Raw genomic sequence first — 71174 nt, 5'->3', positions numbered from 1 at the left:
GTGTGTGTGTGTGTGTGTGTGTGTGTGTGTGTGTGTGTGTGTGTGTGTGTGTGTGTGTGTGTGTGTGTGTGTGTGTGTGTTGGTGCGCGCGCCACCCATCGGATGGATGTTACCAGCATTGGTTGTTGGTGAACGTTAAAGATCACATGGTGTCTTTCTCGAAGAGTCGGCCACTTATTGCTGGCTCCCTGAACAAATGACAAATTCCTGCCACCTTCAGTTCAACGTCAGGCCTGCCCGGCCGGTTCTTGAAAGACTTGAGCTTTCAACGTTCTCTGTCAAACCCCACCAGAAGGTGGTAATATGTAGTTGTACATTGTGTGTATGGAGTTGCATGCTGGAATCTTGATCACACCTCTCCTTTCCCATGTACCACACACCCATTACTTTGTCCCATCCCCTCCACCATTATTTTTCAACATCACTTCAAACATTCAACAACAACAAAAATGTTAAGGCTCAAATCAACCTTTTTGGGGGTCTTGCGAATGAAGTCCGAAGCGAGGTAGAAGCAGTGCCCCTTTTGAGTCGTGGTCGATCCATGGTTCTTAACCCTGTTAGATCTCTCCTGTCTATCCTCTCTCACTTGCTATCTTTTATTATTTCATTTCCACCCCCACCCCCGACCCCCAACCCCCAACCCCACCTTACCTTTTTGGTATTACAAACACAGATGTCTCGAAGAGACAGCTGAGGCTTTGTTGGTCGAACTGATGAAAAATCACAGCAGCATGCAATTTGTCCCATTTGGTTTTCTCATCTGTTACGAACCAGTCGAACCCAGGTTCAAATCCTTTCTTGCACCGCATTGGTTCTTCCCCACCCCTCATCGTCTCCTACTGTCCTTGTTTATTTATTCGAATGCAGCCTGTAGCTGCTTGGCTGCACACTTTTCTGGGGGCACGACTGTGCCTCTGATTCAATGCCCCCTGTTACCAAAACACTGGTACTCGTTTCACCAACCTCGGAAAGGATGGCAGGCTGAGTCAACCCGCCTGGTGTTGATTAAACGATCTGACAGGGGCTGAACTCAATACCCTAAGATGTGAAGCCAGCTACTCGAACCATTAAGCCAACACCAGGCTTGATGTCTTTGTAATGAAAAAGAATTGTGTTGCAAAACGTACAGGATGTCATGGAATAGCAAATGTAGAGGAGGTCAAGCAATAGGTGGAGAGGAGGTCACAGGATAGTTGGTATAGAGGAGGTCATGGAATAGCAGGTGCAGATGGAGTCACAGAATAGCAGGTGCAGAGGTCAAGCAATAGGTGGAGAGGAGGTCACAGGATAGTTGGTATAGAGGAGGTCACGGAATAGCAGGTGCAGATGGAGTCACAGAATAGCAGGTGCAGAGGTCAAGCAATAGCAGGTGTAGAGGACGTCACAGAATAGCAGGTCTAGCAATAGCAGGTGTGGAGGAGGTCACAGAATAGCAGGTGTAGAGGAGGTCATGGAATAGCAGGTGCAGAGGAGGTCACGGAATAGCAGGTGCAGAGGAGGTCACAGAATAGCAGGTGCAGAGGTCAAGCAATAGCAGGTGTAGAGGACGTCACAGAATAGCAGGTCTAGCAATAGCAGGTGCAGAGGAGGTCACAGAATAGTAGGTGTAGAGGAGGTCATGGAATAGCAGGTGCAGAGGAGGTCACAGGATAGCAGGTATAGAGGTGGGCACAGAATAGCAGGTGTAGAGGAGGTCATGGAATGGCAGGTGTATAGGACGTCACAGAATAGCAGATGTAGAGGAGGTCACAGAATAGCAGGAGTGGAGGAGGTCACGGAATAGCAGGTGTAGAGGAGGTCATGGAATAGCAGGTGTTAAGGAGGTCGGAATAGCAGGTGTAGAGGAGGCCACGGAATAAGTGCAGACAAGGTCACAGAATAGCAGATCAAGCAAAAGTAGGTGTAGAGGAGGTCACGGAATAGCAGGTGCAGATGGAGTCACAGAATAGCAGGTGCAGAGGTCAAGCAATAGCAGGTGTAGAGGATGTCACAGAATACCAGGTCTAGCAATAGCAGGTGTGGAGGAGGTCACAGAATATTAGGTGTAGAGGAGGTCACAGAATAGCAGGTGTAGAGGAGGTCATGGAATAGCAGGTGCAGAGGAGGTCACGGAATAGCAGGTGAAGAGGAGGTCACGGAATAGCAGGTCTAGATCAGGAGGTCATGGAATAGCAGGTGTAGATGAGGAGGTCACCAGATAACAGGTGTAAATCAGGAGGTCACCAAATAACAGGTGTAGATCAGGAGGTTACCCAATACCAGGTGTTGATCAGGAGGTCACCGAATAGCAGGTGTAGATCAGGAGGTCACCAAATAACAGGTGGAGATCAGGAGGTCACCCAATAGCAGGTGGAGATCAAGAGCTCACCAAATAGCAGGTGCAGATCAGGAGGTCGCCGAATAGCAGGTGTAGATCAGGATGTCACCCAATAGCAGGTGTGGATCAGGAGGTCACCGAATAGCAGGTGTGGATCAGAAGGTCACCAAATAGCAGGTGTAGATCAGGATGTCACCAAATAGCAGGTGTAGATCAGGAGGTCACCGAATAGCAGGTGTAGATCAGGAAGTCACCCAATAGCAGGTGTAGATCAGGATGTCACCCAATAGCAGGTGTAGATCAGGAGGTCACCGAATAGCAGGTGTAGATCAGGAGGTCACCCAATAGCAGGTGTAGATCAGGATGTCACCAAATAGCAGGTGTAGATCAGGAGGTCACCCAATAGCAGGTGTAGATCAGGATGTCACCCAATAGCAGGTGTAGATCAGGAGGTCACCGAATAGCAGGTGTAGATCAGGTCACCAAATATCAGGTGCATACCACGAATACCCCGCCCCATCCCTTCCACAGATCTCCTCATGTCTCTGTTCCCCACTGTTTTTTCCTTCTCTCTCCCGCCCTCTTGTCTCCTGCTCCCCTTGTTGTACGCTCTGTGTGTTTGCTCTCATATGAGCCTCGACATTGTATTTTTTTTTAAATGTCTCCCATCTTTGCACGTGATGGGTTTGCAAGCTCCACCATGAGTATTAGATCAGTGTTATCTCTTTAAATAAAAAAAAAAACATCTGAAGGTTGATATTTATTATTTTTGGATACTCGAACGGCTTCCTTCCTCCACGGTTGCTTTTGCAATGCCCTCTGAACTCGCTCTCGGTGTTGCTGATGAACCCTCGTCGTGAATAACGTCCTCAGTGAACCCACAGCCACGGTGCACTCCTTGAAATCTACGGCGATGTTGTCATATATGATGGATGCAACTTGTCTCGTACAAATGGACCAATTCATTGTTGGCACCAAGTGACATTTCTGTGGTTGGAGACGCCTCTGACATTTAACATCGGTATAAGGTAAGAAAATACGAGACTTCCCTTTTGTGGATGTGCAGCCCTTAAGAATGGCGTTAAAATGTCACGCAGCCATGAAGATGCTACGTCCACGTTCCAAGGTCCATCATTGTGTCGCGGTGTAAAAGAGCATCATGTGCGAAAAGGTCCCTCGCAATGTGGACACTGGCATATGGGCCCCTCTGAGATGTGAGATAAACAAGCACCTGGAGAGCATCTGGACGGCTCTTACTCCCCTCCCGGCCCCTTTCCATGTTGATCATCTGACATTCCTGGGAATGCATCACTGAATTCGTGAGCATTTCTACAGGAGTAACGTCTCGCTGCTCCACTTCAATCCAATTTCCAAGTTTCAAGGCAAAGTTATTGCAAGTTCCTTGTCCCCCTATTGATGGTCTTTGGTTATTGTGAAGGAGATGAAAACCTCCCAACTTCACTGACGGTTCATCTTGGATGTATTTTGTCAAATAATATTTTGATCATTTTCACTGACATGAGCAATTATTTCCTCTGTCCTTCATACATTGTGTTTGTACTGTTCTGAGACTGGCAGGACATCTTGTGGTTTTGATGTGTAATTGTGTTTTTTTTTTTTTTTGCACTGTTCCATTAACAAGACATCAACCTGAATGACACTCGTGTTATGTGTGGTTTGTTCAGCAAATGTTAAGGATGTGGGGTGAAAGGGGGGATGTGGGTTGGGATCTGTACTTTAACTCCACCATATCCTTTGGTCATATCGCAGATCCATCAGTTTATTAATGCCAACCCAGAAGCATATCGTCTTCAGTTTTTGTCTTGCAGTTAACAAGATGCAGTTCAATTAATGTCCATTTAAATCTATTGCTTCAGTTGAAACCACGCACTCACAGGACTCCAACAACTCACAAACAAACAGAATTTTGCTTAGTGTGCTACTTTTCTGTGTTATCGGAATGGCTCGAAGAGCCGGTTGCTTCGTTTTGGGCACATCAGACCACTCGTGGTCACACAATGCCTCATGTTGTCGCTTATACGACAGTGTTAACACCCCATGCAACTGCCTGATCCAGCACAATCCTGAAGATTTTGTTAAACCAAGCTGGGGGCATTTTGATGTATACCTGCTATTGCTTGATCTCTACATTTTAATATCTGACATGTTGCAGGAATACAAAGCTCTGTTTACTGTTAAGTCTGGTGTTGGCTTAATGTTTCGGGTGGTGGGCTTAGGATCCTAGGGTCCTGAGTTCAAATTTCACTCTTCTGTTAAATTAATACCAGGTGGGGTTGACTCTGCCTGTCATCCTTCCGTGGTTGGCAAAATGAGTGCCAGCTTGCTGGTATCCTGTGTCGGAGTGGCGACCCCTCCAGGATTGTGCCCAATAGCCAAGGAGACTGCTTAGGCAGCACCAACACTTTGCACAGAGTATGGTCTCAATGGATGGATGGATGGTTGCTGTTGTTGAGGTTCTTGTTGGTCGATTTTTGAAATGCGCACCCATTGGTTGGGGCCACACCCACATGTCACTTGACTCCACCCACCATGGCCCCCAGACGGAATGAAATGGCCGCCATCTTTGTTTTCTGGTGGGCCAAACACATTAGGCCTGTAGGCCTCTGCAGAGTATACACTGCACAGGTTTGTTGCGTCAGATTTCCATTGACTGTGTTTGGGTCGAGAGTTAATCACGATGAGGGATCTCGAAAAAAAATCTAATCATATGTCAAACTAGAACGGGCACTCGGTAGAGCGCATACCTTCGCCACCACAACTTATTTTCCAGGCACATTTGAAAAATGTCGCTTTAAAACGTCCATGACGTCACAACCGTCAGTCGGATTGATGTCAAATTTGGTGTGTGACCTCCTTGAGGGCAGTCTAATAAAATGGAATGATAAAGACTGAAAAATTAAAAAGTTGAAAAATGACGTCATCTTTTGACGTCATTTTGACGCCCTTCCGGTGACGTCACGTCCAATCGGGGACAACCACTCTGAAAGCTCGTAGTTCACTGAACGTTTTAACGTTGGTTTCATGTCAATAGCTCTATTAGATCTGAAGCTATGCCTACAAGTATATTTTAACCTTGAGTGTGACCTTGACCTTGACTACAGAGTTAATTGGCAAAACCTGTACATCAATAAACAGATATTTTGGTACTGATCCCAATGCCTGGATTTGGGAGACTTTGCTTTATAAATTATATAGATATTTGAATATAAAATATCAGGACATTTTAGCCACAATTGAAAAACATCATGTTAAAACGTCAATGATGTCATAACAGTCAGTCCGATCGACGTAAAATTTGGTGTGTGACGTCCTTAAGGTAAGTCCTACAAAACGGTATGATCAAAACTGATGAGATCGAAAATTGAAAATTTACGTCATCTTGTGACGTCATTTTGACGCACTTCCGATGACGTCACGTCAAATCCGACACGAGGCACCCGAGAGGTATTTCGTCATGCAACAATATGGCGGTGGTTGCATGTCGATAGCTGTATTATGAAGGAAGTTATGCTCAAAAGAGTGTTTTTGACCTTTTCATGACCTTGACCTTTGACCCGATCGCTCCCAAAATCTAATAAAATCGTCCTTGGATACTCACGAATCATCCCACCAAATTTCATGCAATTCGGTTTAATACTTTCTGAGTTATGCGAATAACAAACAAACACACATATTCACAAATAAATAAATACACAGCGACCAAAACATAACCTTTCGCAGAATGCGAAGGTAATAAAAATTATTAGTCAGGTTTAATCAAGCTCGTACACGCTCCCCTGAAAAAAAAAGCGTCACGTAGTTTTTGAACGGCCCCTTATAGGCCTTATTCAGATGACGTCACTGGTCACGTGACTGTGGCAGCTCCGCCATATTGAGTGGCAAGAAAGTATTACCGCGTGTGGTGAATTGAAGGTCGTGACGTGCGATCACATGTTGCACGGCTCGAGCACGGAATAGATAAAGCTAAGGTTCCGCTCGGTCAGGGGGATTGTCCCAGGGGCATTGTCGTTTACGGCGGCGGTTCACTTGGTGCTCGTTGAATGGTGAGAATTGAGAGTATATCGGGCTCCGTGCTTATACTGATTTATTTTGCGGTGATTAGTTGCACGTGTATACCTTACTGCTTATGTACTCCTTGCTGCACCTGTATCCCCTGATGTGCCCGTAGAAGCGGCTTCAATCAAATGGAATAAAGCCTACACTCTGTAGGTTCTTCTCTCGTTTTCATTTCAATTTATTCCATTTGGTTTTCTCGGCTCTCTCAACCAACGATGGACAAGATCTACAAACCAGAGAGGTTCGACGCAGACCCAAACGCGACTGACTCAGAAATGAAATGGTCGCATTGGTTCCGTTCCTTCTCACACTATCTGACCATCATCGAAGAGGGAGCCGACAAATTGGCCGCCCTTGTGAATCATGTCTCGCCCAGTGTATACAGGCTCTTCTTGGAGTGTGACACCTACGAAGCAGCGATCGACGTGCTGCAGGCGCTCTACGTGAAGCGCAAGAACGAGGTGTACATACGACATCTTCTCAACACACGCAAGCAAGCAGCCGGGGAGACAATCGATCAGTTCCTGCAAGCTCTGAAACAGCTGGGAAAAGACGGCAGCTTCCGGGCCGTAAACGCCGAGGAACACCGAAATGAAGCGACCCGGGAGGCATTTATCCAAGGACTCAGATCAGCCCATATACGGCAACGCTTACTAGAGAAAGCGCAACCCACTCTTGAAAAGGTAGTCGACCAGGCTCGAGCGATGGATACGGCTCAGCAGCAATCTGAGTCATTTGGGACACCGATGCTGCTAATGAACGCCGCTACGGTGGAAACTCAAGGAACCCCACAGACACAGACACAGCCTGACACAGGGGATGGAGAAAAACCCGAGGAGTCGGATACCCAGACCTCGTCAAACTATTCAAAAGACACCGCCGCCACAAATGCCCCGCCAGAGATGCCACATGCATGAATTGTGACAAGAAAGGGCATTATGCCAGGGTATGTAAATCTACTCTAAGGAGAAATAAACCCACTTCTGCGGCTCTCTACTCACAAAAGAAACTAACTGCACCCTCCCCGGGGAATCTATCCAAGGCTATCATCAACGTACGAATTAACGGGCATATGGCTGAGGCTCTGATTGATACCGGTAGCTCTGAAAGTTTCATCAACAGCTCGCTAGTGAAGGGCAGGAAATGGAAGATCCACCCGACAGACAATACGGTATCCATGGCCGCCACATCACTACAGTCCCGCATACGAGGGTACTGCAATGTTGAATTGGACGTAAAAGGGTACAAGCATCGGGATGTAAGGGTACTGGTGCTTCGTGATTTATGCGCAGACGTAATTCTGGGTCATAATGTCCTCAAGCAGCACACGAGCGTCGAAATACCCTTTGGAGGAAGCAAACCTCGTCTAATTTTAAATGCTTTGACCACCGCAGAGGTAACGTCCCCCCAGCTGTTTGCTAACTTGTCGCCGGTCTGTAAACCGATAGCGATCAAATCGCGGCGATATACCACTGCTGATATGAACTTCGTCACTTCAGAGACCAAGCGATTACTGGAAGAAGGAATTATAGAACCGAGCGATTCGCCATGGCGCGCACAGGTGTTGGTCACCGCCAACCAGAATCATAAGAAACGAATGGTTGTGGATTATTCCCAAAGGGTCAATCGTTTCACCCAACTCGATGCCTACCCTTTGCCACGCATAGACGAGATGGTCGAACGCGTGGCCAATTATAAGATATTCAGCACCATCGATTTGCGAAGCGCCGATCATCAAATTCCCATCCGAGAGGAAGACAAACCTTACACCGCATTCCAGGCAGGTAGACGCCTCTACCAATTCAGGAGGATTCCGTTCGGTGTCACGAATGGAGTAGCTTGCTTCCAACGAGTTATGGACGACATCATCTCAGATGAAAACCTCAAAGACACTTTTGTTTACGTGGACAATGTCACAGTGTGCGGTAGGGATCAGGGGGAACATGATATGAATCTGGACAGATTCTTGAGCATTGCTAGAAAATATAATCTGACCCTCAACTACGAGAAATGCGTATTCTCGGCAAGGTCAATTGACCTTCTCGGCTACACAATAGCCGACGGCACGATTAAGCCTGATCCTGAACGATTGCGCCCACTTCGTGAGCTACCCCCAACTCAGGACCTGCAGACAATGCGTCGGGTGATCGGCATGTTCGCTTACTATGCAAGATGGATTTCCCAATACTCCGAGAAAATACATCCCCTAGTGCATTGAAAAACTTCCCACCAGATGCCGCTGTTGTAAAAGCTTTCCACAGCCTCAAAGACGATATCAGTAATTCCGTGGTATTATCGATCGATAGCTCGGTGCCTTTCGTGGTGGAAACAGATGCTTCTGATCACGCGATAGCTGCTACGCTTAATCAGTCTGGGCGACCCGTCGCGTTCTTCTCGAGAACTCTCTCTGGAAGCGAGCAGAGACACTCGGCAATAGAGAAGGAAGCGTACGCCATCGTCAAAGCCCTACGTAAATGGAGACACTATTTACTGGGAAACCATTTCACGCTCGTCACGGAACAACGATCCGTGGCATTCATGTTTGATGGGAAAAATAACGGGAAAATTTAGAATGAAAAAATTATGAGATGGCGGATAGACCTAGCCTGCTACAGTTACGACATAGTTTACCGGCCCGGGAGGGAAAACCCTGCTGCAGACACCTTCTCTCGGGTCTACTGCTCGGCGGTAATCAGTCGGGCTTTGCAAGACCTCCATGTGTCTCTGTGCCACCCGGGGGTAACCAGAATGGCACATTTCGTGCGCAGACAAAACCTTCCCTATTCTATCGAAGATATTAAACAAATGAATGCTTCATGCCCTGTTTGTGCTGAACAAAAACCCAGATTCTATGGTTCGGCTTCTGGCAGACTGATCAAGGCCACTTCTCCCTTCGAGAGACTAAACATTGACTTCAAAGGGCCCCTGCCGACCGAGACAGACAACAGATACATATTCACTGTTGTTGATGAATATTCAAGGTTCCCTTTCGCATTTCCGTGCTCGGATATGACCTCGGGCACTGTCGTGAAATGTCTGTCTGACCTCTTCGCTATGTTTGGGAAACCTTCGTAATACATTCAGACAGAGGGCCGTGTTTCATGTCGGCCGGGCTAAAACAATTCCTATTAGAGCTCGGCATAGCAACTAGTCAAACGACGGGTTACAACCCACAGGGTAATGGGCAGGTGGAACGATATAATGGAGTTATTTGGAAAGCCGTAACTCTGGCGTTGAAATCGAGAGGACTGGGCCCCGAGCGGTGGGAGGTTACCCTTCTCGACGCTCTGAATTCCATACGCTGTTTGCTCTGCACGTCCACAAATGCAACTCCTCACGAACGAATGTTTACTCACCAGCGGCGTTATGTTGACGGCCAATCGGTGCCCAACTGGCTAACCCATCCCGGAACAGTGTTCATGAAACGCCCGGTACGACAAAGCAAGTATGAACCCATGGTGGAGGGGGTCGAACTCATCGATGCTAATCCAGAGTATGCTCATGTCAGACTCCCGGATGGCAGGGAGACCACTGTGTCGGTTCGCCATTTGGCTCCCTCAAGTACTCCTCCCGCAGGTACACCACCATCTGGCACTCCTCCCTCTGACATCCCCTCCCCAGGTGTTCCCCCCCCCCCAGGAACTCCACCCGGGAACGGTGGCGACGGAGCTGCCGCGTTCCACCCGAGAGCGATCGGGGAGTCATCCCCGGCACGAGTCGAGGCTCACCAAGAGGATCGGAAGCCTCCCTCAAGTGAAACCGCCATTTACTCCCGGAGAGGTCGACGGATAAAACCCCCTCGCCGACTCGATCTGTAAAGGGGATTATCGGCATCCTCGATGCTCATGCTCCTATATGCTCGTTACATAATATATCGATGCTCATTACCATGCTCCTACAACTCAAAATAATCCTCACTGCTTGGCATGTATGCTTCTGTAGTTTAGATAGTTCGCGTTGCTTGAAATGTATACTCCTATAGCGCTGAAGTAATCATGGTGCGTTAGTTGGGCCTCTAGTTACATTTTAAAGACGGGGAAAATGTGGTGAATTGAAGGTCGTGACGTGCGATCACATGTTGCACGGCTCGAGCACGGAATAGATAAAGCTAAGGTTCCGCTCGGTCGGGGTGATTGTCCCAGGGGCATTGTCGTTTACGGCGGCGGTTCACTTGGTGCTCGTTGAATGGTGAGAATTGAGAGTATATCGGACTCCGTGCTTATACTGATTTATTTTGCGGTGATTAGTTGCACGTGTATACCTTACTGCTTATGTACTCCTTGCTGCACCTGTATCCCCTGATGTGCCCGTAGAAGCGGCTTCAATCAAATGGAATAAAGCCTACACTCTGAAGGTTCTTCTCTCGCTTTCATTTCACCGTGTCCATTACAACCGATCATCTCCACTTCAACTACACCGTTATTTCCAAGCAAGCGATTTTTTTTCCTGCAAATGGGTAAGAGTCGTTGTGCCCCGGGATGTACTCGGCGATATACTAAAGGCTCTGGAGGGCAGTTTTACCGCTTTCCCGCTGAAGTAGACCGACGAAATCTTTGGATATCGGTTCTGAGAAGAGAAAAATGGCGGCCTGGCGAACATGACTGGTTGTGCGGCCTTCGTTTTGTCTTCGGTATGTAACTAATTTCTGATACGTTATTTCAGTAGTTGGTATTAAATAGCTGGTGGTTACAAAATATCGTCTGATTTGTATCATTAAAATGCATTATATCCCTTGTTTTATTGACAGAATGAGAGAGGCTAGATCGCCTTTCTCACAGCTGTCTAAGTTAAGGTTCTTCATTCACATGGGAACAAAGGACAGACATGGCACAAAGGTTCATGAGACAGATTAGAGAATGTAAGCTGAGCCATTCAACAGCAAGGATGAGGGAGTTTAGTGGAAAGAAGAGGAAAATATATATATATATATATATATATATATATATATATATATATATATATATATATATATATATATATATATATATATATATATATATATATTTATATGGCATCTGGCGTAAAACATGTGCCAAATCACGATGCGGATCAGACGGATGATCCACTGTGGCGACCCCTAAAGGGAGCAGCCGAAAGAAGAAGAAGAAGAAGATATATATATATATATATATATATATATATATATATATATATATATATATATATATATATATATATATATATATATATATATATATATATATATATATTGTGTTGCAGGTTATGAACACAGTGTGATCATTCTTGCTCAACATGGTTCCCTGACATTCAGATAAAAATAATTTTAGTCTTGGCTCATGATTGTGATGTCGGACTTCACCAGTGGAATTGTCCCCCCCCCCCCACATCTTTTCACAGAGTCATCACAGACACACACATTCTAATGAATTTTAGACTTCAGATACAAACTGAGCTGTCATCACAATTAGTGAACTAATAATGGGAACTTTCTCAAATAATTGTCATATGGATAGAAGTTTTCAGATTATATTATAATCCACGAGGGTCACCCCCAAACGATCTACCACCCCACATACATATAGACGAGAGTATCATTGACCAACTTCAACCAATTCACATTATTCTACATAATGTCTACCCAATTTAATGCACTTTGTCCGGCGATCGACCAACTTTTTCATCCCAGCATAGAAGTCTTCCTTCTGAGGTGTCCTCATTGCAGTCGAGGTGGTTATCATAAGTTCTTCAGTGGATGCGAAACGTATTATCCAAGCTTCTTGTTCTTTTTGAGGTATAAGTGGAAGACGCATGGATTTAAATCCAGTGAAGAGGGTGGGTAAGATAGAACTTCCCATTCCCAGTACTCTAAGAGGTCACAGAAACTGCGTTTTGCACGTGGCGCAGAATTGTCACGGAGGAGAATGACATCATGCGGAAGTGCTGGAGGGTCTTTTTTTTAATGAACTGCAGGTCTCAGATGATCGCACAGAACCAAGTGGCAAGTGGTCTCAATCCACTGTCAACCTCTGTGGAAGTACAATATTCCAATTTAGTCTTACAAATCATGCGTTGCTTCTTCACACTCCCTTGTTGGCATGTGGCCTTTTTGGGGGATATAGAGAAGTGGATGGACCCTTTCCACTTGCTGAAGGATACCTGAGATCTCCAAGTTTCATCTCCAGCGATCTGATGTGTTCCAAGAAAGTGTTGCCGTCCAACGAAGACGCTGCGAAGATGCTGTTGACAAAAATGCCTACGGGTTCTGTTTCTGCTTTGGCTTAGGAAAGAGGGGAGGTTCTGCGGAGGGTGACAAACTCTGAAGCTTTTGACTCGTACATGTGACTATAATAATAGAGGATAGAATAAGAGCATCTTGAAAGTATGGGGTGTCTGTAGGTACAAACCATATGTTGTAGTAAGTTGTGTGATTGGTATGATCAGCTTGAACAGCTTCTTGTTGAGTTTCCTTGGACTGTACAGAACATTTTTTTTTTTTTCCTTGCTGCAGGAAGTTGAATTTTTCCATATGTTCCTGCTTTCCTGCCTGGACTCAATTGGACATCAAAGAGGTCCCCACATTGAAATAATCCGCATATATTTCCAAACAAAGAGTCGGCAGGTGCAAGGATCACGGTTCACATTTGAGTCACAATAATCGTCATTCGGACTTGATGAAAATAAGTTCATTTATTCATTTTTGCACTTTGTGAGTAAATGCCAAGCAGGAAACAGTGCATGAAAGAAACAGTCGAGATTATGACAAGATGGTGATTCATCTTTGCTGTTTGGTGCTAAATAAGGCAACAAGCAGCATTTTTGTTATGTATGTGCAATAATTGTGCATATTGAGTTTTAGCAGCACAGCACGTGGCTGGTGCAGCTCAACATGTGGCAAAGTGATAATTTGCTCCCGCTATCCTTGGGGGTATTGCCACTATGGAGCTGACGTAAGGATTTGCTAGTACTGTATAGCACCGCACTTTAATTGGCCAGGTTGCAATTTGCTTCCAAAGTTGTTTTTTTATTACTTCTATTTATTTATTTTTGTGTTTTAAATGCTGAGTATTACAAGGCTGCCCTGCCCTTCTGTGGTTTTAGGAATTACAGCAAGATAAGAATCCCTGGGATAAAGGAAAGTTTGTTTTTTTTGACCACAATTTATTTCTTTTATTTGCAACTTTGTCACTTGCACAAAATAAATTAAGCTTCGTGTTGGATTAATGGATAAGATGGCTGGCCTAAGATCTTAGTGTCTTGAGTTTGAGCCCCTGTTTTTTTTCCATTAAAATAACACCAGGTGGATTGACTCAGCTTGTCATCCTTCCGAGGTCGGCAAAATGAGTCCCAGCTTACTGGGGTAATAAGCCATTCGAGTATTGTGCATCAGAGTGGCGATCCATCTCGGATTGTACTCTTTAGCCAATGAAACTTCCTCAGCAGCCCGATGTGCATCACAGCGTGAAAAGAATGGTTATTATTACAAAAAAAAAATTGTTCTTATTTGCAAGTGTTTTAACCTCCATTAACATTTTGACTGAGAATGCTGCTTTCAAGTTGTTTTTTTATTTTTTATTATTTTCTCCACAAGGACCAAATGCACATCTACCTATATATCTTGTTTGAAATATTTTGACCACAAAGAGTGAAAATATATATCCAGGGTGGGGCATTTATATCTGACACATTTGCAATCTTTTTAGCCGGAATCAGTTTTGGTATAAATAGTTATTGTTTTCTTTGTTTTACAGATAATACTTGAAAGTTTTTTAATGATCGAGCACTTTAAATGCAATGAGCATTTTTTAAATTTTTTATTTATTTTTTAAATGCAATGAGCATGCCAATTTCACAAACAAGGTCATCATGACAGATGAGGCACACTTTGATTTGGCAGATATAACTCCACGAGATTTCTTCCTATGGGGATTTCTGAAGGGTAAAGTTTATGACGAACATCCAACATCGATTGATGAATTGAAGGCAAACATCACTGCAACCATCGCCCTATTGATCAAGAGACATCGCTTGCGGTAATGAACAATATGATGATCCGCTGTCGTGAATGCATCAATTCGAAAGGGGCCCATTTGTCTGATGTAATTTTTAAGAAATAAAGAAACAAAATTGATTTTAAAAAGTTGAAGTATGTGCCTATGTTGTGTAGAAATTTTATTTGGTTTAGAAACAAAAAAGTTGTAAGGATAATAAACCGTCAGATATAAATACCCCACCCTACGTATGTTTAAATATGTATATATATTTATATACATATACGATTGATTTCCAAACTGGAGGCACCACCGACCCGCATCGCCACACAGTCGGAAAGGCTCAGGACTGACGTTTCGACCATGGAGTGGTCTTCAGTCCCTGATCAAGACCACTCGGACATCTAGACGAGCACAGGGAGCACATCACAGCTCTAAGAGTTTGTGCTGCCCTTGGTTTTGAATATGGATCTTTCCTAAATTCAACCCATTGATTGATTCTACACGACTTGACTCATCTACATATCTTGTGTCCAAAATTAGTGAATTCTGTTATCCAACATTGGCTTCATACATTTTCTTCCCTTTCTCTCATCCCTTTCTACATTCCACCTCCCATCCCACCCACCTTATGTCTCACCCTCCTTCTTCTCTCATATCATTCCCCTCTCCCTTCGCTCAATTTTTTTTTTTTTTTTTTTTTGCAATTTACACATCACCCCCACCCCTTCCCAACTTCGATGTATTTGATGTGCAGATGGCTCCTTTAACCACGATGGCACACTAAACTTTCAATTATCTATCTTCAATGCTAAACACCACAGTTACAAATGAAAGGAAGATAAAATATTGTGCAGTGGCAGCAATGCTTTGTGCAAAGAGAGGGTGATATGCAGTTAAGCTCGTATTACAGACCCCTTTTACCGGCTATTCCATTTTATCGCTGCCTACGGCTTACACAAAGGCCTAGGACAAGGCGCCGTGCCCTTGAGGGTGGGACAAGCAATGCCTTCATTCGCGGGTTTAACCCGCACGTAGCGTGTGCGCCGTTTTACACCAGGTGCTCCACACCTCGGAGCGATGCACAAACCCCATCGAGACCACGGTGAAACCAGGCAATCCAGGGGTGTATCTGTGGGGTGTGTTGGGGGGGGGCAGGGTTAGGGCATAAATGTGACACAAGTCTTGTCATTCAAAAGCCAGCACTTCGCTCTTTCAGGATGGCTACACATTTCTTCTCATAGACATCTATTGTTAATAACAAGAGCCACTTGAAAATAAAATGTCTTCAACAGCATCCTCACCTCAAACTACATAGTGCGGAACCTTTATTAAGGGAAATCGTGGAACATTGGAGAACTCTGGCATTGGCACGCACAACAACCATTTTCACCCCGTGCAAGAAGCGCAACGTGAGATTAAGCAATTGGTTCACTCTATCTGTCTCCAGTCGTCACTCAGTAATCGAAGAACTACTTAATTTCAATTCAATTTTACATTTTGAACACTGTCGAACACTAATCGGACCATGAACAGAACATGAACCTGCAGTTTAGCAGTACTTTGGCTCTGAATTTGGCAAATTGTACGGAATCTCATCCCAAGCACACATGAACACAGAGGAGTAAAGTAATCACTTGTATTCTGTCTTCCAGTCTGACAGTCAAGCAAAATTGAAAATCATTCCAAGCAGGAAACGTACAGTTTTAAGGGATGACATAAAGGATGCAAGCGACAGACACAAATAACTAATTTAACGTGTTAAATAAGGTTAGTCCGGGAGCCAACCGATCAAAATTAAAAAAAAATTGCCCGGTCTGCTATAAAATTTTTGTGTTGATTTTCATAAAGAGACACCCTTTGAGTATATGAAAACCAATGTTGGCAATGGTGAAACTCTTGCGCAACAACACAGTCAACACTTTTGCGAGCCCCCTCTGATAACAAAATGTTGGCAAAAGCGAAGATGTAGGATGGGGGTAGGGGTAATTCATATTGTCCTAAAATCATAACCACTAAACCTATATACACAAATGACCCCTCATATTAAAGAGGAGTTCATTTCCTATATCACAATTGGTGTAGATTTAACCTACCTACAATTGACAAGGTTATATGTCAAACAACAAAAGATTTATGTAACTCAGAAATGCTTGACTATCAATGGGGTCAGGAACAAGAACATACTTTTACATGCCATGGTTTTAAGGAAGATAAAATTAGAAATGGATTAACACAATATTGTGACATGAAACATCCTCTTCAGAGGAAGAGTCACTCTCTGAAACAACTCCACCACATGAACCTCTCTGACCAAGGCATATGCATGTCACTCAGCAAGGCACAGCAGCCTTTTGCATGAACATCGTTTCAGACATTTGGATAATTTGCACATGCAAGACACCGTTTTGTCTATGTTTGGCTTGGCTGGCTTAGACATGAGAATTGGGACCAGTTTTCCATTGATAAGGGTTCTGCCAAATGTTGTGGCTGGGGGAAGTGCTCGGTCACTGAGATGTGCACGCCTATACAGAAGCAATTGATACAATGCTCTTAAAACAAGGAAGTAAAACGCATCTTCTGTTGCTGGCAGTGACCTAAGGTCTAATTTTGAAGAGACAAACATATGCTGCCTGAGGGTATCCAAACAGCTGAACCCTTTTTGGCCATGCAGAGCAGTCCAGTATACTCTGGCCTCATCAATGACACATTCTGTTGCTGCCATTTCACTATCTCTTCCAAAATCAACAAGGTGGGGAAGGTTTCCTATCAGTCCCAGAGAAACCTGTGCCGCTCTTCTTTTCACAGGAACACAGGCATCATCCCAACTGACTGGAGGAGGGGCCTTGTTGTCCCTCTCTGGAAAGGGAAGGGTGATCGCCAAGACTGCAAAAAATACCGAGGGGTGACGCTGCTCTCAGTGCCGGGCAAGGTCTTTGCTCGGATAATTCTTGATAGGGTTTGCCACCATCTGCTTGAGCACCAGCGTCCAGAGCAGTCAGGCTTTACACCAAAGAGGTCAACGATTGACCGTATCCTTGCACTTCGTGTCCTCACCGAACACAGACGAGAGTTTCGGCAGGGGCTGCTTGCAGCCTATGTTGATCTCTGTAAAGCGTTCGATTCAGTGAATCGGGATGTCCTCTGGAGGATTCTTGGTCTTCGTGGGGTGCCACCGAAACTGATCGATCTGATGTCTGAACTCTACTCTGGTACTGAGAGTGCTGTGAAGTGTGGTGGTACCATCTCTGACTTATTTCCAGTTGTTACTGGAGTTCGTCAGGGATGTGTACTTGCCCCCACACTTTTCAGCACTTGTATGGACTGGATTCTAGGGAGGATGTCGGAGAGACTCAAGGTGCGGTGCATCGTTTGGCAATGTCAAGATCTCGGACCTTGATTTTGCAGATGATGCAGTCATCTTTGCGGAGACTTTAGACATCCTCTTGGGGGCCCTCGAGGTGCTGAATGAGGAGTCGGAGCCGTTGGGATTACGGATTTCTTGGGTCAAAACTAAGATCCAGGCTTTCGGTGACATCTTGGATGCTGCTGTCCTGTCTGTGTCTGTTTGTGGTGAGGATGTTGAGGTCGTGGAGAGATTCACTTACCTTGGCAGTGATATTCATGTCTCCGCAGGTTGTGAGCCGGAGGTCAATAGACGTCTGGGTCGGGCCTGGGGAGTCATGGATTCACTGGATCATGGGGTGTGGCGCTGCCGGTACCTGTGCGGGAGGACGAAAGTCTGAGTCTTCAGGTCCTTGGTACTTCCAGTCTTGCTCTATGGGTGCGAGACTTGGACTTTGACCAAGGATCTGAGACGGAGACTTAATTCCTTTGGTACCAGGTCTCTTCGGAGAATCCTTGGCTATCGCTGGTCGGATTTTGTGTCCAACGAGCGGTTGCTGAGAGAGACTCGGATGAGATTTGTTACCTGCATAGTCCGTGAGCGTCAGCTGCGGCTGTATGGACATGTGGCTCATTTTCCTGGCGCTGATCCTGCTCACCAGATTCTCTCAGCGAGGGAGTCTCATGAGTGGGAGGCCAGTGGGCCGACCACGTGCCTCATGGTTGCAGCAGGTTGACCATCATCTCAAGGAGATGGGGATGGGCCTGGCATCTGCCTGGGGGATGGCCAGACGGAGGCCCCTGGAGTACCGGCGGAAAGTGGACGCAGCGACGCGCTGTTCTGGCACATGCTCCCATACCTGACCTGACCTCTTCTTTTCCCCTTCTGAATGGGTAGCTCACTGTGTCACATCCACACAACACATATGTGCACAGAAGTGTAGCTGCGACATCAAGAGGATTTTCTGGTACTTCTTGCTCAACACTTCTACCAGCTCATGAATAGGTAGGAATTGATTCTGCCGTTGTATCCAGAGTTCTTGCAATGTGTTCAAGCAGCAGAAGTGATATATACACAGCATAATTATGTCTGTATCTGTTGCATGCACAACAGCTCGATGGTGATCAAGATATTCCACACAATACGCAAGATGAGCAATAATCCTTGTGTCTGCCTCTTCATGTTCTTCACAAGGTAAGTCCAGAACTGAACTTGATGCTGATGTGATGGAAAGAGTGTGACCTTTGTTTTCCATCATACCACCAAGAATGATGGTCACTCCATCCGGAATAGCTTCAGGACTCTCACAAAGGGAAGTGCCAATGAAGTTCTGAAGATTTCTTTATTTCTTGGATTCTTCATGAATAAATTCCAGTCCGGAATTTCTAGACTCTTGGATGGTGAGAATTGTCTTGCCTGGTCTGTCTGGTTTCTCCTCTGCTGCTCATCACCCTTCAAAGTATGGCTATCATCAAAATCATACTGATCACCAATGATGTTGACACAGTTGCACATTTCAGGTTTCAACTGCAGGATACACCTGCTTGCGAAGATACAGCTGGGGAAGTTCACCAAATGTTTTCGCACCCATTTTTTGGTATTTATTTACAAATGCCATTGTGTCTACCAGATAAACTGTGTATAGGTCACTCTGTGGTAATGATGGCAGCTGTAAAACAACATCCTGCTCAGCTTCAGCAATTAGCACTGCCACGAAATCAGACTCGTTGCCTTTGCGCATTACAACCCCCTGTGCTAAGCGTGGATCAACCTCAAACAGGGATGATGGGTAGTCTGTCCACTCATGGGAAAATGCAATCTGTCTTGTGACTGGGTCGGCATCTCGATAGAAACACAGCACACGTGTAGTTGCAGTCTCATCTTGATAGATCCTGATTAAACTCTGTTTCCTTGATGGGTTTGATTTCTTCTGTGAGGAGAAAGTTACCAGCTTCAGTGGTTCAATCTTAATAGAGACCACCTCTTCTGCTTTCATAATGGCTTCCATGCCCTTAGCTTGAGCATGGACCAAGTCTTTTGAAGCATCCTTCTCACCAGTTGCTCTATTGAGCAGATCCACTTGGTTGTTACACTGGAATGGGTTTATCATCTGCTGGCATATCACTTTCTTGATCTCCTCAACATGCATATGTTCTTCTGTTGCCTGCTTATGTGTTTCTCCATGATGAGTAGATTCCTGTTGGCCTAGATTAGCCATAGACTTTATGTTCTCTGATACAGCTGTGAGAAATGGTGCTGTCTTCACATATTTATCTCGAGCAGCTGGTGCCTGAGATATGCCTTTGAACAGAGATGTCTTCCCTTCATTGTTATATGTCTGCTCCAGGGCCATGTCACTCCAAACACCATTGAATTTTCCTTTGGAAGAGTGAACTGTGAAGTACCCAACCTGGATCCAGCAAACCTTAACCGAACTGTGTTCAATAGAGTAAGAGGATTTTGGGGGTAGGGGTAACTTTGGTTGACAAAAATGTTAATTTTCTCTTTAAAAATTGATAGAACTCAATCAAATTTGCTGTTTTAATTAGCCATGGATCCCATGTTCATATCACATTAGGAGAAATTAGTATTCTAATGCAGCATCTGCCTATGATAAGAAAAGTTCTAAAGGCCATCTTCAAAAAACGTTATTTTTAAGGCATTTTTCACAAAATTATGTACTTTTACGAGGTTTACTTTCACAAAGGCAATTTTTTTTTGTCATTTTACAATGCACTGATTGAATTCTTACATTTAGTTCACATTTATTTTTCATGAATGTGATTTTTTAATTTTTTTAGAAATTTTATTGACAATTGCTGTTTTATCAAATTTTTCAAATCTTCCTCAAACAAAAACGGCCGCCAAAATTTTTCGCAAGAGCTTATGAATTGCCAACATTGGTTTTCATGAACTGCAAACATATATCTAAACATCCTGGGGGTGTAAAATTTTATAGCAGAGGCTGTAAGGTCCAACCCTAAAACAGCCTCGTACACAGGTTGGCTCCCGGACTAGGTGGTGTAAAAGAGTTTATCAACTGCGATAAACTTCTGAAAAATGTTTTTTTTTGTTTTTTTTTTCTCCAGCCTTCAAAACTTTTATTTTATTTCAATTTAATTATATACTTGAACATGGTAGAACACAAATTGCCTTGCTTGCACTTCCAAAAACTTCCAGTTTAGCAGTAATTGGACAAAATGTTACGCCATTTTACGGAATTTGGACCGATCATATCTCTCTCTCTCTCTCTCTCTCTCTCTCTCTCTCTCTCTCTCTCTCTCTCTCTCTCTCTCTCTCTCTCTCTCTCTCTCTCTCTCTCTCTCTCTCTCTCTCTCTCTCTCTCTCTCTCTCTCTCTCTCTCTCTCTCTCTCTCTCTCTCTCTGTGTCTCTGTGTCTCTGTGTCTCTGTCTCTGTCTCTCTCTCTGTCTCTCTCTCTGTCTCTCTCTCTGTGTCTCTCTCTGTCTCTCTCTCTGTCTCTGTCTCTCTCGATTCAGAAAAAGATTGCAGCTCATTGGAAACATAGATTGTGCTTGAAAACGTAAAGCAAGAGCTGAAAAGATCCTTCCCACCTACTTTTTCTCAAGACTGCACGGGGTAAGCTGTTCTTTGAACTCTGTAGTTATCAACTATGTTTGCACTCAATCAACATAGCCACTGTCGTCGCACAACTTGAGGCGAGATATGCGAGTTGCAACGTTTGATGTGCACTGCTGTGAGAGTTAAAGATCAAGGTGTCGGTGCTTGTGTAACATGAATTTGGGCATGCCCAATTGTCAAGCTTGCGGAACCAATTTTTCACCATTCTGATCTGTAGAAATGAATTTTTCCTTCACCATTCTGATATTTTCCGATTTCTCACCATTCTGATCTTGTGTGTCTCAAGTGAGTAGTCATGCTGACAGCACCATCCCAGCATGGCACAAAATTGCCAGTGTAGGCACAACCAATATCTTATACACGGGACAAACTCATGCAGCTCAGATGCCCATCTACAAATGGCTTGATGTGTCAATTTTGACAGTCTTTCTAATTAATCGGTGGTGGAAATAACTGAGTTCAAATGTCCATCAGGAAGAAGATGGCCGAGCGTAGAAGAGATACCAATGACAGTGATCCCTGACACATCAGATGTGATCATATGGAGCCAAATACTAGCAACAGCCAAATACTAGCAACAGCCAAATCTGTTCCTGCGTATGGCAGCTAAGCTACTGGGGTGGCTATCATTTCTTGGAAGCGTGGCTGTGCCGCTGATGATGTACCCCTCTACCAGTACACGGGTACTCATTTCGCCGACCTCGGAACGATGACAGGCTGAGTCAAACCCACCTGGTGTAAATTCAGCAGCCAACGGGTCTCAAACTCAGGACTCTAAGATTCCAAGCCAGCTTCCCTAACCACTAAGCCCATCCATCCATCCATCCATTAGAACCATACTCTGTACAGAGCGTTGGTGCTGCCTAAGCAGTCTCCTTCGCTATTAGGCACAATCCTGGACAGGTCATCACTCCGACACAGGATGTACCAGCATGCTGGCACTCATTTTGACAACCTCGAAAGGATGACAGGCAGAGTCAACCCCACCTGGTATTAATTCAACAGCCAAGGGGATTTGAACTCAGGATCCTAGGACCCAAAGCCCACCACCCTAATCATAAAGCCAACACCAGACTTAACAGTCAAATAACTATGAATAAGGTGTTACACAAATGTGACAAAGATTTAAAGATACAATAGACATCAACATGTGTGTATTGTATAAAAAAGTGTGACCTCAAAAGTAATTTGTTGTTTTATTTGCTGATCTTTTCTTTTCCAATAATAACTTTTTTTGACCATGCATTATAGATTGGAATGTGCAGAAATCTTTCCACTTTATGAGGATTTTTGCCAAATACATCAGTGTTTGCATGTACCACAGTTTTGTTTCCCTCATTTACTGAGCAAAAATTAATTGGAAAGCAACCCACAATGCAAAGCTCGTCTGCATCAGAATTGTACGTCTGCATCAGCACTGACACACACACACACACACACACACACACACACACACACACACACACACACACACACACACACACACACAACCCTATCACCCACTGGCTGCATGGGTACAGGCTAATTAGAGGACCATTATTTCAGGTAACTGTTACATATCAATTTTAAACACCCATTGATTGTCCAAACCTCCCTCTATTTTGTCCTCAAGCCTGTTATTGGTGTAGTTGTCACCTTCATCCCCCCCCACCCCCATCTCACTCTCCTGTTACTATTGTTCTGTCACCATTCAGTGTTCTCGCTCTTCCATGAGTCTTGACTGTGTAAAGAAGAATAAACGTTCCAGCATCATGAGGTCAGTGAAAGGACTCCTAATATAAGCCGAGAAGGCCACTTTTTGTAGGTTTATTTTTATTTTTCTTCCAACTTATGTCTTGGAAGCCTTGTTCTTCCTGTGATTATTTATATTATTTTCAAACCAAATTGTCACTTCCATTTCCCCGAAGCTACACCGATAAACGTGAAACATCACAGGATGGTTCCAAGCCATCGGATCGAATGCACTGCCTTTTGATGAACCTGAATGGTCAAAAAGCTTTGCTTTATGATTTTTGTTTTTTTTCCAAAGATCTCTGAACCAATCGAAGGGAAGCTTTACTACCTCGAAAATATAATGCCTGGCACTGGCCTATCAAAATCGACCATTGTTTAACGTGAGAAATTTGATGGATTTTGATGGAGAAAACTGGTATCCAGAGGTAACAGGCCATCGTGGTTGTTTTCAACACTGTGACCATATCCCATAATTCCTTAGCAACCAAGATGGCATCAACAGCAACCGAGACATGCCAATTTTGGCATGGAAAAGTTTATTTTGTTACCACCACCACCGAAGGTTGACGGAGGTTATGTCCTTTTGTCCGTCTGTCTGTGAACAGGATATATTTCAAAAAATTATGGATAGGTTCGGACAAAACTTGGTGGACAAGTTGGGTGTGTGACAAGGAAGAATTGGTTAGATTTTGGTGAATATCTGGATACGAGAATTTTAAAATTGATTCTTCATCATTGAGAGATCGGGCCAAATATGATAGATAGCACGATATCTAAACAAAAGTTGTCGACGGATTTGGACGAAACTTGGTGGACAGGTTGGCAATGTGGCAAGGAAAAATTGATTCGATTTTGGTGAAGATCCAGGTGGAGGTATGCGCTCTTCCGAGTGCCCTTCTAGTGCTTTTTTTATGTTTCTATAATTACTTCTAATAGTGTATCTATAGTGTCTGTGTTTATACAGGCTGGCAGGATAGTGAACAGATATGTGCACTCACCTTTGAGCTGTTGAGGTTGGGTTCAAATCTTATCCCAGTTATAAACTGCCATTCTGGTGTTTCACATGTCGGGTGGTTCATCAATGTTTGTGCATCGTCCCTCAGACGGACGTTCAACTGGGCTTCTCATCAGCCAGAATTACTTGATAGATGTTGAATATCCCACAATGTGCTTCGTGAAGAGCAGGCAAGCTATCGCCGGCACCCCTGAACAAATTACAGATTCCTGCCCTGACTACCACGGGGAAAGCAATGGCAAACACTCATTGTAATGCTTGCTGTGAGACTGCTTTGGCAGCACGACGTCTTCCTTCAGGTAGAGTACCATAATTAGATTTTGATACGTATACTTGCACATGTTTTTCAGATTGAATACCTGTACCAATGATAAACCAGAGCACCAAACTTGTGATAAATTTGTAAAGGCGGAATAGCACTTCATTTCCGTTTCTAGCATTGGCCACCTGAAGCAGGGATTATGAACAGAACACTCGTTTTCCAACTCGTAACATCCTTGAGATGACTCTCCTTACCCAGTGGATGTCCAATGCTGTTTTCAATTGGAGGCTGCCTTGTGCTGGGACTCTGCCTGCTCCTGATATGTGAGAAGGTGATGTGCGCAATGGGAGGTAGCCTGCGCAGTCGCGGATAGTAGAACGAGTTAGAAGGATGCCTTGGCGATCTCGACGTAATCTGTGGAACGCAAAAGTCAACAGCTGCCTGAACTGATGTCCTACGACAATTGGGAAGAAAATATACCAACAACACAAGCAGAAATATTTTGCATTTTAACATGGTTGCATACAATTGGAAACAAATTGCAAAATATTAGCACACTTTTGAAGTTAAAGAAGGCAATCAAATTTGCAACAGGGCAATTCCGCAGTTAGTAACGTGACATTTTAGGGACATTCTCATTATTTAGATAAGAGTCCTTTCTCTATCTGTGGATGTAAAGTCTCATTAATGTCACCAGAGATCAACCTAGTCTAGACGTAGAACAGAGCAAAGAATGAAATCATTTCATGAAACATTCTAGAAGAAAGAACTGCTTTTAATGCCGGTTAGTAACGTCCTTTTTTTTGTAACGTTACTAACCGGCATTAAAAGCAGTTCTTTCTTCTAGAATGTTTCATGAAATGATTTCATTCTTTGCTCTGTTCTACGTCTAGAGTAGGTTGATCTCTGGTGACATTAATGAGACTTTACATCCACAGATAGAGAAAGGACTCTTATCTAAATAATGAGAATGTCCCTAAAATGTAACGTTACTAACTGCGGAATTGCCCAACAATGCTTCCATTACTTTATCAGTTACACCATTGAACATCGTTTTAGTAAATTTAGTTAAACATCGGTTCAAGGTACAACAGATCAGAATTGGCACTCTCATGAGCAGCTATTGAAGAGATGTCAAGTTGAGAAGTGTATCCGCCAATTACGAGTGGCGGTTCAGTCAATGAAGCACACCTTTGCGATGGGTTCCTGTGGTCGTGTGGTGAACCTCGGCGAGGAGAAGGTGAAGCCGCTGTTCGTGCCCGCATCGTAAGGGTAGAGATTGGTGGAGATATGTTCGCGCCAATGGTCACCTTCACAGAGGTTTATGCTGTCCAATCCAACAAACCAGTCTGGGCTTGGAATTATCTTCATCATGAAGGAAATCTGTGATGAAAGGGGATGCAAGACAGGTTCACATTCTCTCGCTTTTACTTGTCATAGAATTTGTGGGTGACAGGCGAGCCCGGCGGGTTCAAATCTGATTAACTGCCTCCCAGGGCTGGGCAGGCAAGGCAACGGCTCCTGCAGAACACCGTCCTTCAAAAAGCACCTTCACCCAAACATGTCCTTATTTTTTTTTCAGCCTTTCATCAAATGCTTTTCTTCAAACATCAATTTGCTGATGATGTGCATATTCTATATGCCTAAAGTTTAAAAACAGGTTAATGTACAGTACATGGAATCAACTTTCCACCTTTTACAGACCTTAAAGGACGGGCCTTTATTTTGCCAGTACGGTCAAATTAAATTGTTCCTTTCTGTCACCTTTCATCACAGTTTGTTGACTTTTTAGTCTTTCCATCACTTTCTAGTCAGTTCCGAAGGAAGTGACTTATAAAATGGGGGTCCATGTCCATCGATCCGTCTGTCTGTCTGTCCGTCCGTCCGTCCGTCCGTCTGTCTGTCCACAATCAAGCTTTCGATCATTATTATATAAGAGTTTAAGATCACAAAAGAGCTTGAATCACTTGAGGTCCACTGCTTTGGCAGAACGTGCAGTTCCATGTTTGGAGAAATGGTGTCGGATTCGGGCTCGGCCATCATCAAGTGTGTGAGGAAATTAAAATGCAGGAGACACGCAAGTCGGGATATTAAGGAATGGTGGCACAGATTGAAAGGATCGGAGTATGTAAGTTTGTACATGCAAATGTTTGTTGAATTGAAACTGTGATGTGGAAAAACTTGACAAGTTGATTAAACTTTTTCTTCTTCCATATGGCAGCTTTGGCTGCCGGGTAGCTGTCATTTTGTTGGGGCGCGACGATGCCGCTGATGCTGTGCCCCAACACCAGCAAGCTGGTACTCATTTTGCCAACCTCAGAAGGATGACAGGCTGAGTCAACCCCACCTGGTGTTAATTCAGTGGCCAAAAGGGCTTGAACTCGGCACCCTAAGATCCCAAGCCAACCTCCGTAACCACCACTGAGGCAACACCAAGTTTGGTGATTCGACTGTTGAGATAAGAATGGCAATTAATCGGAAAAAAATCCTATTTGTGGTGATTATGTTGAATCATCTTCTTTCATGTTGTACGTCATATTTTTTTCCTTTAATTTGTACAGATTGTTTGTAAGCAGGCACCGATTCACCCCTGGGGTTTATTGTAGGTTATATCCCCTCTCCGCATGACTCCCCTCAATCCACTAAGGTCATTTTTGTAAAAATGTGAAGACCACCCCCCCCCAACCCCCACTTCCCCCACCTACACTCTCATTTTTTGGGAAATTGCTCCATTTCCCTGCATTGTCTGCGGCCAAACTGTTTAAAAGGAAAACCTACAGCAAATGCAAATTAACACTATTCTGGTAACAAAAAAATGGCATAACCAGAGCATTTCTCACAGCAGCTTTCTCAACCAAATCTGCTTCGTTTTTTACATGTAGCTTAAGATTACAAATACGAATCTAAAAACTCAAAGAGAAAATGAGCCTGGTGGTAACAGAGGCATTTGTTTTCTTTTGTTTGCCAATAACTCGACGCAGCATATCGGATGAGCGCGTGACGAACTCCGCAGAGATACCCACACGTTGTTTATGAACATCAATTTTTATTATGAGCAGCCGTCAGTGCTCATAATAAAAATGTGTTTTTTTTTATGAAAGCAGCGGTTTCCAAACTTGTGACCCACCTGAATAGCCAGGTAATTTTTGGGACCCATGCTCAGTGAGTGTGTGTAAAAGCATCTCTAGTACAAACAAAACAGGGCAACACTAAAGTAAGACCAAGGGCTTAAAAACAAAACGATCAATTATGAGCAGCATTCAAAAAGTTATGTGAATGAGAAACTTTCACCAGCCTTGGTGGTGTAATGTGGTGAGAGTGTCTGCTCTGAGTCTGGGAGGTCAGCAGTTCTAACCCTGGCTCAGTGATACTGAAGACTTCAAAAATGGTACTTGCTACTTCCTTGCTGGATGCTAGGCATTTAAAAAGGATAGAGCACAGATAAATAACCATAGGTTGGTAATGATAATGCAGGCTTTGATGGACCAAATGCCTCCTCCTGTATTGAAATTCCTTGGAAGGGAACTCATCTTTCTTATTCGCAACAGTCTAAGACACACCAGCCTTTTATTTATTTGTCGATTTATTTTTTGATTTGCTAGCAGGAGCTACCCAGTGCTACCTGGGGTGGGGGTGGGGGGGATACCCGGCACTGCCCGGCTGCGTGAGCTTTTCCTGGCGGTGGTTTAAGGACGTGTTTGACATTGAAAAGCTATGGAGTTATTACCTTTTGCCTGTGAGCCGACAGTACCTGCACCCAAAATCTGGGGCCTCTATGTGCTACAGTTCGGCTGTGAGAGGATAACACCCAAATGCACAAATGAACACACATACACTTGAAAACCTTTACGTAGATTATAGCTTTTTTGTCTTGTCTTGGATGATTCGTTCAAGGCGATTTGTGCAAATGCAGAATGCTGCTCGTGTATACTATATTCCATCTCGGCTTCTATTCAAGGATATGATTTTTGCATGTGACTATTCTTCCAGAAAATCTCTGCTGTTCATCTTCATATTGTTTTGGTTAACTATGTCCACCAGGATGCATGCCACATGTTCATGAATATTCAACTAAAAGTTATGCTTAACTTCTTTGTCACTGTTTTGTTGCTATATATTAGAAGATCGTTGGAAATGAGTTGAATCATCCATGGATACCACAAGATTTGTTTGAGTAGCTTCGGTTTGAACTTTGTGAACATCACTTTGTTGGCTTCCTCAATATATGAACCAAAATAGCTTTTAAAATGTTATTTATGCTTCATTTCTGGGTTTAACCATCACTTTGTTATAAAATTAGCGTGGATCGGCTCGCAACACTCGCCTCTCCACACGTCGTTGCAGAGATTGATGTTATACATTTGCTGTGTTGTCATGATTAACACCAATCATAATAAACATTTCTTTTCGACAAATTTATTTGTAATATTGGTAATATTATATTGATTTGAAATTTATTTGTGATATAAGGTCCAAGTGGACTAAATGCTCAAGGGTCTATGCTGTCTAATCTGAAGGGTGTAAGGGGTCTAAATGGTGTTAAGGTCTAAAGGGTCTTCAGGGTTTTTTGTGTCTTTGGGGTATTTTGGGGTCTTTAGTGACTTTTTGGTCTTCAGGGTCTTTTGGGGTCTTCAGGATCTTCTTGGGTCTTCGGTGACTTTGGGGTCTTTTTGAGTCTTTGAGGTTTTTTAGGGTCTTCAATGACTTTTGAGTCTGCAGGGTCTTTGGTGACTTTTGGTTCTTCAGGGTCTTTTTGGGTTTTCAGGGTATTTTGGGGTCTACGGGATCTTTTGGGGTCTGGTGACTTTTGAGTCTTCACGATCTTTTGGGGTCTCCGGATCTTTTGGGGTCTCCGGATCTTTTGGGTCTTCAGGGTCTTCGGGGTCTTTTTGGCTCTTCAGGGTCTTCGGGGTCTTTTTGGCTCTTCAGGGTCCTCGGAGACTTTTGGGTCTTTAGTGACTTTTGGGTCTTCAGGGTCTTTTGGGTCCTCGGGGACTTTTGGGTCCTTGGGGAATTAACGTTCAAACAGGACGTGACTCATAGGCATATAGTCTTCATGGACTGACTGCCAGCTTCACGGCTTCACAGCTTCACCAGGCTTCACCGCCTTCCCGGGTTTTGTGCGAACAAGCCACGCCCTGAAGAAGGAAGCGGTGGTTTCGGCGAAGTTAGTCAGTCAGAGGAGGAGTTCAGGATGAGTGTACGCACAAAACAAGACGCTGGCCTTTGGCTCTTGGTTGAGTCGTGAGAAACGGACCCCGAGCCTCATGTATGTCATAGCGGGTCGGTGAGGACGATCGGCGCATGAAGCAGCTGCACCGAGGCTCTGAGCCTTGGTGTTGAGTGATGTTCGTGGAGTGCCTGGCTTTCATTTGTCCTGCTACGAGAGAAGTGACAGTGCCATTTTGCACGTGTCTGCATGTGCTGGCGGAAGCGTCATTGTGGAACTTGATTCCAAGTTCCACAATGACCAGCTCTGGGCCAAGCTAAGTACAAGTAAAGAATAAAGGAAGGGTTTTCTTTTTATTTTGTTTTCCCTTTGTCTGAATTCAAGTCCATGCATAGAGGCGCCTCAGCTTTTGGATTGATTTACTTCCTGTTATTATCATTACCTTTTGAAGTATTGTCCTTTGTAAATATTTGTCTATTTTCATTAAATGTGTTCATTCTAAGAGGCTGTATCCGAGTATTTATCATGGGGCTCGAGTATAACCCCCCCGCCCCCCCCTCGGTGCTCCCGTCCCCCCACCATTGGCCTTCGAGCGTGTGTGATAATCCCCAAGGATCAATGTGTCTGCCTCCTATTAATAAGGAACCACTCAACCGTCCGGGGGCTGGCGGTGTCACCACAATTTGGGTCGGGGGGGGGGGTTAACTTGGAGCAGCCACCTCCACGACAATATATACACATCAGTGATGTAGAAGTTCCTGTTCTTTATCTATCTCTTCTACATAAATAATATGACGTATCTGTCTGTCCAGTTTCCTATCTCGATCTTCTCACCGCTTCGTGTATTCTCCCATTTATTCCATTCAGGCAAGTCGAAAGCTTTTGTCAAATAGTTACTCACGCCAGAGGAGAGGGTATTGCATTTGGGTCTGTTTGTCTGTTTATTACGAGGCGAAAAAAAAATTCGCCAAGTATGTTGGTCTGTCTATCTGTCACACAATTTCTGGCCACAGTTTTCAAGCAATCGTTTTGAAAAAAAAAAAGTGTGTAGGTGACTGGCCAAGGACGGCAACGCTGAATTTCAGTTAAGGTCTGAATCCAGATCAGGATCTGAGAAATTTTCGAGAGAGATTATATATATATATATATATATATATATATATATATATATATATATATATATATATATATATATATATATATATATATATATATATATATATATATATATGAGCCTGGTGTTGGCGCAGTGGTTAGGGCAGCGGCTTGTGATCCGAAAGGTCCTGAGTTCAAGCCCCGTTGGGCCACTGAATAAATACAACAGGGGGTTAACTCAGCCTGTCATCCTTCCGAGGTCGGCGAAATGAGTACCAGTATACTGGGCCGGTGTATACCCCGGTTAAAATAGGTGTACCATATCCCTGTGTCGTAAGAGGCGACCAGGGTTGTGTCAGGAAGGGCATCCGGCGTGAAACATGTGCCAAATCACTATGCGGATCATACGGATGCTCCGCTGTGGTGACCCCGAAAGGGAGCAGCCGAAAGAGGAAGATATATATATATATATATATATATATATATATATATATATATATATATATATATATATATATATATATATATATGCAGTATATGAGAGACAGACAGACAGACAGACCATATATTTCACAATATCTCAAAAGGTTATCGATAGATTCACACAAAACTTGGTGGACAGGTTGGGAATGTCACTAGGAAAAATTTATTCAATTTTGGTGAAGATCTGAATCCATATCTGGATACGAGAATTATTTCATTTTTATCGGATTCTTCACCATTGAGAGAATGGGCTAAAAACGATATTGCATGATGTCTCAAAAAGTTATGGACGGATCCAGATGAAACTTGGTGGTTGAGTTGGTTCGGTAACAATGACAAACCAATTTGATTTTGGTTCAGGTCTGGATTCAGATCCGGCCCATCAGTGGGAGACAAAATGTAAACTATTCAGCCTGGCAGAGGTATGTGCTCCACCGAGTGCCGTTCCGTTTCGCCAAGTTGGCACTCTGACTGATTTTTCATTTGTTTGTCTGTTTGTCCACACAGAACATGAGTGTTTTTCTCCGTAATCACTTGTCAGATTGAGACGAAATTTTCACCATGCAGAATAGTGTCATGATAATTATAGCGAACGTAGTGAGCTTCATACTTAACGCGTGCACATGAGAGAATAGGAAACAACAACAACAGCAACAACAACACAATAGCCTGGCAATTTGGAATCCGTGTTGTTGGCTATGACCCTTTTCTTCCGGGTTTTTTTTTTTGCTTCCGGTTTTTGTCATGGGGAATGATGCATGCCGGGAGATAAAGGCATCGTCGGAGACATAAAAGACCCAAATATCAGACGTGGTGTATATTTCCTCCACTGATTTTAATAAAGATATCTCCCGCATCATCAAAAAATAATTTTTAATCGTGATTTACATTATTTGATCGCTGATCCCAAATCCAGGCCAAAGTAACCGGAAATTGCGTATACATTTGTGAACAAGTTATAGGTAAAGTCAGAAGCGAATGTAAGAAGAATTCTACGTTCGCTTCTAGTATTTTTTTTTTTTTTAGATGAGATCCTGTTCTTGGCGGTGTCGTTGTGAAGGTAATGTTGAGGTAATGTTTATTTTTTTAGATGAGATCCTGTTCTAGGCGTTGTAGTTGTTGTGAAGGTAATGTTGAGGTAATATTTTTTATTTTAGATGAGATCCTGTTCTAGGCGGTGTAGTTGTCATTGTGAAGGTAATGTTGAGGATTTTTTTTTCAGATGAGATCCTGTTCTAGGTGGTGTAGTTGTTGTGAAGGTAATGTTGAGGTATAATGTTGAGGTAATATTTTTTATTTTAGATGAGATCCTGTTCTAGGCGGTGTAGTTGTCGCTGTGAAGGTAATGTTGAGGTAATATTTATTTTTTTAGATGAGATCCTGTTCTTGGGGGTGTTGTTGTTGTTGTTGTGAAGGTAATGTTGAGGATTTTTTTTTCAGATGAGATCCTGTTCTGGGTGGTGTCGTTGTTGTGAAGGTAATGTTGAGGTATAATGTTGAGGTAATATTAATTTTTTTAGATGAGATCCTGTTCCAGGCGGTGTAGTTGTTGTGAAGGTAATGTTGAGGTATAATGTTGAGGTAATATTTTTATTTTAGATGAGATCCTGTTCGAGGCGGTATCGTTGTTGTTGTGAATATAATGTTGAGGTAATATTTATTTTTGCAGATGAGATCCTGTTCTAGGCGGTATAGTTGTTGTTGTGAATATAATGTTGACGTAATATTTATTTTTGCAGATGAGATCCTGTTCAAGGCGGTGTAGTTGTTGTTGTGAATATAATGTTGAGGTAATATTTATTTTTGCAGATGAGATCCTGTTCTAGGCGGTATAGTTGTTGTTGTGAATATAATGTTGAGGTAATATTTATTTTTGCAGATGAGATCCTGTTCTCAGCGGTGTAGTTGTTGTTGTGAATATAATGTTGAGGTAATATTTATTTTTGCAGATGAGATCCTGTTCTAGGCGGTATAGTTGTTGTTGTGAATATAATGTTGAGGTAATATTTATTTTTGCAGATGAGATCCTGTTCTCGGCGGTGTAGTTGTTGTGAAGGTAATGTTGAGGTAATATTTATTTTTGCAGATGAGATCCTGTTCTCGGCGGTGTAGTTGTTGTTGTGAATATAATGTTGAGGTAATATTTATTTTTGCAGATGAGATCCTGTTCTCGGCGGTGTTGTTGTTGTGAAGGTAATGTTGAGGTAATATTAATTTTTTTAGATGATATCCTGTTCTAGGCGGTGTAGTTGTCATTGAGAAGGTAATGTTGAGGTAATATTAATATTTTTAGATGAGATCCTGTTCTAGGCGGTGTAGTTGTCATTGTGAAGGTAATGTTGAGGAAATTTTTTTTTTCAGATGAGATCCTGTTCTAGGCGGTGTAGTTGTTGTTGTTTATATAATGTTGAGGTAATATTTTTATTTTAGATGAGATTCTGTTCTAGGCGGTGTAGTTGTCGTTGTGAAGGTAATGTTGAGGAATTTTTTTTTTCAGATGAGATCCTGTTCTAGGCGGTGTAGTTGTTGTGAATATAATGTTGTTGTGAATATAATGTTGAGGTAATATGTTTTTTTGCAGATGACATCCTGTTCTAGGCGGTGTAGTTGTTGTAATGGTAATGTTGAGGTAATATTTTTATTTTAGATGAGATCCTGTTCTAGGCGGTGTAGTTGTCATTGTGAAGGTAATGTTGAGGTAATATTTTTTTTTCAGATGAGATCCTGTTCGAATGGTGTAGTTGTTGTTGTGAAGGTTATGTTGAGGTAATATTTATTTTTGCAGATGAGATCCTGTTCTTGGTGGTGTAGTTGTTATGAAGGTAATGTTAAGGTAATATTTATTTTTTCCTAGCAAAAAAACTGTTTAATTTGATATCTTTAAGAAGCGAATGTAAGAAGAATTCTACGTTCGCTTCTAGGCTTTGCCTATTCCATATTAATGTCATAGCTCATGTGGTATGGCAGCCATGTTGGAAAAATGGAAAACTTTGGACCTCTGCATCTCTGAGACTGAACCAAGGAAAAAGTTGAAATTTAGCACTTGGCAAGTACTCCTCATGGGGCAATAAGTGTGATTTTTTATATGACTTCATAGGTGCCTTCATTACGACGTCATAATTGCAAATATAGAACGCTACATCCGATCAGCATGAACATTTTTGAGGGTCATCTAGGGATAAATTGGTCCACAGAAAAAAAAATTGATGATGTCGTCGGTCACGCAATTCAGCAGCCATATTGTTTATACAAAAAAACTTTAAAAATCTTCTCTGAAATGGCTGAACAGATTGAGGTGAAAATTTACACGTATGACCACCTATCCATGAGGAACAAAATGTTCACACATATGACATCATAGGTCACATGGTTTGGCAGCCACATTGGATTTACCCGAAAACGTATAAAATATTCTCCAGAACGGATGGACAGTTCAAGGGGAAACTTCACATCAATGTTTCCCAAGCCTTGGGGATACAAGGGTGTTCATGAATAATTGATATCACATTGTCCGGCAGCCATATTGAACAAAAATCCTTCAAAAATTATTTCTCTTGAACTGCATCATAAAGTGATATGAAACTTTACAATTATGATCCCGTCACGATGGGGAATACATGTTTTAAATTTCAACCTGATCGGACGCAAGGTGTGGCAGCCAGAATTTTTTCTTTTTTTAATCTGGATTCTTTTTGATTTTTTTTTTTTTTTTTTTGAATGAGGCTCACTTGGCTGCACCTGGATGGGTTTGGGAGTCGAGGAGTAGCATCTGAAACCCAAATCCTATCCAGGTTCCTCCTGATGACTCCAATGAAGACTGTGCCGATTTTGTCTTCCATTTGACTTGAATTGAATTTATTTTAATCCCATTCTGAATTCAATTGAATAATAACTAGCATCCGTTGAAGACAAAGTCTTCGATATCCCCTGCCAGAGTAAATGAGGATTAACAAACTTATATTCCCTAAGCGTATGCAATATGTTTGTGAAGTTTCCCCTTGATCTGACCAGCCGTTCTGGAGAAGATGTTTAAAGGTTTTAGGGTAAATTCAATATGGCCACCAAACCATGTGACCTATCAATTAGAAATTAACAAACTTCTGAAAGGATGTCTTGGAGAAAGTGTATGTGAAATTTTGCCTCAATCTGTCCAGCCGTTCTGGAGAAGAAGATTTAAAAAATTTATAAATTTTCAATCCAAGATGGCTGACGAACCATGTGACCGATGACATCATAAATTTACATTCTGCCTCCAATCCTCCAATGGAATACGTGTGTGAAGTTTTGTGTTAATCGGATGAGGTGTATTTTTTTCTATCCAAGATGGCCGCCAAACCATGTGACTTGTGACATCATAATTTTTACTATGTATGCAGACATAATGGAAGATGATAGTTGCAAAATTTCGCTTCGTTAGGTTATGTGATTCCAGAGAAAACATTATTTAATATATTCTTGAATCCAGCATGGCTGCCAAACCATGTGACCTATCAATTAGAAAATATCAAAAGGCACCAGTTCACCACTTGCTTGATATGTGTACCAAATTTCGTAAATATATCTTGAGGAGATTTGTAGTTAAGCTCCGGAAACAAAATGTAATGGACAGACGGAACCCACTTCTATATCCCCCGCCAACTTCGTTGGTTGGTGGGGGATAATAAACATCATGGGTCAGGGTCAGGTGTGCAGTCAAAGCGGGGTTGCATCAAAGCGGGACGTCTTGGTACCTAGTCATCACTGCCAGCAGTTATAAAATGGTGGTTCTAGTTATGTTTCTTATTAATTACGTAACACACCAGTATATAAACACCACACAAAACTACACAACCACCTTTTTAAAAACGAAAAAGTCATTTTTAAAACGAAATTGATACCTTGTCAGGGTATTTGGAACTTTGCCAGATTGCTGAAACACAATGGTGTATTCTTCAAAAGATAAGAGTGAGATATTTGATATCTACATGTGATATGGAGATGGGAAAGCTGGATTCTCATCACCAGTCGAATAGCAGTGTGCACAGAGATGCAGCATCTTCTGCCAGAAATGCACTGGGATGTTAGTTTTAACAAGATTTGAATGTACAGAGGAACAAATTTATAATCAGACAGCATGGAGGTGAGCACACGAGTTCCTGAGCTATAGTCCCCCACCCCCTCCCCCTCCGCTACTCCCTCCCCCGCCAGCCTTCAACACCCAGTCTTCCATGAAGGTCTCCCATCCAAGTTTGAAACATGTTCAACTCTGTCTAATTTCGAATATCTGTTGGGATCAGGGGATTTACATGTCGTATGTTCTGTTAAAACGAGTGAAGCACCATGATTATCCCTCCTTACTATTTAACATGATTTTGCTTTTGGCAACCCAGATAACATCATGACCCATGAACGATATTAATAATTTAAGGTTTTTTATTATTATTATTTACAGTGGATGAGATGATCTCAACCTACAGGCTGCCCCACAGAAAACCAGGAAATTTGAGATTTTGAGATTTATTTTGCTGTATTTTACCATATCAATAAACTAACATATAATAAAGTGTATCTTTGTTTTACACTACATCTAAGTTTGCTTTTGTTTTGTTTGAAAATAAAGTGTATCTTTGTTTTACACTACATCTAAGTTTGCTTTTGTTTTGTTTTAAATAAACTGTACCAAATTTCCTGGTTTTCTGTGGGGCACCCTGTACTATAGATCGGTAATAAGATGTAAATTAAATGCTTAAAATTTTGGTCACAGTGTTTTAATATATGTTTAAAAAACAAATGAACACAATGCAGGGCAACTTAATGAGTAAATATTTTATGTCTGTGTATTAATTGTAAAGAGCCATCATTCCTAACATATTTGGAGAAATTAATCTATTACGTATGCAAACATGGCAGAATGTTTATCACTTAAATTAATGTCTGCATATTTAGACAATCCTAAAGGCCCTGTCACACACCTTGACGTTTTAGCCAGCGTATGGCAACATATCAAAATGTATGTAAAACGCTGGCGTACGCTGAACTATTGATGTTCTTTTCAGTGTTGGGCATATTCATAACGAGTTGGACGTATGCATAACGTATTAGTAACATATACAGAACGTTTCGATAACTTATAGATAACTTATACCAACGAATGCTTAGCGTGTTGTCGGCGTTCACAACGTATGCCCAACGATAGTCTAACTTATGCATAGCGCGGCAGCGTATCGCCGACGATCACGTGGCGTAGCCTATTGATAGGCTGCCACTCAACGATTTAAATCATAACCGCACCAGAAATCGAAGTGTCAACATCACTGTCATGCCGGAAAAAAAAAACCATGGAGTCTGGAACACTGACTGGTTCCTCCTGTGAAGCCCATTTTTATATACCAATTCCCCTAAACGCTGCCAATACGCCATTATATGGTAGCTGTAAGTTAGAAACACGTTCAGTAAGTTCTGTGGTCGTCCGGAAGACGTCAAATATGTCTACATATGTCAATATGCGTTGGAGATACGTTACACATAGGTTCAAAGCACGTTACTCATAGGTCAGAAATAAGTTTTGGGTACGCTAAACATTACCTCGACGTGTTTCGACTTATGAGTAACTTACAAGGAACGTGTGTCAACGATCGCATAACGTGCCTACAACTTATGGCCAGTGTATGCGGAACGTGTGAGTCATACGCTGGCATACGTCGAAAAATTTCGAGCATGCTTAAAATTTGTCGACGAGCTTGGCGTACTACGACGTATGCCAGCGTGCTTTAGTGTGCTCTTAACATATACAAAACTTACCCATAACATATTCGACGTATGCCAGCGTATTCGCCAAATTTTTCATAGGTCGGCATACGCTGGCTAAAACGTCAAGGTGTGACAGGGCCTTTACACCGGGAGTGTCTTCAATTACCAAGCAGCTAGCTAGCGCTTGCAAAGCCAGCCGTTCCATGTCAATGGTTTCAAATGGAGTGCTTGTTTGATCGTGCTTTAGCCAAGTGGCGAGTGCTCCACAATAAACTTGGTAACTGAACACACACCAGGATTTTGGTAACCATCATCACACACCTATGATGGATATACACACCCTCGAAAGACTAATCTCCTGTTAACAATATCTACATTTTTTCGACACAGCCATGCCACATTTACACGTGTAGTTGTGCGAGGGATTTCAAAACATATTGGGATTATCAAATTATAAATTGACAATTTTTGAAAAGAAGTAATTAAAAGGTAAGGGGCAGGGCATTCAGGGAGAGGGGATAAATGAAATCCCCCTTTTCCAAATTTGCACTTCCCTTTCCAACCCACATGTGTATGTAATTGATAGATGGTATGGTTGGGCTAACTTTATTATGCCTGTAGTTGTGGAATTTTTGACCTCCTCTCCCCTTACCCATGTACTTGAACCGCACCTCGCCTCCCTTCCTTGCATATGCAATAAATATATGTCCCCAAACAATGTTTACCTTCGCAAAAGTTTTCACAGGTACAATTTCTTGCTTGATACAGTTATTTATTTTGGCATTTTAAAAATACTGTATGCAGTATAGTACAATTAAACTTATTTGGTGTTCAAAATATAATATAATTTCTATATCGATGCTCAAGTTAAGGTAATGACAACATGTATCTCGTCAAGATAACACTCACCAGTGGATGTTGACTGTTGACCTCAAGCTCAATGAAAGTCTGCCCGGTGCCGTTAGCAATGCCTGGGGTTGTAAATAACCCAGAAATAGTCGGTCTTCCATTGATGATGCTCGCCTCCAACTCCCTCATGAGTCCCCATGCCTCTCCCTGCTCAGCCATCTCACGCACTCCAGTGCTTGCTAATCTGCCCAGTCGCCACATTCGGTACTTGCGGCCGTGGGCAATGGCTGGCGGATCATGCACACACAGAGCCTTTTGTGGAAGTGGGAATGCTGGCATTATTAGGAAATCATTGCAGAATCAAGTTGAGAGTTCACACAACACCTTACCCTGTGTTGTCTTGAGAAACAAGGACATGGACGGGGTCTTCGAGTGGCAAATTTGATTGGTTGTGATGACATAAAATGCCGTTGATGACTATTTTGTCCAAGTACTGCTAAACAGAAGGGTTTTGAAAGTGCTAAAAAGGCGATTTGTGATCGACGATTCAAGTGTATAATTCAATTGAAATAAAATTAAGATTTTGGAGTTTGTAGAAAAAAATAATTCCAGAAGTGTTCCACAATTGATGCAGTATCGATGACACCACTTTCTTGAAAATGTTACATTAGTTATTCAGGCTTGTTTTGTGTGTTCTTTATGACGTCCTTAAAAACAGTAAGTTTGCTGTTTGGAATTATTTTCAATTTTGTATGACTGCCAGACAGGCAGACAGAGTAAATCAATTTTCTCACTCTGCACATGCGCGCAATCAGAGCCAAAGTACTGTGAAACGACAATCAAAGGGAAGACCAACTACTGCATTGGAGTCATCAAACAGAACCAGAAGAAATAAAAAGCAAAGATGGAGTCATCAGGAGGAACCTGGATAGGATTCGGGTTTCAGACACTACTCTACTCTGCCCTCTACCCTCTACCTTCAAACCCATCCAGGTGCAGCCAAGTGAGCCTTACAGAAAAATTTCTGCAACAACTCACTTCTCCTTTCAGAGATAGATAATGAATGAGAGGAATAGATAGTAAAAGAGATGAAAGAAAATAGAAAGCAAGAATTAGAATGAATAAAGAGGATTGTGAAAAAAATTAGAAAGAAGTATGAAAGGTGTGAAAGGAACAAAGATGTCGGGAAGAACCCAAATAGATAGATTTCAGCAGTTACTCCCCAGGCTCAAACGCAGCAACAGGTGCAAGTTACCGGAGGTCCGTCAGCGGCGACCGACAAGTACGTTTTCCGATTCATGTTCCAATTCGTGTTCAAAATTTAACATTCAATTGAAAAAAAGTTGTTCCTCGATCAAAAACTGACATTTGTAGACAGAAGAACAGACAGAAAGAAATGAACCCATTGCTAACCCCGCTTTGCATTTTGCATGCTTGGTGTAACGATGTTGAAAACATCTCTCAAAGGAATATGACTAAACTCGAACAAGAAGAAGGCCAAGTCCACCCACTGTGTATGAGTTCCATTTCCATCCCAGAATTTCCTTCCCAGTAGCCATGTTGACAGAGCAAACTGTTATTTAAGTCGAAATAACTCGTTCAAATAGTACACAAATACTGGGGAAGAGATTAGAAAGTAGGAAACGGTGGTGGAAGAGAGGAGGGTGTTGCTATGGTGTCGGGGTGAGGGTTGAACAAGCAGTTGAGGTTCCATACCACCTGCACAGGCAATTGAGGGGTAAGATTTTTTATTTTCTTTGGAAATAAAATGCACGGAAATGGTCCAAGTATACGAATAACAAAGAAGGCTCAGAAAATAAAAACGTCTGCAAAACCAGAATGTTCCACCATCCATTTGAGCACAATTCCAGGATTTCTAACTGATAGATGCACCTTAATTCAATCATCCCATGGTTGTCCAGAACTCATGAGCATGTTGCCAAATAAAATATGGCTTTTTAAACCTCCGGCAAAGCGAGACTTTTCATCATTTGCATTGAATTTCATACAATGCAGAAAAAGTCAAGAAAGTTTCAAATCTTTTCATGCAACATAATGAAGTAAAAACTGAGAATTAACAAAACATGCCTTAATGCTTTTCTCATCTCCTAACAGTGTGCAAAGCCTTTATCCGCACTTCCATGGAGTGAAGCTTCCCTCCTGTCAACTGGCACCGCTAATTCTCACCATCCTGCAGGAAGTGAGTTCAAGGCCCTGAGGGTAATTAGTGTCACTCAACAAGGGCTCAGGGTCTTTTCCTGTGCCGCTGCAAATTGTTTGCCTAATCATCTTCTACTGCCACATATGTGGTGTTGTATCCTCACCCCCTAGTGATACACCCCTGTCGAACACCAACAGATCACACGTAATCATTCAGCCTCCCATATCTTGTTACTCTTCCCAAATGTAGGCTAATTGCTCATTTCTACTCTTTTGACCCCATCTTCTTCCTTCTTTTTTTTTTTGGTCTCTGGAACTGCTTCCCTGGGACTGTCTAGTAATGGTCTTCTTGAAGGTATTTGCATGTATGTGTGCGCCTGCTTGGGTGTGCGTTCATTCTCCATTCCGAATGAATGTCATTTCCATCCCTTGCATGTCTGTTTTCCTCTGTTTTTACTCAGTCTATCCCCTTCCCTCCACCCACTCCCTTTGCACACCAAACCAGCAGTAGTCATTTTGATTTTCCATTAATATGTTCTTCAGAAACGTCACCATGTCCTCACATTATGATCATTGCACTTGTATTTGCACATAACACAGGTATACATACCGATAAGACCAGACCACTGTGCAGGTGGTCGAAACTTGGGGTATTGCTTTGGAAAGGCTGTTTGGCTCCAGAGGCCCGTGAAAGTAAGGAGGTACTTGGCTCTTTCACGAACCTGACACTTGCGATTGGCCCATCTGCTTGCGGAATAGGCACCTGAATGACGCCGGCGTGGACTTTGTTGAGGTCGTTGTGGAGAAGTCATGCAAGCAGCAAACAGGAGCATAACCACAGCCATTACTGAGAGGGGGCACCTTCCTGTCATCCTGCAGAAAAAGTCACTTTTGCCCATTTTTAATCTGTCAAGATACTATCACAGAGACATAGAAAAGAGCAGATGGACCTCCATCAGTCCTTTTCTCGAAAGCAGCTCATTGTCTGGTTGATAATTATCATTCTGACTCCATCCATCCAACCACTCACTTTACGATTTGTGTGACTACACCTTATGGAGCTTGTATTTCTTTTTTGTTGCTGTTATTGTGAGGTCAAATTTTAATGTCAACCCCTTCGTACAGTCTGTATGATAGACATACTATACATCATCTTATTTTTCATTTCTTCACCGACTATGATTGGCTCAGGAGGAATAACATTATCTCACAGTACATCATGACCTTGTGAAAGATCAGGCAATGAGTAAGAATTGTTTTGAGTGCATGGCAGTTTAACCCAGGAATCATAAACCTTAAATAAACTTTTTTTTAAATGTTTGGTTACCTGCTGTTTGCTGGGTATGTGGTGTATGTAGCTGTAGTTCTATTCATTGCAACAATGCATTTCCATCTGTGCTTGTTTGGGTTGGCCCCATTTGGAATTCCAATCTGAATGCAAAGCTCATGATGCTGAAACACCAGGTTCAATTTCCATATGATGTGTTGATTTGTCTGCTGTTCAACAAATGTCTCTGCAATATGTGCAAAATGATGCTGAAGTGTCCAAATGTCTGTCTTGCATGTGATTTATGTACCAACTCCTTTAATAAGACTTGGATGATTGTATTTTCTCCTTGTTTTGTGTGTAGCACATGGCTTTGGGTTTTATCAATTGCTGGGGGTATGGGCTCTGATGTCCATCGGCACACAAAATGACTGTGCTTCCCCATGGTCTCAGGTTGTTCACCTGCATTTTTTAAATTTATTTTTTTCATTTATTTATATTTTCATTTGCAGATGCTTTCCTACAGTTCTTTGATTTTTGCCGGTGCATTGGCTTCGATGTCCATTGCCATTGCAAAATTTCAGCTTTCTACATCAACTGGAAGGTACCGATCATTAATATCAGTCAGTTAGTGAGACAGTATGCCTTGTGCTAGCTTAATGGTTCGGGTGGTGGGCTTGGGATCCTAGGGTCCTGAATTCAAATCCAGCTTAACTGTTGAATTAATACCAGGTAGGGTTGACTCAACCTGTCATCCTTTTGAGGTTGGCAAAATGAGTGCCACCTTACTGGTATCCTGTGTTGGAGTGGTGACCCATCCAGGATTGTGCCCAATAGCCCAGGAGACTGCGTCGGCAGCACCAACACTTTGCACAGAGTATAGTCCAAATGAATTTCGATTTTTTGAATGCTTTACGATGGTTCTGTGATTTTTCCTGGTATATCGGCTTCGATGTCCATCGGCACAAAAATTCCCCAATGTCTTTGGTTACTCACCTGAATTTTTTTCATTTTTTTTTCATTCATTTATATTTTCACTTATGGATGTTGTCCAATGATTCTGTGATTTATTTCCAGTGTACTGGCTTTGATGTCCATTGGCACACAAAATTTCAGCTTTCTACGTTACCCAGAAGGCACCGATCTTGAATATCAGTCAGTCAGTAGTTAGAAAGACCTTTATATATCAGATATGCACAAGATACATGCAGGCGTCCAAACCTTATATATATTTATATATATATATATATATATATATATATATATATATATATATATATATATATATATATATATATATATATATATATATATATATATATATATATATATATATATGCAATATATAATTTGAAGTTTTTGTTTGCTTGTTTGTTTGTTTTGTTTGTATGCACATACTCATCTGAACGGTGAAAGATAGGAGGAAACCTCTGCAACAAAAAATGTCGGGACAGGCCCCGGGAAGGTTATAGGCTAGGTGCCGAAGGCCCCTCGGCCGGGCGGAGGGGGTGTTTCCCCCACACCAACCCCCGTCGGCTATGACTGCCGTGGCCCAACCAATAGGGAACTGATACTGGGCTCGCATCAGACTGATGTACAGAATATTAAATTAATTCAAAAAGAATCCGGGCAACGTGGGGTGTATTCAGCTAGTCTGTATGTGTGTATGTATATACATATATATACACCACCAGTCAGAAGTTTTAGAACACCCTATTTTTCCAGTTTTTACTGAAATTTATGCAGTTCAAGTTCAGTGAATAACCTGAAATGGTACAACGCCAAGAGGTAAACTGCCAGAGACTTAAAAAAAAAAGTTTAGGTTACCAAAAACTGAAAAATAATGTAAATTTCCGAGTTGTTAAAAAGGCCCTTTTCAGGGAACAAGTAATAGATTAGCGACTGCAGCTGTTCTGCATCAATGGAAGTAAATTAAGCCTTGAAAGTTGATGCAAACAATTCCTACAGGTGTCCCAATTTTTGTTGATTAGTTACAAACCCTCTGTCTGTATAAAGGCAGTGTTGGAACAGACTGTGTTGCTCCACCCTCTGAAGCAATATTTGGACAATATTGCACTGCAGGAAGTAGTATGTTGTTATCATAATGGTGAGAAAAAGACAATTAACAAAGGAAGACAGACAAACCATTATAACCCTTAAAAGTGTAGGTCTTTCCTTGAGATAAATTGCAAAGACGCCAAGGTATCATTGAGTACAGTTTCCCACACCATCAAAAGGCACTTGGAAACTGGAGGAAACTCTGACAGGAAGAGGTCTGGCAGACCCAAAGCCGCAACACAATCAGAAGACAAGTTTCTGAGAGTCAACAGCTTGCGTGATAAGCGGCTCACAGGACAGCAGCTTCAAGCACAGTTTTACACTGGTCAAAGGAAGGAAGTCTCAGTTTCAACGGTGAAGAGAAGACTACGAGCTGCAGGTTTGACAGGTCGAGTGGCAGTAAAAAAGCCATTGCTTAGATAGCAAAATAAGAAAAAGAGGCTTGTCTGGGCCATGAAGCACCATCAGTGGACTACTGAAAACTGGAAGAAGGTCTTATGGACCGATGAATCAAAATTTGAAACCTTTGATTCATCACGCAGGGTTTTTGTACGCCGTCGAGTAGGCGAAAGGATGATTCCTCAGTGTGTGACACCAACTGTCAAACATGGAGGAGGAAGCGTGATGATCTGGGGCTCTTTTGCTGGATCCAGAGTCGGCGACTTGCACAGAGTGACTGGCACCCTGAACCAAAAGGGCTACGACAGCATTTTACAGCGCCATGCAATACCCTCTGGTCTATGCTTCGTTGGTCAGGGTTTCATCCTACAGCAAGATAACGACCCAAAACATACCTCCAGCTATGTCAGAACTACCTCAGAAGAAAAGAACAAGACTGTAGGCTTCAAATGATGGAATGGCCAGCACAGTCTCCAGACTTAAACCCTATCGAGCTGGTCTGGGATGAATTGGACAGGATGAAAGCAAAGCAACCGACGAGTACAACACATTTGTGGGAACTTCTGCAACAGTGTTGGGAAGAACTTTCCGAACAATATTTGATTTCCATTGTAGAAACAATGCTACGAGTATGTTCAGCTGTTTTATCTGCAAAAGGTGGCTGCTTTGATGAGTCAAAAATTTAGATTAAATTTTGTTCAACAAAACAATTCCATGATTTCTTTTTTATCTGCAATTTTTTATTTGTTCTATATTTTAATTTCAGTGTACATTGAAACATTAAATTGGTTAAATTTCAGTAAAAACTGGAAAATGGGGGTGTTCTAAAACTTTTGACAGTGTGTGTGCGTGCTGCGTGCGTGCGTGCGTGTGTGTGTTAGGTGAATGCACCCGGAGGGTGCCCGGGTTCTTTTTGAATGAATTTAATCTTCTGTACATTGGTCTGACGCAAGACCAGTATCAGTTCCCTATTGGGCCATGGCAGTCATAACCTAAGGGGGTTGGTGAGGGGGAAACACCCCACCCCCGGGCCGAGGAGCCTCGCCACTTAGCCTATAACCTTCGGCGGGGCCTGTCCCGGCATTTTTTGTCAGAGATTTCCTCCTATCTATCACCGTTCAGGAAATTAACGCGTGCAGACAAACAAACAAACAAACAAAAACTTCAAATTATATATTATATTTTGATGGATATCTATATATACATGTGCACAGAAGAAATTATGACTTGGACCTTGCCCACACTTCACAAGGAGCCTCAGACCTTGCCCAAACTTCACAGGGAGCCTCAGACCTTGCACACACATCACAGGGAGCCTCAGACCATGCCCACACTTCACAAGGAGCCTCAGACCTTGCACACACATCACAGGGAGCCTCAGACCATGCCCACACTTCACAAGGAGCCTCAGACCTTGCACACACTTCACAAGGAGCCTCAGTCCTTGTCCACACTTCAAAAGGAGCCTCAGTCCTTGTCCACACTTCACAAGGAGCCTCAGTCCTTGTCCACACTTCACAAGGAGCCTCAGTCCTTGTCCACACTTCACAAGGAGCCTCAGTCCTTGTCCACACTTCACAAGGAGCCTCAGACAATGCTCTCACTTCACAGGGAGCCTCAGACCTTGCCCACACTTCACAAGGAGCCTCAGACCATTCCCACACTTCACAAGGAGCCTCAGACCATGCCCACACTTCACAGGGAGCCTCAGACCATGCCCACACTTCACAGGGAGCCTCAGACCATGCCCACACTTCACAAGGAGCCTCAGACCATGCCCACACTTCACAGGGAGCCTCAGACCATGTCCACATTTCACAGGGAGCCTCAGACAATGCCCAAACTTCACAGCAGCCTCAGACCATGCTCACACTTCATAAGGAGCCTCAGACCATGTCCACACTTCACAAGGAGCCTCAGACCATGTCCACACTTCACAGGGAGTCTCAGACCATGTCCACACTTCACAAGGAGCCTCAGACCATGACCAGACTTCACAGGGAGCCTCAGACCATGCCCACACTTCACAAGGAGCCTCAGACCATACCCACCCTTCACAGGGAGCCTCAGACCATGTCCACACTTCACAACGAGCCTCAGACCATGACCAGACTTCACAGGGAGCCTCAGACCATGACCAGACTTCACAAGGAGCCTCAGACCATGCTCCCTCTTCAAAAGGAGCCTCAGACCATGCCTACACTTCACAAGGAGCCTCAGACCATGTCCACACTTCACAGGGAGCCTCAGACCATGTCCACACTTCACAGGGAGCCTCAGACCATGTCCACACTTCACAGGGATCCTCAGACCATGCCCACACTTCACAAGGAGCCTCAGTCCTTGTCCACACTTCACAAGGAGCCTCAGTCCTTGTCCACACTTCACAAGGAGCCTCAGTCCTTGTCCACACTTCACATGGAGCCTCAGACAATGCTCTCACTTCACAGGGAGCCTCAGACCTTGCCCACACTTCACAAGGAGCCTCAGACCATTCCCACACTTCACAAGGAGCCTCAGACCATGCCCACACTTCACAGGGAGCCTCAGACCATGCCCACACTTCACAGGGAGCCTCAGACCATGCCCACACTTCACAAGGAGCCTCAGACCATGCCCACACTTCACAGGGAGCCTCAGACCATGTCCACATTTCACAGGGAGCCTCAGACAATGCCCAAACTTCACAGCAGCCTCAGACCATGCTCACACTTCACAAGGAGCCTCAGACCATGTCCACACTTCACAAGGAGCCTCAGACCATGACCAGACTTCACAGGGAGCCTCAGACCATGCCCACACTTCACAAGGAGCCTCAGACCATACCCACCCTTCACAGGGAGCCTCAGACCATGTCCACACTTCACAGGGAGCCTCAGACCATGCCCACACTTCACAAGGAGCCTCAGACCATGCCCCCACTTCACAAGGAGCCTCAGACCATGCTCCCTCTTCACAAGGAGCCTCAGACCATGTCCACACTTCACAGGGAGCCTCAGACCATGTCCACACTTCACAGGGAGTCTCAGACCATGTCCACACTTCACAGGGAGCCTCAGACCATGTCCACACTTCACAGGGATCCTCAGACCATGCCCACACTTCACAAGGAGCCTCAGGCCATGCCCACACTTCACAGGGAGCCTCAGACCATGTCCACACTTCACAAGGAGCCTCAGACCATGTCCACACTTCACAGGGAGCCTCAGACCATGTCCACACTTCACAGGGAGCCTCAGACCATGTCCACACTTCACAGGGAGCCTCAGACCATGTCCACACTTCACAGGGAGCCTCAGACCATGTCCACACTTCACAGGGAGCCTCAGACCATGTCCACACTTCACAAGGAGCCTCAGACCATGCCAACACTTAACAGAAAGTGTCAGGACACATCTCACGAGCCTCAGTCACACCCACAATTGAATGCAATCAAAATAGTTACAAAAACTATCACATCGGGGATAAATTAGTTTTTGAACAAGTGAATAAACATATTTGTGCTCAATAAAAAAGCAATGTAGGGATGACAAACTCCAGTCTGAAAAAGGTTTTAAACAAGATAGGGATGATGTTGGTTTGGAGAGTAGCTTACAGTATTACCGTCACATAACAAGCCCTAACATCATTGCTTCCAGACTATTGTCGAGCTAAAAGTATAAGAAACTCCGATACAATTTCCGGGAGTTCTTGCAACTTCAGTTGTATTTCCTACTTTTTAAAATTAAGTTAGACTAACCAATCACAAAAGCAGATAATTATAGAATGCTGTTATTAGAGATGTACATGCAGTTTGTAAGAAGTTGATGTTTATGTACTGGTATTAAAGGCCTATTCACACCTTGACGTTTTAGCCAGCAATGGCAACGTATCAAAATGTTTGTAAAACGCTGGCTTACGCTGAACTTTTGATGTTTTTTTAAAGATTTGGACGTATTCATAACGAGTTGGTCGTATGCATAACATATTGGTAACGGACACAGAACGTTTCGTTGTCTTATAGATAACTTATATCAACGAATGCTTAGCCTGTTGTCGGCGATCACAACCTATGCCCAATGATAGTCTAACTTATGCATAGCGTGCTGCACGTATCGCCAACGATCACGTGGCGTAGCCTATTAAAAGGCTGCCGCACAACGATTCAAATCATAACCGCCGGAGAAATGGAAGTGTGAACATCGCAGTCACAACTTGGCGATCTTGCCAGCGTATGCCGACCTCTGAAAAATGCGTCTAAAACGCTGGCGCATGTCGAATACGGTATGGGTAAGTTTGGTATACGTGAATAGAATGCTAAAGTACGCTATCATATGTCGTACTAAGTGGAGTATGTCTTGAAATTTTAAACGTGTTAAAAATTTTACGACGTATTTGCCGTATGCCTCACACGTTCCGCATGCGATGGGAATAAGTTGTACGCATGATATGCAATCGTTGGCACACGTAGACAAAAGTTACTTGTAAGTTACTCATAAGTCGAAACACGTCGAGGTAATGGTTAGCGTCAGTGTTCCAGACTCCCTGGTTTTTTATTTTTATTTTTTTCTTCGGTATGACGGTGATGTTGACACTTCGATTTCTAGTGCGGTTATAATATAATATAATTAATAGGCTGCTGCTCAACTAATTAAATCATAACCGCACTAGAAATCGAAGTGTCAACATCACCGTCATACCGAAGAAAAAAAACCAGGGAGTCTGGAACACTGACGCAAACCATTACCTCGACGTGTTTCGACTTATGATTACCTTACAAGTAACGTGTGTCGACGTGTGTCAACGATCGCATAACGTGCCTACAACACGTTACTCATAGGTGAGAAATAAGTTTCGGGTTCGGTAAACATTACCTCGACGTGTTTCGACTTATGATTAACTTACAAGTAACGTGTGTCGACGTGTGTCAACGATCGCATAACGTGCCTACAACTTATGGCCAGCGTAGCGGAACTTGTGAGTCATACACTGGCATACGTCGTAAAATTTCAAGCATGCTAAAATTTGAGGACAACCCAAAAGTACAACGTTTAAAGCCAGCGTACTACGACGTATGGCAGTGTTTTTCAGCATGCCCTCAATGTTTCCAAAACTTACCCATAACGTATTCGACGTGTGCCAGCGTTTTAGACCAATTTTTCAAAAATCGGCATAAGCTGGCTAAAACGTCAAGGTATGACTGGGCCTTAACATAAAGCCACTGTCACACCTTGACGATTTAGCCAGCATATGCCGATTTATGAAAAATTTGTCTAAAACGCTGGCACACGTTGAATACGTTATGGGTACGTTTTGTATACGTTAAGAGCACGCTGAAAAACACTGCCATACGTCGTAGTACGCTGGCTTTAAACGTTGTACTTTTGGGTTGTTCTAAAATTTTTGCATGCTTGAAATTTTATGACATATGCCGGCGGTTGACTCACACGTTCTGCTACGCTGGCCATAAGTTGTAGGCACGTTATGCGATCGTTGACACACGTCGACACACGTTACTTGTAAGTTGATCATAAGTCGAAACACGTCGAGGTAATGTTTAGCGCACCCGAAACTTATTTCTAACCTATGATTAACGTTTTGCAAGCACGTTACGCGATCGTTGTTCACACTTTGCAACACGTTACTTGAAAGTTCCTCATGCGTCGAAACACGTCAAAGTAATGTTTAGGGTACCCGTGACTCATTTATAACCTATGAGTAACGTGCTTCGGAATTATTTGTAAAGCATGTCCTACGCACAAATACGTATGTAGACGTATTTGACGTCTTCAGCATGACCACAGAACTTACTGAACGCGTTTCTAACTTAGAGATACCGTATAATGGCGTATTGGCAGCGATTAGGGGAATTGGTATATAAAAAGGGGCTTCGCAGGAGGAACCCGTCTTTTTTTTAGACTTCGTGGTGAGTACATGTCCATGTCATTCCGAGAGATGGAGGATACGGCAAGGCTGAGACGACAATACCTACCTGTCCTCGAACATCAACATGGACCTCATCGAGTTGACACTGCACCAGTTGCATGCCAATAGAGCCAGGAGAAGAAGACGTGAACGGAGAATAAGGAACTGGGTCAGACCATGGATCGGGAGGCGACGCCATTACGGCATATATGACCAGCTCATGGTGGAACTCCGGAACGAGGACCATGCATCCTTCATCAACTTCCTGCGACTGCCCCCAGTGATGTTCGACGAGCTGCAAGCCAGAGTGGGTCCAAGGATAACCAAGCAGTACACCTTCTACAGGGATCCGCTTGAGCCTGGCATGAGGCTGGCACGAGTCTGCTGCTGTTGGTGCCGTGACTGCAGTGCTGTGGAAGCGATTTAACTCGTTCAATGAAAACGATTTCAATTGCTGAGCACCAGCATCCAAAAACAATGGGCGAGTGACAGGCATTTATTAAAAGTGAAGTTGCAGCCTATGAATAGAAAACCTCACGTAATCGTTGACGATACGCTGCCCCGCTATGCATCCGTTAGGCTATCGTTGGGCATAGGTTGTGGACGCCTAAAACACGCTAATCAATCGTTGATATAACTTATCTATAAGTTATCGAAGCGTTCTGTGTTCATTACTGGTACATTATGCATTTGTCCAAGTCTTTTTGAATACTTTAAAAACTGAAACAAAAAAATAGTTCATCGTGGGAATGAGAAAATAAAAAAAAAATTAGCCAAAAAGAACATCGAACAATGGTGCAAAGTAGTCTCCTATTCGTGGACGCAACGAGGATCCATCATCACCCACACCCTCCCCATCACGCTCACCTACTACTACAACTGACATGCTCACCAAATACTACTACTACTGATACTACTGACATTGACATCTACTCAACATGGAGTCTGGAACACTGACAGGTTCCTCTTGTGAATCCCATTTGTACATACCAATTCCCCTAAACACTGCCAAATCACCATTATACGGTGTCTGTAAGTTAGAAACACGTTCAGTAAGTTCTGTGGTCATCCGGAAGATGTCAATCAAATTTGTCTGCATACGACAATGTGCGTTTGAGATACGTTACACATAGGTTCAAAGCACGCTACTCATTGGTTCAAAGCACGTTACTCATAGGTTAAAAATTAAGTTTCGGGTATGCTAAACATTACCTCGACATGTTTCGACTTATGAGTAACTTACAAGTAACGTGTGTCAACAATCGCGAAGCGTGCCGAGAACTTATGCCAGCGTATGCGGAACTTGTGAGCCATACGTCGAGTACGTTGTAAAATTTTCAGCATGCTTGAAATTTCACGACATACTAGACGTACCACGGAATATGACAGCGTACTACATTGTTTTTCAGCGTGCTCCTAACGTATACACAACATACCCATACCGTATTCGACGTGTGCCAGCGTTTTAGACACATTTTTCATAGGTCGGCATATGCTGGCGAAATCGTCAAGGTGTGACTGCGATGTTGACACTTCCAATTTTCAGGCGGTTATGATTTAAATCAGCGAGCGGCAGGTTTTTAACAGAGAACGCCACGAGTTCGTCAGTGATACGTGCAGCGCACTATGCCTAAGTTAAACTATCGTTGGGCATAGGTTGTGAACGCCGACAACATGCTAAGCATTCGTTGGTATAAGTTATCTTTAACACAACGAAACGTTCTGTGCCCATTACTAATATGTTATGAATACGACCAAAACTTAAAATAAATACCTCAAAACTTCAGCGTACGCCAACGTTTTACATGCATTTTTATACGTTGCCATTGCTGGCTAAAACTTCAAGGTGTGACAGCGCCTTAAGTCTCAGGATGTGGCCACACTACAAGAGTAATAAAGTACTGTTGTAACCAGTGGAGTGTTTGTAGAAGCTTGAAGCAATAAAATGATGAAGTTTAAAGGAGGCAGTGATGTAGGGATTGTTGTGTGACAGCAATACTGTTAGCTCCTCTCTAAACCAACATCATCCCTATCTTATTTAAAACTTTTTTGGACTGTAGTTTGTCATGCCGACATTGCTTTTTTAATTTCTCACAAAAAATTTTATTCACTTGTTTCTGTAATTTTTTTTATAATCTTGAAAAACACAATGGCGTGATACTCAGAAGATACTCAATCTTGGAGCAAAAGTGCCAAAGGATCTTAATCAGCAATGTCAATCACTGAATGTCTTCCTGAATGTCTTAGGTAACCCTGACTGTATCTTGCAACTCCAGCTTATTGCTTGCTTCTCAAAGAACTAGATGGTATTCATAGAATACATTGATACCCCGTACAGTCTTGAGAAGGACTTGGTGCGAGCGAACTATTTTGTTTTTCAAGGTAATTTTTTCTTTGATCCAACATGGCTGCCATACCACGTGACCAATGACATCATCCTTATCAAACCATATTTCCCATGGGTAGTTGATCAATTGGTTAAATTTTGCATTGATCGGTTAAGCAGTTTATCCTATGAAGATTTCCAAATATTTTCCCTCGGATCCAATATGGCTGATAGACCACGTGACACATCATGGTCATTTTATGAAAATCCTGTGCAAATTTCAAGTCAATCGGATGAAAACTGAGGATTTCAGAAATTTGGCATTTGTTAACCTTTTGGCTTATGTTGACCTCAAAAATAATTGGTGGTTGAATTCAGTGATGTCATATGAAAATTCCGTTCAAATTTCAAGTCAATCAGATGAAAATTGAGGATTTCAGAAATTTAGCCTATGTTGACCTTTTCACCGATGTTGACCTAAAAATAATTGGTGGTTGACTTCAGTGAGCTGATCTAAAAATCCTGTTCAAATTTCAAGTCAATTGGATAAAAAGTGACAATTTTAGAAATTCCAGCCGATGTTGACCTTTTGGCCTATGCTCACCTGAAAAATAAATGGTAGTTGAATTAAATGTCTAAATGTGTAAATCGTCTTCAAATTTCAAGTCAATTGGATGAAAATTGACAATTTTAGAAATTTGGCCTATGTCAACATCAATATAATTGGTAGTTTAATTCATTGAGGTGATTTGAAAATCCTGTTCAAATTTCACGTCAATCGGATGAAAATTGACAATTTTAGAAATTTCAGCCTTTGTTGACCTTTTGGCCGAAGTTGATCTCAAAAGTAATTGGTAGCTGAATTCAATGACCAATTTTTAGCTCGCCTGTTCGAAGAACAGAGAGCTATAGTGATACCCCCGGCGTGAGCGTCAGCATCAGTGTGAGCTTCAAGGCCCTGTCACACCTTGACGTTTTAGCCAGCGTATGCCGACGTATGAAAAATTTGGCGAATACGCTGGCACACGTCAAATACGTTATGGGTAAGTTTTGTATACGTTAAGAGCACGCTGAAGCACGCTGGCATATGTCGTAGTACGCCTGGCTCATTGACAAATTTTAAGCATGCTCAAATTATTTCGAAGTATGCCAGCGTATGACTCACACGTTCTGCATATGCTAGCCATAAGTTGTAGGCACATTATGCGATCGTTGACACACGTCAACACACGTTACTTGCAAGTTACTCATAATTCGAAAAACATCGAGGTAATGTTCAGCGTACCTGAAACTTATTTCTAACCTATGAGTAACGTGCTTTGAACCTATGTGTAACGTATCTCCAACGCATATTGACGTATGTAGACATATTTGACGTCTTCCGGACGACCACAGAACTTACTGAACGTGTTTCTAACTTACAGCTACCATATAATGGTGTATTGGCAGCGTTTAGGGGAATTGGTATATAAAAATGGGCTTCACAGGAGGAACCCGTCAGTGTTCCAGACTCCATGGTTTTTTTTGGTTTTTTTTTTCGGCATGACGGTGATGTTGACACTTCGATTTCTAGTGCGGTTATGATTTGAATCGTCGAGCGGCAGCCTTTTGATAGGCTACGCCACGTGATCGTCGGCGATATGCTGCCACGCGCTATGCATAAGTTAGACTATCGTTGGACATAAGTTGTGAACGCCGACAACACCAACACAACTCTCCATGCACTGCTCTCACTCCCTCACACCCCCAGGAATACCTCTGGCTTCGGCTTCCCCTCCACTCCCACCTCATGTTTATATATGTACTGTACCGTCCACCGAACAGTGATGACTCCATCTACACCTCACTATCCGAAAACATGGACCATCTTTTATATTCTCATCCAAACTCTCTCTTCCTCTTATGTGGTGACTTCAATTGTCATCACGCCAGTTGGCTAGGTGTGGGTACCTCTCTCACCTGCCATGGCACCTCAGCAAAAGCTTTCTGCGACTCATTAGGACTGACTCAATCGGTCAACTTCCCGACCCGGATCTCAACCAATGGTACTCCATCTCTTCTGGATCTGATTTTGACAAATTTCCCTGACAATATCTGCTGCTCTTCCTTCGCTCCAATCGGTTCTTCTGACCACGTCCTTGTCAAAGTGGACATCTCTCTGGCTGTTATCAGAGAACCACCTCACCACCGTCGAGTCTGGCATTTCACTCAAGCCGACTGGCAGGGTCTCCGAGCAGCCATCAAACTTACAGACTGGTCTCCTATCACTACTTTCTCCAACATCAACTCGTACTGGGAATTCTTTCAAAGAAACTTGCTCTCCCTCAGGCACAGATTTATCCCCTCACGTCTTCAGTTGTCCTACCCTTCCTCCCGCCCTTGGTTTACTGAAGCTTGTGGTGAGGCAGTTGTCCTGAAACAACTTGCCTTTGCTTCATGGAAAGCAAACCCAACTGAGGGCAATCTCAGTTCCTTCCACAAAGCTCGGAACAAGTGTGTTCCTCACATTAGGTGTACTCTCAGGAGAGCCAGAAAACAACATCTTTCTCATCTCAAGTCTGAACTCTCAAACCTCTCTCCCTCCTCAAAATCCTGGTGGCGTTTAATCAAATCTGTTTCTGGTGTATGTTCCCCCTCCATCCCCTCCCTTACTTCAAATGGCCTCACTGCTGATACCACATGTGGTAAAGCTGAATGTCTAAACTTGGTGTTTGCAGCTAAATCTTGTATCCTAAACCCATCACTTTCTCTACCCACTTTACCCAGTCGCACCCAACTGTCCCTGGACTCTGTATCCTTTTCTCCTGACAAGGTGGAGAGCTTGCTTTCAAACCTCGAGTCAGATTCTGCAACCGGTCCAGACGGCATCAGCCCACGTGTCCTCAAAGCCTGCTCTTCTGCTCTTGCTCACCCTCTCTCTGTTCTATTCACCCTCTCATTTGCCCAAGGTCATCTGCCATCTGCTTGGAAATTTGCTAACATCACTGCCCTGCATAAAAAAGGTGCAAAAACAGATCCCTGCAACTACAGACCAATCAGCCTTCTCCCAATCATCAGCAAGGTTATGGAATCCATCATCGCTTCAGACATTAAATCCTTCATCTTCTCCAATGGCTTGATTTCCAATCATCAATTTGGTTTCAGACAAGGTCACTCTACCCTGGATATGCTGCTTCTGCTCTCCCAACAATGGATGGAGGTCCTCAATGCCAGACGTGAAATCAGAGCCATATCTCTGGACATATCACGTGCTATTAACACGGTCTTGCACCCTGCACTACTCACCAAACTCTCTTCCCATGGTATCCAAGGCCATCTCCACCCATGGCTCGCAGACTTCCTCTCCTGTCGCAGTCAACGTGTGGCCCTAAATGGAGTTCTTTCATCCCCTCTTCCTGTACAGGCTGGAGTTTCTCAAGGTAGTGTTCTGGGTTCTAGCATTCCTCAAGGTAGCGTTCTTACCCTGTTCTTTTTTCTGGTTTTCATCAATGATCTCTCCGACTCTCTGGAAAATCCTCTATTTCTCTTTGCCGACGACTCCACCCTCTGCCGTACCATCTGTCATCCCTCAGACCGGCAAGCAGCAGCTTCTTCGCTCACTGCAGATCTGGATAAAATCACAAACTGGTCCAACACGTGGAACATGTCTTTCAATCCAGACAAATCTCACACTCTCACTATGGCTCGTCGAAAGGACCGTTTAGAAAACCCCCCCATCCACTTTCTCAACAATCCTCTGGAAGAAGTCTTTTCTTTCAATCTTCTGGGTCTCACTATCTGCCATGACCTTTCCTGGGAAAGTCACATTTCCAACCTCGCCTCAAAAGTCAGTCGCCGACTGGGAATCCTCCATCGTGCTAAGTCCTTCCTCGGCCCTCATGAGCTCCTGACCACTTACAAAGCTTTTGTCCATAGCCTGATGGAGTAGTGCTCTCCCCTCTGGGCTGGTGCTCCTGCCTCCCACCTTTCTCGGCTTCACGCTGTCGAAACCAGGGCTTTTAAGATCATCGGCATCTCCCGCAATGAAGCTGAGTCTTTGGGCCTCTCACTCAATCACCGCAGGTTGGTCGGTGGTCTTTCTGTCTTCTACCGACTCCTCTCCAGCCTGCCCCCCCCTGCTCTCTCTGCGATTTGTCCCCACCACATTTCCACAGGGCGCTCAAGGTCCGCCAACAACCCCCTTCTGGTAAAACTACCAAAATCACGAATCACTGCTCATCTTCACTCTTTCATTCCTCTTTTTTCCCGCCTTTGGAATAAACTTCCTCACTCTATTCTTTCCCATTCTTCCCTCCAGGCTTTCAAAACAGCTGTTCACCACCACCTCTTATCTTCCCCCATCCAAATCCTCGATCTTTTCTACACCCGATAATCCACCGCGAGCCCACTTCCTTCAATTCTCCTGCTTTCCTTCCTGAAAGTCCCTGTAATGTCCATCTTCTCTTCGCCATGTTCCCCGTCCCATCCCCATCCCTCTCCCTTCCACAGTTCACCTAATGTGTCTGTTCCCCACTGTTTTGTCCCTTCCACTCCCGCCCCTCTTGTCTCATGCCCCCTTGCTGTGAGTTAGTTGTGTGTTAGCTCTCATACGAGCCTCGACAAGGTATACAAAAAAAAAGAAGCATTCGTTGGTATAAGTTATCGAAACGTTCTGTGTACGTTACTAATATGTTATGCATACGTCCAACTCGTTATAATACGCCCAAAACTGAAAAAAACATCAATAGTTCAGCGTACACCAGCGTTTTCGATACATTTTGATACGTTGCCATACGCTGGCTAAAACGTCAAGGTGTGACAGGACCTTCAGCATCAGCGTCAGCATGTGCGTGAAAATGTTAAAGTTTTTGGTGCAAATTATTTTTAGAAGCTTGCAAATTCATTTAATATGTGTACTAGGATGCTGATATTTGGCATGGAGGTTCCTTTGGAGTATACTATTGGTGTCGTGAAGTTGAAATTTAAAAATAATTACAAATGTTTTAAATTTTTGACCTGTTTTGAACTTAACTTTTTTGTAGCACATCAACGTTAAAGTTTTTTTGTGCAAGTTATTTTTTTAGAAGCTTGCCATTCATTTAATATGTGTACTATGATGCTGATATTTGGCATGGAGGTTCCTTTGGGGTATACTATTGGTGTAGTGAAGTTGAAATTAACAAATGATTTAATCAAATTTTTAAATTTCAACCTAAGATGGTGTCAAAGCCACCCAATGCTCGCCTGTTTATACTAGACGCTTGCCATTAATTTAATATGTGTACGAGTTTACCGATTACAATATACAAATACATACATTGCTTTAAAATTATTTGGATCAGACTTCACTGCAATGCTTTATAAAAATATTATTAGACTAGTCTTTTAAAAACGATAAATGTATAAACAGGCGAGCATTGGTAGCTTTGACACCAACTCTCTGGTTTTATATCTCCTCCTATGGTATCCAAGGACATCTCCACTCATCGACACTCATAATGTCTTCATCGAGCCTCAGGGCACACAATGACCTGCACTTAGAAATGTTCAAAATAATTACTGTGGATTAACAGTGGAGAGAACAACATCAAAGTGATCATGCTGAAGCCTGATGTTCATTGCCATCTGAGTGAACTTATCAGGTAAATTTTCATCAACATGCAAAGGGGAGTACCTTCCCCTATCCATACTCTCGCTGCTGTACACATACACTGGGGTATTCAGCAAATGTGCTCGTGTAAGAATTTTGTTTTCTGTACCCCAAGTACCTGCCTTGTCTATACGAGAACCTCTTCTGTAGGCTCGAACACTGGACGCACCAGTGGAAAGTATGAATGGATCAATATCAGACATGTGTGCAACAATTGCAAAATGCACAGCTCAGTGTTGTTACGAGCCAGTGACATGTGCACACGAGGGAAATAAACAGTGACCTCTGATTAAGTGAACATTGACCACTCCACTCAATGTGGTATGTCAAAACAAAGATGAAAAAGGAACACTAAATGTCAGTTTAAATATTTCTTCAACTAGTGGGCCCAGTCGTTTGATGGACCAAATTTTAATTGGTCTCGTAGCCTTGTGGCATACCCGCCTGCTGTACTGCTTGTGCATTAGCTTGCCTTTCACCAATCCCTTGGGGCCAGCACGGGGATTATATGCTCGTTATTATTATTGTCATGTGATATGACTATTCCAATTATTGTTGTAAATATTATGAGTGTTAATGAAAATATGCTATGTTACAATGTTATCATTACCCTCGCTGAAGGAGAGGGTATTTCATTTGGATTCATTACTTTGTTCGTCGACTACTCATGCAGAATATTTTAATGATAATTATGACGTCATAGGTCACGTAATGTGGCAGCCATATTGGAAAAAAAGAAAAAAATTTGGACCTCTATCTCTGAAACCACACCAAGGAAAAAATTGAAACTTGGCATAAAGCAAGTACTCCTCATGTGGAATGAGTGATTTTTTTATGATGTCATAGGGGCCATCCTTATGATGTCATAATTGCATATGTAGATGGGTGGAAAAAAATTTGGCTCTGTAATTGAGAAAACACATTAATATGGCAAACGGCTTGGAAATCGGGTGTTATTTCACAACTACTCAGAATGACAGAACATAAACCACTCACTCAGGGTGATGGAGCACAAACCACTCGCTCAGGGTGACGGAGCACAAACCACTCGCTCAGGGTGACGGAGCACGAACCACTCGCTCAGGGTGACGGAGCACGAACCACTCGCTCAGGGTGACGGAGCACGAACCACTCGCTCAGGGTGACGGAGCACGAACCACTCGCTCAGGGTGACTGAGCACAAACCACTCACTCAGGGTGATGGAGTACGAACCACTCACTCAGCGTGACGGAGTATGAATCACTCGCTCAGGGTGACGGAGTATGAACCACTCGCTCAGGATGACGGAGCACGAACCACTCGCTCAGTATGAGAGAGCATTAACCACTCAATTAGGATGACGGAGCACGAACCACTCGCTCAGGGTGACAGAGCACAAACCACTCGCTCAGGGTGACGGAGCACTAACCACTCGCTCAGGATGACTGAGCACGAACCACTCGCTCAGTATGACAGAGCATTAACCTTTCAATTAGGGTGACTGAGCACGAAGCACTCGCTCAGGGTAATGGAGCACGAACCACTCCCACAGAATGGCGGAGCACGAAGCACTCTATAGGTGATGGAGCTTGTACGTAGAGAGTACGTACTCTCTGCTCTTTAATTAGAAAGACATTTTCGTTCTTATTATCCGTCCTTATAAAGTCAAAAATTAAATCGGCACGTCTTGTTCCTACGTATAACTTTTATAACACGCCATATAGTTTTACCACTGTTTTCAGGTTTATTTCTCTAACTCTGCAAGATTATTCTTGTTTTGTGATGAACTACATGTGACTGATTGGTGAAAAGCCAGTCGTCACAGTCAGATTGTTCAATATCCTTGACTGGTATTTATTTAAAAGTGCAGTGATATTTCCTAATGTGCTCACTATTTCATGCGCATTCAAGTGTCTTAATGACATATTACACTGCTTGTGATGTTATTGCACAACATCCTTGAGCTTTATAGGCCTGACCTTTCTGTAACTTTATGTTGCGCAACAAAAAGTTACAAATGTGTACTGGGAACCGTGAAATTTTTGGAAGTTGCAAGAATAATAAAGAGCACTGCTTTACTTTTTGACAGATTTCCAAACCCACTCATAGCCTCAGCACCGAGTCAGCTGATTCACTATCACGTGTGTGATGAAATCATGTAACACTGCTTAAAATTAAAAAAAATTAAACAACGAAAGGTTACTAAAAGTCTCCATGGAGTTGTGCAACTAAAAGTTTAATTTTCTTTTTGCAAAAAAAGTTGTTTTGTGGATAAAAAGGTTGTAAGCCTTTGATATTATTCAGACAAACATGATTTTTATGCATTAAAAACAAACTTACCTGTCGCTGATAGGTTTGTTTGTTCACGTTCAGTTACCGTTTCTCCCAATCCAAGTCAGCTGCATTTTCCTTGCCTTTTATTCAAATGTCAGACAGTCCTCCCTCCCCTAACCCCATGCCTTCACCGCCTCCACCAATCACCATGCTTCTCTAAATTCTAGGACAGCTGAGCCCACACAGCAATAGAGTAAAACAAATCGGCGTTTAATTGTTTCACCATGCACAGGGCTCAAGAGTTTTCAAGAAATGATTCGCAGTTTTGTCAATTGTGTAGCTTCGTCGGCCATTCAGAAAGCTCTTTCAACAAGATATTCACAAAAGTAATGCCAAAAGTTTTCCAACAAGATATTCACATGCCAAGAGAAGAAATATACCAAGGCATTTATTTCAATGAAAAATAGACGACTGTATTTTCATACCAGCTATGAGTATTTGTACTTGTATATTGAAAAATAGAAAAAAATTAATATAACTGACTATTGTATCATTGTTTGAGAACATCTTCAACAGCCCTCGGAGGATTGGCAGGTTTGCTATATTGGCAACACTGTTGTGTTTAAGCCATCTCAACCTGTTTTAATTCCCCACGACGAGATCCGACTGACTCATTTGACTGCATTGCCTACATAACAGGTGGTTATTTATCATCGAACTCCATCATTCAAATTTGAATTTAAGCCGGATGTCAAATCTACTAGTTTGAGGGTGCTAAATATCCCAATTGGTTTGTCGTTGAGTTCCTTGCCTCATCCATAACAACCCTCTGGTACATAACTTAAAGAGCTACCCCATGAATAGAGACTCTCCGACAGGCGTATGGATTGGCTAATATTAAATCTTGGTGGCCCATTGTTCTCCCCGTTACGAAAATCTCAATTTTGTTGAGGTCTTGATACGGTTTGATTATGTATATATTCACGGCATGTGCATGATATGCGTGCACACATGCAAAGTCATGCAATCCAACATGTATACCGTATGTGTAAGTATACACAGTGCCTTCAGAAAGTATTCATTTCACACCCCTCGAATGTTGTCACATTTTGTTGTATTACAGCCTGAATTTAAAATAGATTTAATTAAAAAATTGGGTCACCAATCCACACAAAATACCCTGCAATGACAAAGTGAAAGCAAGTTTTCAGAATTTTTTTTACAAATTAATTAAAAATTAAAAGCTGAAATGTCTTGCGTCAATAAATATTCAACCCCCTGATTCAACACTTTGTGGAAGCGCCTTTGGCAGCGATTACAGCTTCGAGTCTTCTCGGGTATGTCTCTATCAGCTCTGCACATCTGGATTTGGGGATTTTCTCCTATTCTTCCTTTTAGATGTGCTCAAGTTGGATGGGGAGTGTCGATGAACAGCAACCTTCAAATCTTTCCACAGATTCCCAATGAGATTCAAGTCTGTGCTTTGGCTGGGCCACTTAAGGACTTTCATGTTGTTATTATGAAGCCATTCCAGTGTTGCTTTGCCTGTATGCTTGAGGTCATTATGCTGTTGGAACGTATATCTTTGCCGCAGTCGAAGGTCTTTTGCACTCTGAAACGTTTTCTCCTCAAGGATTTGCCTGTATTTGGCTCCATTCATTGTTCCCTCGATCCTTCCAAATCTCTCAGTCCCTGCAGCTAAAAAGCATCCCCATAGCATGATGCTGCCACCACCATGCTTCACAGTAGGGATGGTGTTAGATGGTTAATGAGCTGTGCTCGGTTTCTGCCAGACGTAGTGCTTTGAATTCAGGCCAAAGAGTTCAATTTTCATCTCATCAGACCACAGCATCTTTTGCCTTGTGCTGTCAGTCTTTCCTGTGCCTTTTTGCAAACTCCAGACATGCTGTCATGTGCCTTTTTCTCAGGAGTGGCTTCCATATGGCCATTCTCCCATAAAGCCTAGATTTGTGAAGTGCTGCAGAGATTGTTGTCCTTCTGGCAGGTTCTCCCATCTCAGCTAAGGAACTCTGTCGTTCTGTCAGAATGGTCATTGGGTTCTTGTTCACCTCCCTGACCAACGTCCTTGCCCGGTTGCTCAGTTTAATCGGATGGCCAACTCCAGGAAGAGTCTGGGTAGTTCAATATTTTCCCATTTCCTAAGGATGGAGCTCACTCTGCTCTCGGGAACTTTTAACACACTAAATATTGTTTTGTATCCTTCCTCAGATCTATGCCTCCTCACAATTCTATCTCGGAGTTCTACGGACAGTTCCTTGGACTTCATGGTTAAGTTTCTGCTCTGACATGCACTATCACCTGTGGGACCTTATGTAGAAATATGTTTCTTTCTAAATCATATCCAATCGATTGAATTGGCCACAGGTGGACTACAATCAAGTTGTAGAGACATCTCAAGGATAACACTGAACAACAAAAATTTTTTACTGGAGATGTGTAAAGTGATTTAGACTAATTTGGGTACGCTGATTTCAAAAATCATAACCGTTTTGCTGTATCACGTCAGGATTTTCAGTAACAGAAATATTCCCATTGCCTAGAAGTCAGGATTTCAATGAAATTTACAAAAATTCATTTATTCATTTATTTCATCATGAATGCTTCAAAATTATAGAAATTACAGAAAAACTCCACTAGAATGTAATTAAAAATGCTTTAGGCATTTGGCTTTGCGTTTGTGCTGCTCTGTGTCAGTTTCACGATGCAGGAACCAGCAGAAATCGCCCATCATGTTCGGGTTGTGCCGCCCTTGGTAAAGCGTCTCCATGAGTGAAATCTCTTGGTGGAATCGCTCGCCGTGCTCGTCCGAGACTGCTCCCAAGTTGTCAGGGAAGAAGTTCAGGTGCTGGTGTAGGAAATGGATTTTCAGGGACATCCTGGAGCCAAGTTTCCTGAAGGACTCCAGAAGCTGCTGCACTATTTCTTCATAGTTGTCCGCGCGCTCGTTCCCCAAGAAGTTGTCCGTCACAGCTTTGAAGCTCCTCCACGCTGCCAGCTCTTTGCGGTTTAGAGTTGTCGGAAAAGTTTCGTCCTTCATAATCTGTCGGATTTGCGGTCCAACAAAGACACCAGCCTTGATCTTGGCCTCCGACAAGGTGTTGCCAAACTTTTCCTTGAGGTATAAAAACCCACGCCCATTCAGATCCATTGCCCGTACAAAACTTTTCATCAAGCCGAGCTTTATGTGGAGTGGTGGAAGGAAAACCTTGGCTGGGTCGACAAGGGCGACATGCTTCACGTTGTGTCGACCAGGTACATGCTCTTTTCGCTCTTCCCAATCTTTCTTCGTCCAGTGATTCTTGTCGTCTCTGCTATCCCAGAGACAAAGGAAGCACATGTATTTCGTGTAGCCTGACTGCAGCCCTAACAACAGCGCCACCACTTTCAAGTCTCCGCAGATGTGCCAGTTGAAGTCATTGTACTTGATGGAATCAAGCAGCTGCCGCATAGTCTCATAGGTCTCTGTCATGCCGAACGCGTGAGCCAGTGGGACTGATGGTTTCTCGTTGCCATTGTGGAGAAAAACAGCCTTCAAGCTGTTCTTCCCCGAGTTGCTGAAGAGGCACCAGTCTGCAGGATCGTGATCACACCCAAGTTCTTTCAACAGACCGTTGATGTCACTGCAGAATGTCATCGTGTCTTCCATCTCAAAGAACTCAGCCATGTCTCTGTGACGTGCTCTGAACAAGGATATCTTGGTGTTAGGTTCAAGTAGATTCCACTGCTGCAGCCTTGATCCAAGCAGCTCTGCCTTCGCATTTGACAGCGAGAGATCTCTTACAAGATCATTTAAGTCTCCCTGGTTCAGAAGGTGTGATTCTTGAGTGTCGGGTTCAAAAGGTTCATCATCACCATCCTCTTCACCACTGCTTACAGCTATGTTCTGATCAGCTGGAGGTGTTGGAACGGGGTTCTCGTCATCATGAGGCACAGGTTTACGAGCAGAGATGCAGTCAGCGTACTTGATGTGACCTTTATTCTTCTTGTTGAAGCCGGCGATGCTTGTGCAGCAGAAATAACAATCATCATGATGATTCTGCGGCTCACGCCATATCATGGGCACCGCAAATGGCATGCTCGCGCGCTTGCCCACCAACCACTGAGTCAAGGTTGTGTGACAGCTTGTGCAGCAGATGTGTGGTGCCCAGCTCTGTTCTTGGTCCCCCACCTTACACCCGAAGTAGTGAAAGTAGGCGGCCTTCATTTTCACTGCTGTAGATATACTTCGCTGTTGATCTTTTTTGGTATACCTACCACAGACATAACAGAAGTTGTCAGGATGATTGGTACAGGAACGCCTACTCATCTTTATCTGAAAGAAAGAAATATAACACAAGTTAACAACAATTGTACGAAATAGACATGTTAAAGACATATGTAAATTTCATTGAAATCCTGACTTCTAGGCAATGGGAATATTTCTGTTCCTGAAAATCCTGACGTGATACAGCAAAACGGTTATGATTTTTGAAATCAGCGTACCCAAATTAGTCTTAATCACTTTACACATCTCCAGTAAAAAAAAATTTTTGAAATTTGTTGTTCAGTGTAATCAAAGGAAATTGGATGCACCTGTGATCTATTTGGGGTGTCATGGTAAAAGGATTGAATACTTATCGACACAAGACATTTCAGCCTTTTATTTTTAATTAATTTGTAAAAATTTCTGAAAACATGTTTTCATTTTGTCATTACTGGATGTTTTGTGTGGATCGGTGCTAAAAAAAATTTAATTTAATCCATTTTAAATTCAGGCTGTAACACAACACAATGTGACAAAAGTCAAGGGGTGTGAATACTTTCTGAAGGCACTGTCCGTACAGTGGCCTGCAAAAGTATTCACCCCCTACCAATTATGCCACATTTACATGAATTACGAATTTTATAGAAACAATTTTCGAAATGAACTTTTGTATTCATAACTGAAGAGATCAAACTAAACACTGTTATAGCTGAAGGAGGTTACATGTCAGGAATACCAACAAAAAACATGTACAGATCAAAATTTACTGGTTGTAAAAGTATTCAGCCCCAGTGGTCAGTACTTGCTGGAAGCACATTTTACAGCAATGACTGTTATGAGTCTTTTTGGGTAGATCTCTACCAGCTTTGCACGGTGAGATGGTGAAATCTTTGCTCATTGTTCATGTTAAAATTGCTCTACTTCTGCCAAGTTTGATGGGGATCGTCGATGGACTGCAATCTTGAAGTCTCGCCATAAATGTTCAATTGGGTTTAAGTTTGGACTTTGATTGGGCCACTCAAGAACATTTATTTTCTTCTTGTTCAACCACCTTCGCGTAGCTTTAGCTTTGTACTTCAGATCCGAGTCTTCAGGTCCTTGGTGCTTCCAATCTAGCTCTATGGAAGACTTGGACTCTGACCAGGGATGTGAGATGGAGACTTAATTCCTTTGGTACCAGGTCTCTTCGGAGAATCCTTGGCTATCGCTGGTCAGACTTTGTGTCCAACGAGCGGTTGCTGAGAGAGACTCAAATGAGATTTGTTACCTGCATGGTCCATGAGCGTCAGCTGTGGCTGTATGGACATGTGGCTCGTTTTCCTGACGCTGATCCTGCTCACCAGATTCTCTCAGCGAGGGAGCCTCGTGAGTGGAGGAGGCCAATGGCCCGACCACATGGCTCGTGGTTGCAGCAGGTTTATCAGCATCTCAAGGAAATGGGGATGGGCCAGGTATCTGCCTGAGGGATGGCTAGACAAAGGCCTCTGGAGTACCAGCGGAAAGTGGACGCAATGACACGCTGCTCTTATACCTGACCTGACCTGATGGTGATGAGTGCCACAAGATTATAAAATACTGATTATAGGCCTAATCTGAAACAAACAGATATTCATTGACTCCCTCTGACTTTCATGTTCCAACTAATTGATGGGGGAGAATACATGATGACAAGATTTGGCAAATTGGGAGGGAGGGGGAAAGTCATAGGGTGGAGATTTAAAAAGTTGTTAAAACCAAAACTGAAACTATGGACATGCACAGTAGCAATCCTTTTATGTGAAATAATAATGAGAATGCATGGACTGGATTCCACCCCCCCTTTTCCCATTATAACACGACACCCATGGTAATATCATGTCTGCTTAAAGTCGTTTTGCTTAATGTCGCACTTTCTCGGAATGCATCGATGACGTGAAGTGGAAATCTGCTGTAGTGTTTTTTAAATTAACAATTGTACAATATATTTAAAAATATATCACCCTTTGCAATTTTTTTTCATTTTTGCAATTCAATCTCTTAAACCATAGATGAGTCGATTCTGAGCATAATTCAAGTCCCGGACTTTTGGGAAAAAGAGCATTGACTTGTATGCCAAAAAATACTATATATATATATATATATATATATATATATATATATATATATATATATATATATATATATATATATATATATATATATATATATATATATATACTTTTGTTTTTCTAAGTGCTTGGCAAGTCTCATCCATCTTGCTCCTGCAATCATCTTCATTTCATATTCCTATCTTTGAAGAGGTCTTCTTCATCCTTTTCATTTGGCCCCTTGGGATCACTCCAGCATTTCCTTGATCCTACGGTCCATTCATGCTACGTGTCCAACCCATTGTGATTTTAGGTTCTTTCCCTTTTCAAAGATGTCATACACCCTCGTCTAATCGGTTAATTTATTTTCCTTCTCTTCTTGTTATCCCGAGGAAACGTATTCCACATTTATTTGAGTCGTCTCTCTGGCTTCCTTCTCATGTTTGCGTTGAGGTTCAAGGTTTCGCATCCATATGTTAGGACAGGCAAACACATTGGTTGAAGATTTTCCTTTCAAGAGACAAAGGCAGCTTCCCTTTGAGAATAGTATTTCATTTTCCAAAGACTCTCCAAGCCCATTTTGTTGTTCTGTTTATTTGAGACATCTGGTTCTCAGTTGATGATATTAATTCACCCAAATACACATAACTGTTTACATCTTATAATTTAATGCCATTTACTTCAAATGGCTTGGGAAGAATGTATTTGTTAAACATCTGTTTTGTTTTCTTTAAATCATTTTCAGACCCATTTTGATGCTAACAGGAGGCGATGCACTTTCTGAATTGGTGATTGTAATTTCTCTGGATTTGGTCCAAATGTAATGATGTCCCTCCATCCAGTGGGACCATACTCTGTGCAGTGTCGGTGTTGTTGAAACAGTCTCCTGGGCTATTGGGCACAATCCTGGACGGGTCACTACTCCGACACAGGATACTCGAATGGCTCAATCTTCCCAACAAGCTGGTCGTCATTTTGCCGACCTCAGAAGGTTGACAGGCTGAGTCAACCCCACCTGGTATTAATTCAATGGCCGAGTGGGATTTGAACTCAGGACCCTTGGATCGCAAGCTTGCCACCCTAACCATTAAGCCAACACCAAGTGTAAATGTAATGATATGGTCCACAAATTGTCGATAATTTTGGTCGGCTTTATTAATCTACAGACATCCGTCTTCCCAATCCTGCGTTTTGATAATTTCATCCATCATATTCGTTAAGATCTTCAGTGATATCTTCTCTCCTTGGTGAACACCTTCCTTAATCCATTTTTTGTTTTTCGCTCTCTTTAGGGGAGTGTTATTACCTCTGCCACCAAAGGTGAAGGAGGTTATGTTTTCACCCCTTTTTTCTGTCTATTTGTTTGTTTGTGTTCAGGATATCTCGAAAAGTTGTGGACAGGTTCAGTGTGTGACAAGGATGAACTGATTAGAATTTGGTGAAGATTTGAATGGGGATCCAAATACGAGCATTTTCTTAAGTGATTCTTCACCATTGAGAGATCGTGCTAAACCGATATATAGCATGATATCTGAAAAAGTTGTGGACGGATTCGGTTGAAACTTGGTGGACACGTTGGGGTGTGACAAGCAAGAACTGATTCAATTTTGGTGAACATCCGAATCTCGATATGGGGATTATTTAATTATTTAAGTGATTCTTCACAATTCAGAGATAGAGCAAAACTGATATATAGCATGATATCTCAAACAGTTGTGGACGGATTCGTACGAAACTTGTGGACAGGTTGCGTGTGTAACAAGGACGAATTGGCTCGATTTTGGTGAACATCCGAATCTAGATACGGGAATTATTTAATTTTTTTAAGTGATTCTTCACCATTGAGGGCCAAAAACGATATCGTGCTGTCGCATGATATTTCCAAAAATGTAGAGGGCCTCATATGTTCTCCTGGATCAGGTGTTACGTGGCGAAGGTATGCGCTCTCCCGAGTGCCCTTCTAGTTGTCTATGTGGTGTCTGTGTAAACGATACCGACTGGATTGGTGTATGATTTCTCAATGCCTTGGTTCCTTAATGCATCCAAAACAAATTTTGTTTACACAAAATCAAACGCTTTCACATAATCGATGAATGCTAGCCGTAGCAGCATCTCATATTCATTGCAAATTTTAATTGCTTGTCCTAGTACTTGTGGATGGTCCGTGATATTGAATCTACTCCCAAATCTTGCTTGTTATTTTCGTTGGGAAAAAGTCGAGTTTCTTTCTTGCCTATTTGTGAGTATGTAAACGTGAGTGTACTTTGGTAAATTTTTGTAGCTTACAGACAATGAATTTGTCTGATTCTGAGATTTTCTTTATCTCCTTTCTTCTGCAGAAGTATTATAACCATTTCATTAACTCTGTCTATCTTCTTCACTTGCTTCAACCATTGAAAAAAAAATTTGACACATCATATAACCAATCAAAGAGCACCGAGCTGTTTATTTTGGAAAACCTCTTGTTATTTTTCACCAAAATGTATTGACCACTTCATGAAAGCCCAATGGATTGGTGCCCATCATCACATCTGTCTCTCCTGGGTTCCTGCGGAATTTAAAGCTCTCAACATTATTTGATTTTCATGTGATGAGGCTGACGCACAAGGCCTGTTGCTGTCACATCGCAGATAGTTCGGTGGTCTCTGTTTTTAACTGCATCTCCTCGGTCTAGCTCCTTCTGCACTCTGTCTGAACCTCCAGGAATACTCCAGGATGCCCTCCTGCTTTCACTTCCAAAATAGAATTTCCAAAAAGTTCCAAAATTTTCCAAAAAATTTCAAACACTTCCAAAAAGTGTGCTGATTGCACACCTCAACTCTTGGTCCTCACTTCTCCCATCTGTGGAGCTCACTTCCCTGAGGTCATTCAATCCCAGTCTTCCTTCCTATATATGACTTCAAGTATGCCGTGCACCACCATCTCATGTTATTCCCCATCCTTACTCTCAATGTTTTTCTACCTCCATTAACTATACCTAATCTATTGCAACCTTCTTCCTTAAAACTTTGTGTTTCCTCCCCTCTTCTCTCTCCTCTTCTCCTGTTCCTACATTCCCTTGCTTGTTTTGTCCAATCGTTACTCACTGCCCCCACTGTCATTGCCCTTTATTTGCTCCTCACTTTACTCTTCCACGTTCCTTGATCTTGTAAAGAAATAACAGGCCACTGTTCTCTTTGCTCACCAGTTGCATGACTTTTTGGGTCGTGTCGGTAGATGCAAGAAGCTGCTGCACTTCGTATACGAGGCATGCTCCGATAGGCAGATGCCAATTGTGGAGTGAGTTCAAATGCAGTTGAAACGTTTTCACTTTTCATTGCACACAAGGCAAAACACAAGTTTGTGAGAAATAATTCCTCGAAGAAGAAATCGTTTGCAGAGTTCACCAAACAACCACGCGATCTCCACATAATGTGATTGCCTTGAATATAGTGTTTACACTCATCAAAAAAGCAAAACCACCGTGAAGCTTCGTTGCAGGTGTGCAACAGACCAGGTGTAACCTGGATTCTATTCCTTCATGATTGGGATACCATCGCCTCGTACTGTATGTGCGTTTCCACGTTGAGTTCACGAAACACGGACTGCGTTTTTCTTCCTGAGATGCTTTTGCAACGTGCAAATTAACTCGCAGCAAAAGCCTAATGGTCTGTGAATTTGGAAATTCGAACGAAATTGCTTCTATATTAGTTAAGTGATTAATGTTCGTGTGACTGTTGTACACGGAGTTGGGGAAGGCGGCGACCTGGGGGGGTTCAGCAGACCAATCGCTAGGTCAGTGGTCCGTCATATTTATTTGGTGGAATTAAACGGTGCTTACTTTGCCTGATGCAAATGTGGGGCGAAGTTTTTTTTTTTTATGATGTCACAATAATAACGTTGTACTTTCTCATCGATCTTATCTCTTTGCTGGTGGAACACAAATGTAGAGTTAAACATTCATTCCGGTGTGAATTCCTTCATGACATGAAGAATGCCTGACAGGATGGTGCAGAGAGCTCTTGCCTTTTAAGCTGTACAACAGGCTGGTACTCATTTCGACGACCTCGAAAGGATGACAGGCCGAGTCAACTCACCTGGTGTTAATTCAATGGTATAAAAAAACAGGGGTTCAAATTCAAGACCCTAAGATCTTGAGCCAGCCACCTTAACCGTTAAACCAACACCAGGCTTCGCTGCTCGGTGTGGATTTGATTGTCGCGTAGACGAGCAATCGCCGGC

General features: G+C 42.8%; 1 protein-coding gene across 1 annotated transcript; it reads right to left on the bottom strand.

The window, feature by feature from the left end:
* Positions 1-13023: 13023 nt before the first annotated feature.
* On the bottom strand, positions 13024-60765 carry LOC147015714 (spondin-2-like). The gene is made up of 6 exons (XM_085848158.1): positions 60690-60765; positions 41397-41659; positions 38687-38913; positions 25492-25683; positions 24555-24714; positions 13024-15475 (listed from the first exon to the last, which is right to left on the bottom strand). The coding sequence occupies exons 2-6, from the start codon at positions 41656-41658 to the stop codon at positions 15291-15293; spliced, it is 1026 nt and encodes a 341-aa protein (XP_085704284.1). The 5' UTR covers position 41659; positions 60690-60765; the 3' UTR covers positions 13024-15290.
* Between the last annotated feature and the right edge of the window lie 10409 nt (positions 60766-71174).

Source organism: Eptatretus burgeri, chromosome 12 (genome assembly GCF_056783735.1).
Source record: "Eptatretus burgeri isolate ZD-2024b chromosome 12, Ebu_testis_v1, whole genome shotgun sequence".
Lineage (NCBI taxonomy): Eukaryota > Metazoa > Chordata > Myxini > Myxiniformes > Myxinidae > Eptatretus > Eptatretus burgeri.
Note: the sequence above shows the minus strand (reverse complement) of the source record. Positions and strands in the feature narration are given on the sequence as shown.

Excerpts from the sequence above, each read along its gene's own strand:
- LOC147015714 (XM_085848158.1), bottom strand. The coding sequence starts at position 41,658 with ATGACAGGAAGGTGCCCCCTCTCAGTAATGGCTGTGGTTATGCTCCTG. Across the intron at positions 38,914-41,396 it reads ACAGTGGTCTGGTCTTATCG|CCATTGCCCACGGCCGCAAG; the intron begins GTATGTATACCT and ends ATGATCCGCCAG. Across the intron at positions 25,684-38,686 it reads TCAACAGTCAACATCCACTG|ATTTCCTTCATGATGAAGAT; the intron begins GTGAGTGTTATC and ends CTTTCATCACAG.